The sequence below is a fragment of the Cicer arietinum genome, chromosome 5 (assembly GCF_000331145.2).
Source record: "Cicer arietinum cultivar CDC Frontier isolate Library 1 chromosome 5, Cicar.CDCFrontier_v2.0, whole genome shotgun sequence".
NCBI lineage: Eukaryota > Viridiplantae > Streptophyta > Magnoliopsida > Fabales > Fabaceae > Cicer > Cicer arietinum.
In genome coordinates this window covers 57,717,734-57,771,283 of record NC_021164.2, presented here as the reverse complement: position 1 = coordinate 57,771,283, position 53,550 = coordinate 57,717,734, and the positions used below count along the sequence as shown (strand labels likewise).

Below are 53,550 nucleotides of genomic sequence, written 5' to 3'. Positions count from 1 at the left end.
TTATAGAGAAGGTAGAAAACCTGCCTTTGTGGTGGCCAAAGCAACCATAAATGTCAACGATACATTACGTCTTTTGTGGCGGCTTTTGCAATCACAAACGAGTGACTTTGTGGCAGCTTTTGCAGTCACAAAGGAATAACTTTGTGGCGATTTTTGTCCTCATAAATGATTGTTTTTGTGGCGGTTTAAGTATTCATAAAAGCCTAACAGTGTAACTTTGTGAGAGCTTTTGTCCTCCCAAAATGCTGTTGAAATTCAAATCCATTGTGAGGATTTTTTTCGCCATAAATAACAACAAATTTGAATTTTAGTATTTGTGATGACTTTTTCGATCAATAATTTATGAGAATTTTTTTCAGCCACAAAATATTTTATAAATTGACCACAAAATATGTGTTTTCTTGTAGTGATTAGCACCAACAAGATTGGTTGGTCATATCTTAAACGACAATTCATTTCTTTTTTTATTGCAATAAACTATAAAATGACCAACTCATGGACAACCCAAGAAAAAATTAATAAAAAAGATTTACGTACTCAATCCCATCATAGAAATTAATTCCTTTCCATCACTAGAATCGAATTGCATCAATGGCTTAAATTTATGTTTAATAGAACTTTTGCATAGTGACCAATGTTTTTTTTTTTTATCAAAGTTGCATTTACTAGCACAAGAATCTAGATAGATCAGAACTCCAACACTAAAAGCGATTAAATATTTTGAACCTCCAATATTCTTGTGCTAAACCTGGAATCCGAATCTTATGACAACTTCCCCTACCATATAAACATGCAAACCCTAGAGTTCTATGTGAGGCGAAACGCTAGTAGAGTCATTCAAAAAAATAAAAGATTTTAACGAGATACCAAACATATATATGCAACTATAACTTTCAGAAAAAAATGAATTAGGAGATCATCAGTTAAGTTATAACAACTAGTTTATACCTTTCGGAGGAATAAGCTAATAAAAGAGAGAGATAAAATATTGTGGGTAATAACTATTCGAGAATACGTGGGTAAGGGCGGAATTTAGTTATGATGGTGGCACGACCAACCCAAAGAAAATAAATTATAGGTAAAATGATCGGAAATTAGAAAATAACAAACATACTAAAAATCCTAAAATATGTATCTTTTCAAATTTCTATTACTCTGTTGATTGAGTCTTATCATCTCTTCCCTCTTTCTCCCTTTCCAGTTTCCAGAATCGTCATCGGCCAACCCGCCATACGCCATTGTTTCTCATTTGCCTCCACCAAACCATCTCATGTCCAGCTCCTTGGTAACTCGTAAGCTTGGCAAATCATGTGATGCTTTTATTCCCGTTATCCTTTCGTCGTTGAATCGTGTCGTTCTTTCGTCTCTACTCCTCAGTCCTCACTTTGTCTTCGTCTCTGCTCCTTAGTCCTCACTTCGTCTCGTCTCCCTCCTCGGTTGACACTCGCACATGCGGTACAATCTTCGCCACTGCCCAGACCCCAGTGTCCATTGATGTGAATCTCTCATTGACTCATTGATTTTGATTTGATTGGATTGCATGTCTCAATCTCATGATTGTGGTACTCCCTTTGAGTTTGATAACTTGTTTCAATTGATAATAAATTGAGTTTGAATCTGATTATATTTTTGCATCATTTTGAATCTCTAATTTGTGAAGGATTGTTTTTATGCATAATATGTCCATTGTTTTGCTCATCGATTGCAACTTGCTTTATTTATTGCATTAAGAGAAGTTGTTTCAATTCATAAATTCTTTGAGAACCTAACTTTTGTTGTCAATGTTGTTTGTTCTTCTACAAATCGTCATGATGAGTTATAAGCCGCTAAATTAGAGGAATTTGCACATTTGTTAGAAATTGATGAGATTGTAGTTCGATAAATATGTATGAGGCAACTTATACTGTTTTAAAAAGAAAAAAACTACACAAGCAAGACCAAGTTATTCTAAATGTGAGTATGCTGATAGTGCTTATAATTATTTGAAGACATTTGATTTTATATTTATTTTGCATTTGATGAAAGACATTATGAGGATAACTAATATATTTTGTCAAGCCTTACAACAACAATCTCATGATATTGTCAATGTCATGTATTTGGTTGGAACAACAAAGTCTCTTATTCAAGCCTTCAAAGAATTTGGTTGGGATACAATATTTACTGAAGTGAAGATTTTATAAGAAAAACGTGATATTGAGATTCATTCAACAACAAGATTTTTGAACGCTCTCATCTTCAACAAAGTTAGGTCACAATAGAGCATTATTTTAGAGTTGAAATATGTTTTATTGTCATTGACCAACTATTACAAGCGTTGCATAAAAAATTTAGCGAGCAAGCAATGGAATTGTTAACTCTAAATTGTGCTTTAACTCCTAAGAATAATTATAAAGCTTTTAACATTGAAAAATTTGTGTTCGTTGAAAAACATTATCCTATAAATTTCAATTTGCAAGAGAAGATTAATTTGAAATTCTAACTCCAACATTTCTTGGTTGATGCTCATCAAGATTTAAATTTGAAAAATTTATCAACTATCCAAGAATTCTACTCATGTTTGGTTGCAACTGAAAATGCATAGTATTTCTACTTGATTGATAGACTACTATGTCTTATCATGACTCTTCTAGTTTCTACTGCCACACCTGAAAGATATTTTTCAACGATAAAAATTATTAAGTCTAGGTTAAGAAACAAGATGAAAGCTGATTTTTTGGCAGATAACATGACATTTTATATTGAAAAGGAAATTGCAGCAAATATCAGTTCTGAGTCTATTATTGATGATTTCAAGTTACTTAAATAACGTAGAACATTACTTTAAGGTATTTCTAAGTGATACAATTAAATTATTTTATATTTCACTTTGTGTTTATTACAACTTAATTTGTTATTATATAATATTATTTGCATATATGATTTATATATTATAATTTTATGTTGGTCACCCCAAACTTTTTAATCAAGTTCCACCATTGGATAAGTGATTGGTAAATATCGTTACAAAAATTTAATATTTATTTAATTAATACAATAGAAAAATATGAGATAGTTGTACCAAATATATATAAAAGAGATCAAATTGTACCAATGTATAATATTACATTGTTCAATAATGTTTTACTCGATATATATTTGTAAATTTGATCATTGGATTAAAAAATTATATCATATAGATTATTTATATAATTTTTTCTGAAAATTTAAAATCATTTGATATGTTAGTGAGGTGCATCAAAATTAACATTTTAAATAATTTTATTATACAATGTTAATCTTGATGCACCTCAATAATATATCAAATAATTCTATATTAATATAAAAATTTATATATAATCTATATGATATAATAGTTCAATCGAATTATCAAATTTATAAAATATATATCGAGTAAAATGGTATTGAATAATATAATTTAATTATTTTATATATATATGGGATTGTAAAAATTAAATAAAGTATTTTTGTATATATCGATAACAACAACTTAGGTGATTACAACCGTTAGATTTAAAATGACGATTCACACTTAGATTATGTCATTTATTACAAATTTTGCGTGATTTTTCAAAGAATCCGTATGATCTTAGGGATTTGTAATAAATTATGTAATTTGACATTAATGTAAATATAATAGTTGTAATTAAAAGCCCGATAGTTACAGATTTAAGAAAATTATCATCTAAAACAAAATCTAAAAACTTGATCAAAGGCTAACTCACTTTGAATAGTTTCTCATAAAATCATCAGTTAACAATTGTTGATATTGTTAAATTGAACATTATGTCTTCGATTCGAACTCGGGAGATGTTGTGTGAATTAAGTATGGTGATATAAAAAAATAAAAAAATAAATAATTTACAAAAAATGATTTAAAAAATCGTCTTTTATTATGATAAACAAACACATAATAGTTTATGATTTTCTTAAAATTCTTTAAAATATAAATTTTAAATTATTTAATATTAAAATCACTCTAAGAAAAACCCTAAATATTATCAATCCGCCATAATCTAGTATTCTTGATAAGTCGTACCTCATTAAGAGATTTGAGATTTGAAAACGTTCTTCGTATTCAATTTTGTGTAATTCAAGTTAGTTTGATTGTATGCAATCTACTAACTAACTAACCACTTAGTTAGTTAGTTAGTTAAGAAGAAGTTAGTTAGAAACAATGCAATAGAGGCTATGTATAAATAGCATACTCATCTGAATAAACATATACAATTTTGATTTCATTCATTCCTTCTTTCTAGTTTTACTTCCATTGCAAGTAAAATGCCAACAAGTGGTATCCAGAGCAAGATTTTGATCCCAGTGAAAAACATGAGTGGAGTGTGAGGATAAACACGAGTGAAGTGTGAGGATCAAACACGAGTGTAGTTAGGACGAGTTCAAGTGCAAACAATGGAATTTTTTTAGCCCACATGCCACATTTCGATGAAAAAAATTGGAATAGATGGAGAATGCAGATTCGAGCATTGTTTGGATTTCAAGAAGTGTTGGAAATCATAGATAAAGGTTTTGAAGACCTGGGAGTCAATCGAACAGAGAAACAGAGATCAAGATTCAAAGAAAACAAAATGAAAGATTGCAATGCCATCTTCATTCTTCATCAGTGCCTTGACACGGTCAACTTTGACAAATTTTCTGATGCATGAAGTGCAAAAGAAGCATGGGACATTTGGAGAAGTGTTCTTTTAGTGGAACCAAGGTAAAAAAAAATGAAATTGCATACCTTACAGAAACAGTTTGAATTGTTGCAAATGGAGGAACAAGAGAATGTTTCAGATTTTATTTCAAGATTGAGGAGCATCACAAATCAAATGGCTAGTTGTGGTGAGAAGTTATTTGAACATAAATTGTGTGAAAAGATCTTGAGATCATTGCATCCCAGGTTCGATTATGTTGTGTGTGCGATTAAAGAATCTAAAGACATTTTTGAATTGAGTCTTGAAGAGTTGCAGGGAACTCTAGAAGCAAGATAGTTGAGAATGGATGAAAGAAGTGAGTGTAATTCTGGAAATTAGGCATTGGTAGCATATGCCAACAAGAGAGGAGACCAGAAAAAGAAATGGAGGAAGAATAAATTCAAGAAACCAGAAGATAAGTCTGAATCTTCATCAAAAGGAGGAAATTCGAGTGGTAAATCAAAAGGAAAATCAAGAAACTTTGACAAGAAGAAGGTGCAATGTTACAACTGTGAGAAGTTTGGACATTTTACAGATGAATGTTGGGCTGGCAAAGGAAGGAAATAGAAGAAGAAAAAAGAAGATGAAATATGTGCTGCTCAAGAATGTTCTTCATCAAACTCAGATACAGTCTTGTTGTTGGCTACCACAAACGGAGAACGTTCTCATTTTTCAGACACATTTTTGTTAATGGCTACCACAAACGAAGAAAATTCTTCATCTTAGGTATGCTTCCTCGATACTGGTTGTTCCAATCACATAACAAGTCATAAAGAATGACTGATAGATATTGATACATCAAGAAGGAGCAAGATCAGGTTTGTTGATGATAGAACCTTGGAAGCTGAGAGAGCTGGCAACATGGTGATTAAAAGAAGAAATGGGAAGACAGTAATGATTGAAAATGTATTGTATGTCCCACGAATGAAGAGCAATTTGTTGAGCATTGGGAAACTGATTCAAAAGGGGTTTCATGTGATAATGAAGAACGATGCCTTAGAAATGTATGATGGGCAGAAGAAGATGATACTCAAGGCTCCTCTTTCAAAGAACAAAACCTTGGTCATCAACGTACAAGCTGCTGATATTCAATGTTTGAAGGCAGCAAGTTCAATTGATGAAAACTGGTTGTGGCATTCAAGATTTGACCATCTTAACTTAAGAAGCTTAAAGCAGCTAGGAGTCAAGAAGATGGTGAGTGGAATTCCTATGATTGATGTCCCTGAGAAGGTGTGTGAAATATGTATGGCAGGTAAACAACCAAGAAATTCCTTTCAATCACAAGTGCAAGCAAGAGTGGAGAACGCTCTTGGAGTGATTCATAGTGACATATGTGGACCAGTTGAAGTGCCATCATTAGGAGGTAATAAGTATTTCATAACTTTTTTTTTTTATGAATTTAGTAGAATGTTGTGGATTTATTTCATTAAAACCAAAGATGAAGCATTGGAGACATTCAAAAACTTCAAGATTAAAATGGAGAAACAAAGTGGAGAATCCATCAAGGTGTTAAGGACAGATGTAGAGGAGAATATAATTCACATGAATTCAAGGATTTTTGTGTCAAGAATGAAATTGAATATGAGGTAACAGCTCCCTACACACCTCAACACAATGGCCTAGCTAAAAGGAGAAATAGAACCATTCTAGACATGACTAGAAGCATGATAAAAGAGAATGGGTTGCCACATAAGTTATGGAGAGAAGTTGCATCAACTACTGTCCATATTCTGAATAAATGTCCAACAAAGAAAAAGGAGAAGGTACTAGAAGAGATCTGGTGTGGAAGAAAGCCAACATTGGGGCATTTAAGAACATTTAGTGCTATGTGTTTTAAACATGTATCAGACCAAAAGAGAAGAAAGTTGCAGGACAAAAGTGAAGCATTGATCTTGGTAGGGTATCATCCAACATGTGCCTATAAACTATATGATCCTATTCGAGGCGGAGTGGTGTTCAGTAGGGATGTCAAGATTATTGAACATGAGAGTTGGAACTAGAAACAGAAGCAAATTGCCAGCAGCCAACACTGGGACTATGAGCAACATACTAGTGGAAATATAGATGAAGAGAGAATAGAATCAAGCAGATCCCAAAGAACAAGAAAACCATCAACTCATTTACAAGAATTTGAAGTGTACAATGACAGTGAAGTTGACAGTAGTGGAGATTTAGTACATTTTGCATTATTTGCTGATGCAGAACCTTTAAATATTGAAAAGGCATTACAGAAAGGACCTTGGAAGAAAGCAATGGTGGAAGAGATTGATGCAATTAAGAAGAATCAAGCATGGTATTTGACATATTTGCCTCAAAAAAAAAATCATATTGGAGTAAAATGGGTCTACAAGTTGAAGCTGAATACAAATGGAACATTTGCTAAGTACAAAGCTAAATTGGTTGCCAAGGAACTCCTACAAAGAGCAGGCATATACTTTTCTGAAGTGTTTGCTCCAGTGGCCAGAATTGAGACAATCAGGCTTGTGATAGCATTGGCATGTGTTAGGGGCTGGTTGATGTGCCAGCTTGATGTGAAATCTGCATTTCTGAAATGATGGCTGGAAGAAAAGGTGTATGTCTCTCAACCACCAGATTTTGTGATTAAGGAAAATGAGGATAAAGTACTCAGATTGAGGAAAGCTCTATATGGTTTGAAGCAAGCACCAAAAGCTTGGAACAAAAGAATTGATTCATTTCTAATTGGCATTGGATTTATCAAATGCACAATTGAATATGGAGTTTATGTGAAGCATTCCACACTAAATGGAGAGTCTGCAATGATCTTATTGTACCTATATGTTGATGACTTATTGGTGACTGACAGCAGCAGCAATGCAATTATATAATTCAAAGAAATCATGAAGGATGAGTTTGAAATGACCGACTTGGGCAAATTGAGCTACCTTTTGGGTATGAAGTTTGCTAAAACTGAAGAAGGTGTGTTGATGCATCAGAAGAAGTATGCTAGAGAAATCCTGAGAAGGTTCAATATGGCTGATTGTAACCCTGCATCCATTCCAATGGAGATCAATGCAAAGCTGGAAATAGAAATTGAAGAGAAGCTGGTTGATTCGACCTTATTCAAACAAGTTGTTGGTTCCCTAAGATACTCGTGCAATACAAGGCCTGACATCTGCTATAGTTTGGGAGTGGTAAGCAGATTCATGGAGAGACCCAAGCACTCTCATTGGCTGGCATTGAAGAGGATCATGAGATATATCCAAGGCACAATTGGGCATGGCATTATGTTTGCAATAGATTTGAAACATGAAAATAAAGACGTAGTGGGATATTTAGATTCAGATTGGTGTGGAGACAAGAATGACAGAAGGAGCACTTCAAGACATGTGTTCAAGTTAATGAAATCACCAGTAGCATGGAGCTCAAATAAGTGGCATGTGATATCACTATCATCATGTGAAGTTGAGTACATTGTTGGCAGCTATGCAGCCTGCCAAGCATTGAAGTTCTAATAATTAACAACAGAGTTGAAGATTGAAATTTACAGGCCAATTCCATTGCTGATTGACAATATTTCAGCAATAAATCTAGCAAAGAACCCTATGTCTCATGGAAGAAGCAAACACACTGAGATAAAGTTTCACTTCTTAAGAGATCAAGTTGGAAAAAGCAAATTGAAGTTCATTTATTGTCAATTTGAAGTTTAGCTAGCTGATATAATGGCCAAGGCCTTGAGAACAAGTAGATTTGAAGAGTTAAGAAGATTGCTAAGTGTAAAATCACTTAGAAACTTGAATTAAAGGAAAGTGTTGGAAACCAAAAACGCTCTTGTTTATGACTGAAAACAGAGAACGTTCTCCGTATTCAGTTTTGTGTAATTCAAGTTAGTTTGATTGTATGTAATCAACTAACTAACTAACCACTTAGTTAGTTAGTTAGTTAGTTAAGAAGAAATTAGTTAGAAACAATATAATAGAGGTTATGTATAAATAGCATACTCATTTCAATAAACATATACAATTTTGATTTCATTCATTCATTCTTTCTGATTTTTACTTCCATTGCAAGTAAAACGCCAACAAACACTAACAAAAATTGATACACTCAATTTGGTGAACAATTTACCTTTTAGCTATGCAGCCTGCCAAGCATTGAAGTTCTAATAATTAACAACAGAGTTGAAGATTGAAATTTACAGGCCAATTCCATTGCTGATTGACAATATTTCAGCAATAAATCTAGCAAAGAACCCTATGTCTCATGGAAGAAGCAAACACACTGAGATAAAGTTTCACTTCTTAAGAGATCAAGTTGGAAAAAGCAAATTGAAGTTCATTTATTGTCAATTTGAAGTTTAGCTAGCTGATATAATGGCCAAGGCCTTAGAACAAGTAGATTTGAAGAGTTAAGAAGATTGCTAAGTGTAAAATCACTTAGAAACTTGAATTAAAGGAAAGTGTTGGAAACCAAAAACGCTCTTGTTTATGACTGAAAACAGAGAACGTTCTCCGTATTCAGTTTTGTGTAATTCAAGTTAGTTTGATTGTATGTAATCAACTAACTAACTAACCACTTAGTTAGTTAGTTAGTTAGTTAAGAAGAAATTAGTTAGAAACAATATAATAGAGGTTATGTATAAATAGCATACTCATTTCAATAAACATATACAATTTTGATTTCATTCATTCATTCTTTCTGATTTTTACTTCCATTGCAAGTAAAACGCCAACAAACACTAACAAAAATTGATACACTCAATTTGGTGAACAATTTACCTTTTAGGATTAACAAAAGGAGAAGTTCTCATAAAGTGTATATAAAAATAATTTTTGCACAAGAAATGTTGCAATGCATTTGAAAATTATACCTTATTGATGGATTTGTATTCCAAACCAAATATTAGTCCAAGAGAAATCTACGGATAAAAAAATATAATTATTTAAATAATATATTTCAAAAATATTGGGAGATAAACATGTATCCAATTATTTATGGTTATAGCACAACTGAATAATGTAATCACAAAAATCTAGTGCAATAAAATCAATATTCTAGTAAAAAATTTAAGATTCAGATTTAGAAATATTTTATAAAAAAAATAAAAGATTTATACATTTAATGATGTCTGCTTTTTTACCAAATAATTTTGAAATCTAATAACTTAGAAGGCAACATTATTATTATTTTTACTAAAAAAAAATTTAAGGTGAGGGATAATAGCAGAGATCAAATTCACAATCTGTCAAATTTAATACTTGATTTTTACCACTAGATTAAACCATGAAGTTAAAAAATAATTGATCTCTTAACTTAATTTCAGTTAACGTTTTAGTCTTTTATCTTTTTTTTTCCCTCGATTTGGTCATTTATTTTAATTTTCAGTGACAATTTGATCTTTTATGTTTTAAAATGTAACAATATTATCCTTCTTTTTTTTGCAAAAATTCAAAAATTTCAAACAAGACTCATAAAATTAATTATCATCATCCTCAATATAATGTAAATTTCATCAAATTCATACATAAATCTTTAAATAAACTCATATGTTCATCTTTAACAACATCAAATAAATAATGAAAATATAAGTTTATTTGAAGATTTGGATTACGAATTTGATAAAATTTGTATTATATTGAAGAATATAATTAATTTTATGGGTTTTATTTGAAAACTTTAATAAATTTTTGTAATAAAAAGGATAACATTGTTGATATTTTAAAACATAAAAGATCAAATTGTCACTTAAAATTAAAATAAAGAACTAAATTGAGAAGAAGAAAAAAAGGACTAAATCGTGAAAGGAAATTAAGTTAAAGAACTACATGTGGTATTTAATCTGATAAATATTTGAATCATAATTTGTCTAGATTCAATTATAAGAAGAAAAAAAAAGGTGATTACATTTGTTGAATTCATATATAAGAAAATATCAACTAATTTATCCATATTTAATGTTGTTATTCCCAAAAAAAACTTAACTTATGCCCTTGATATTGTGAGGATATTTCCATTATAATTATGCATAGGTTAGTATATGTAACTATGTTTAACTATATTTCTTAATAGATGCATAAGTATATATTTTTACTTATAAATGAATTAATTAAAGTGGCTTTAATAACCATTTTACAGTGAACCTCAAATTACCAATTTGAAAACTCCTTTAGTAGATTGAAGTGAAAATGAATTGCGTTTCATATAGTGGCATAACTTCGTTGAGACGTAAGTGGTAACAGTCACTCCAAAATATTCATTAATTTTTTTAAAAAAATATTACTTCTTTTATTTTATTTATAAAAGACATTTGAATTATAATTTATTCAATAAAAATTAATTTTGATCCTTAAGTTATATGCAAACCATTCAAATTTTTATGATTATAATTTTTGTCTAGAATACCCTAATTCTATAATTCCACTGATATTTCTCTTTATCTGCACCTATATTTGGGTGGGTGAGTATAATATGGTAGTCCCAAAGGTAGAATTATAATTTGACATATAATTTTGACGAAACTTTTACGTATTAATTTGATTTAATGTATCAAAGTAATTAAAATTTATAAGAAAAAATGTTTGTATTAAAAACATTTGAAAAAGGAATAATTATCAACAAGGATGCGAAAATCAAATTATATAAGTCTATAGAATAATTGTGGTTTTTGTAGTTTGAATATGTTAATCGGGTTGAGATAAATTCCGACTAGATTTGACATGACATATGTTAATAAATATGCTAATTAATATAGAGATTGTGGTGTATGTTGTCGTGATTTTGGATTCTATAGTCAATATATTTTATGAGTTGAGTTGTGGTTGTTAGGTTATTGTTGTCGAGATGTACTTTTGAATATAATATGAGAAGGTGACATGTTATTTGTGCATCTTTTTTACATGAAGTAATCTAACCAAATGACATACATCTATAGATTGGTATGAGTAGATCCTCATTGCATGTAGATTGGGTTGGGGAGTCCGGGGAAACGCGACATTTGGAATGAGCTAAACATCAAGGATTTTTAAGAGACTTAGACATCATATCTCAACCCAAATTATAATCTAGATGTCTATATTAAAAAATTGGAGGGAATAATTTATTAAAAAAAACTACAAAAACAACTACTATAATTATAAAATAAAATAAAAATTTCAACCTAAATTTCAACTAATTTTTAATTATTAAAAATGTCAAGCAAAATTTAATTTACTATCTCTCTCTAATATATTTTTCTAAATTTAAAATTTAAAATTTAAAATTCTTATATACAATACAATATTATACTTTTTACTTTTTAGTCTCTTTATACTCACACTTGTGTAGTTAAAGAACTATATAATAAGTCTAACATTGTTAAACTTTACACGTGATAAACTACAAGTAATAAGAAAAATACTATTGCGTACTCAAAGGTATAAACAAATAAGGAGTCCTAATAGAAAATCTTATATTTAACTATTTTGTAAACAAAATTATATGCAAATACATCATATATCAATTTAAATAAAAATTGTAAACCGATTTTTTAAAAAAATCAATAAAAATGGTAAATTGATTTTTTAAAAAAATCAAAAATTAGATAAAATTTAATATTCTTAAATGTATTTTAATATTATTTTATGAAAATCTCTCTATCGGTTCTCGTTAACAAGATTGGTTAAGTTGGCTATTTCCATATTTGAGTGATTGAAATTAAAAAACATAGATGTACGATCAAAAGGAACAATATTATTTAATTATTAATTAAAATAAATGATATGAAAATAAAATTTGATGTGATAAATATTATAATCGACTTACTAGTTTCACGCCATAAATAAAATAACTACATCATTAAAAATAGAGGAATCACAAAAATCCTAACATTTTCTAAATAGGGGAACACAAAACTAGATTTAAAAAAACAAAGTCTAAAAATTAAATTTGAGAAAAATAAATAGACAACAACTACATTTAAGTCATATATATTATAAAAATTTATAGATTAGACACCTTAGCATGTCCAAATCTTTCTAACGGTAAAATACTTTAAACATAGATATAAGTAAATTTAAGATGTACGTTGGTTTATTGTAGTTGAGTACTTAATTAAAAGTTACTTGAAATTTTTTACCACAACCGACGTGACAAATATTATAAATATAAGTTGACAATTCTCTTCGTTTTTACGGCTAAAACGATAATCTAATTTACATTAATGAGTTAAATTTTAAAAAACACATTTATTTTTTTTTATCATTTATATCGAGTTATTATATCAATCATAAAGGTAAAGAAAATCACAGAACCATGCGTCATTAGTGTTTCAACTAATTAACTAATTAACAGGATGTATAGTTCATCGTATCATCCATAAATATAAGGTTTGGATAACACAACTGTAAAACTTATAAAAAAATTAAAGTGATAAGAAGTGTATATATTTGTACTCATTTTCTTAACAATTGGGTCGAAAAACCTTTCCATTTATTGACTTGTTAAACACACATTAAAACTTTCGGATCTCGTATATTTTCCCCAATGGAAAGTAAATTTTCTTTTGACTCACAATGGAAGGTAATTTAAACAAAGTTTTATATACAAGATCCTCTGATCAGTCATAGCACACATATTTCCTTTTAGGGTAGTGATGATATCACACAGATTTGATTACGATTTTGTCTTAAAGACTATGAAACATTCAACAAATGTAAACTTTGCTCTAAGTTCAATCTCTATCACAATTTTTTCTATATAAATATTACATAACTAGAGTGAATACACCAAGCTTCATTTTTTTTAATTAGAATTTCCTTCTTACTCATTTCTTTCTCTTTTCTTAACACCACCATGACTAGGAAGAAGGTTAACCTTGCATACATAACCAGTGACTCCAAGAGGAGGGGAACATTCAAGAAAAGGAAAAATGGTTAGAAATTCTCTTCTTTAATTTATATTTATATTATATATATAAACCATGTATATATATCAACCTTGCACATTATACAAATTACCATTGATTTATTTTTTTATAAAACTATAGATGATGATGAGTTTAATAGATATGCATTTTTAGTGTAAATAGTTTTATATTGACAACGAATATAAACAATTGATTTAGTGATTATTTTGGTTACAATTATGTGATGAGAAGTTTAAATCAATTATTCCTTTTATCTTTCAGTGTAAAATTGATTAATTTACACATACAGTGTATAATCTTTTTTCTCTTTTGATTTCTACTAAAAATAAAAGTCAAAATTAGAGATTGGTATGTTCAAATTCTCAATATTTTCTTCGTCATTAAAAGGGATTCATTTTTTTCATCCACTCAACTTTTTTTTTTCTTATAGCAGTGGATGAAAATCAATGAATTCATGATTTATTTTTGTTAAATTTGTATTTATTTTAAAAAAGCAAAACTATTACAAGCCTTATAATTGTATATATTCATTACTTTATCTTCACATTAATAAAAATATTCCTCTTAATTTTTTGAACAGGATTAATCAAGAAGGTTGATGAAATAAGCACCCTTTGTGGAATTGAAGCATGTGCTGTAATATTTAGTCAAAACGATCCTGAACCAGAGGTTTGGCCATCACCATGGGGAGTCCAAAGAGTGTTGTCAAGGTTTCAAAGATTACCCGAATTAGAACAAAGCAAAAAGATGTTGAATCAAGAGAGTTTCTTGAAGCAAAGAATCCAAAAAGCCCAAGAACAATTGAAGAAACAAAGGAATGACAACAAAAGTAAAGAAATGACACAACTCATGTTTCAATGCCTTAATGCTGGCCAAATTTTTGACAATGTAACAATGAATGATCTCAATGATCTCTCATGGTTGATTGATCAGAATTTGAAACAAATCGAAAGGAACATCGAAGGGATTCAAACCGGAGAAGTTGTCCAAAATGTAGGGGAAACTTTGAATGTAGGAGAGCAAGCACATATTCAACATGCTCAAGGGTTGGAGAACAATGTTGATGCAATGCAAAGACAACAATGGCCAATGGACTTCCCCAGCAACAATATTGGTGATCAAGTGTTGTCATTTGAAGATGTTAATAATGTCCCAAATGGTGTTTTATGGCCTTAATCCACAAGTCTATCATTAAAAACTATGCTATTCTAATTTGTAGTGTTTTAGGTGTCTTTCTCATTTCAATTGTTGGATTAATGTGTCGTGTAGTTTCATCATTTTTTAAATGTGTCTGTCGTTAGAGTTGGACACAATAATAACATCCATCATATGTAATCTTCACTTTAATTTTTGCTTAAAAAAGATAGATGTTATTGGAACACAAAATATCATAGAAATACAATACCGTGTAAAATATAGTATGAGTCATATTTTGTTTTGGTTTAATTGCAGTTTTGGTCTCCTATTTTAGTTTAATTGCAAAAGTAATCCTTTATTTTATTTCTCTCAAATTTTGGTCTCCCAAACTGAATTTTGGTTCAAAATTTGATGAAATATCATTTTTTAAAGTTGCATTACACCGGTTATGATAATATATTTCATGTATTGTTGCACCACGAGATCTTGAGACATGATGTGACTTAAATAAACGCAAAAAAGTTGAAATTTCATCAAATTTTAGATCAAAATTTTGTTTGAGGACCAAAATTTTAGAGAAATAAAATAGGGGGACTACTTTTGCAATTCAGCTAAAATAGAGGGACTAAAATTGCAATTAAACCTTTTATTTTTTATAAAACATCAAAATATTGTATTTATGTCTTATTTTGTATTTCGAAATCATTTCTCATAAAAATATGTTTATTTTTTATTAGTAATTTTATGAGATAAACTCACAAATCAAAAATAAATTTAAGAATTAAATCAACTAATAAAAAATATATTTATAGATTAAAGTGACTAAAAAAAACACATGCATAATATTTTTATAATTTTAATATGTTCGTAGTTAAATTGTTGTTTCCTTGTTAGAATATTTAGAAAAATGGGAAGGTTGTCACCGATCCTTAATAAAAACTTGGGAGAGGAGACCATATGAGTCTTAAAAACATTTTTCAAGAACAAGAAAATATTCTCTGAGAAAACAAAAATTAATAACAAATTTTACAAAAGAACTTTGTTGTTCATTCATAAAATAACAACAAGAAATTAAATGATAAACAAACAAAAAATATTTTCTTTCAAAAATTGAATTTTCAGCTTTTTTAATCTGAAAATAAATGACAAATACTATCATAATTAATTCATTCAGTTACAAGATCCCAAATTTAAATTTAAATTCAGATATGATATCCAACCTAAGAATATTGATATTTATCGGTTGAATTATAACTTAAAGATTTATTGGCAGTATCTTTAATTAATGGATATATAAAATAAAGATATCTAAAATTCATAATTCTTATACAATTAATTATAGTAAGTATTATTGAACAAATCATACAATATCTTTTCTATACATAATTCACTCTCAATCCTAAATATAACTCAGATACTATTTTTCTTTAAGAAGTTTATTTTCTGATATAGTTTCCTATTTAATATTATATTGGCGATGGACTATTAATTTTTAGCAATTTAAATTTTTTTTCCCGCACTCACCATGTAAATTTTGGAAAATATTTAATAAAATAATATTACAATATAACATTAAGTGAAAAATGATAAATGATTGAAGTTTGTGTAAAACTATTTTATATTTTATATCATATGTAAATAGTATTAAAACCTTTAAAAATAAATATAATATTAGAACTGACATAATTACTTCTATTTGAATGATTTGATTATATTAATTAATTTTATTTGTTCAAAATCATAATGTGTAATAATTAAGTATTATTACATTATTCAAATTATTTTATATTGAAAAATATTCATTAATGTAGAATTAATTCTTGAATTAAAAGCTAGTGTCATATAGATAATTTCTATATAATTTTATTTTATTTAAAATTATTTAATATTTTATATGTTATTGAAATACATCAAGTATAACGTCGTTTAGCAAAACAGAAAAAGATATTAAATGACATATCATAATAACATATTAAACAATTTTAAATTATCGAATTTTTTTTATAGAAATGATAATACATTAATAACTTCTAGTATAAAGTTATTGGATATTGTAATAGTATTCGAGTGTTATACTAGCATAATTTGATATATGACGGTAAAAATCATGTTAATTTAATATAATTTGATATGTTAAGATTAGTACGGTTTAGATTTATGTAAAAACTTATATAAATGAATTATATAATATACAATTTCAATTTAAAGTGAGTTAAATATTTAATATAAAAAAATTAAACATGTAATAGACTAAGTATTATATAATGTAGTTTGATTATTTCTCGTCATAACACATAGTAAAATTAATTTTTTTTTAGTAAATTTATTATAGATATACATAAAACTCCCGAAATTCATTAGAAACTATCAAAATACTCTTAAAATATGCACTCTACATAGATTTATGAAGATTTTTTTTTCTTCTAAATTATAAGGAAAACTCGTGCTATATAACTGACTCGGTGAAATGTATGTTAAAAATTAATTACTTTTAATGCATCTTCCTCATAAAGTTTTCAAAAATAAACAAATAATTAGTTGTCATAATTTAAATATTTCCTTTTTTGACTCAAATCTAAACATTTCCAATCAATCACTTATTATTGCATATATTACAAAGCTTGTATAGCTTGGATATGTCCAATTATGCGTCAGATTTCTATATCATCTCTATATATGGGAGAATATTTTTATGCACAAACATTATAAAAAATATTAACATATACATTGAATCATTTTCAATGTACTGTCACGTGTTAATATTATTTCATAAAGTAGCACTACAAATGTCTATATACGGTGTGATAAGATTGAATGTTTAATATTTTGCATTTTATATTGTGAGTGTATAATAGTTAAACAAATGAACATTTTGAGTATGATATTTATGTATTTCTATTCATTTATTGCCCCATAGGAAAATATTTATCACATATAATTAACTTTTTGTATCACATCTTATCTTTGGTATGATTCGGTTGTAAATTTGTCGAAAACGATGTAGGTTTAAATGTTTTATTTTTGCACAAGGTTCAAATATAATTAAGTGGTGTTATATGTAGAAATGCATAATTACGTGAATGTAATAACACTTATACCTCCCAAATTATCATTTTTTTTAAATTTGGATTATATACAATTATGTAGTCATAAATTTCAACCGTTAGATGAAAATCAAACATATCACATTCAAAAATATATTTTAAAGTTGATCGTCGGTTAAGATTCTTTTTAACGGTTAAAATCCTTAAACACGTGATTGTGTATTTTATCCAAGAGAGAAATTTGATACTCTCAAATAGGACTATATAAAAGACTTAACATTTTGAAGACAAATACAACAAAAATACAAAAAAAAACATTTTTCAATTTTTGTCACTATCAACCATGAGAAATAAGGTGAAACTTGCTTTCATGATAAATGATTCTGCAAGAAAGATAACTTACAACAAAAGAAAAAAGAGTCTAATGAAGAAGATAAAAGAACTCACTACCCTTTGTGGAATTGATGCATGTGCTATAGTTTATAGTGACTTTAATTCACAACCAGAGGTTTGGCCTTCCCCATGGGAGATCGAAAGGATTATCACAAAGTTCAAAGCTTATTCAGAATATGAGCAAGGAAAGAAGATGTTGGACCAAGAGAGTTTTTTGATGCAAAGGATTGTGAAGTCCAAAGAGCAATTGACAAAAGTGGAGAAAAACAATTCAGAGATGGAGCAGTCATTGATCTTGTTTCAATGTCTTATTAGAGAAAATTTTATTTACACTTTGAACACAGTTGTTTTGAATGATTTGGCATGTGTAATTAATGAGAAGTTGAAGGGAATTAGTTTAAGGGAGGATGAATTAGACAAAAATGCTTCAACAATTTAGAGTCAAAATCAAGAGGTGGATCCATTAGTGGCAAATGGACCATAGAGAAATCTAAATGCAACCTTTTAGAGATGTCAATTATCATAATTTTTTTTGTTTTTTCTTGTGTTATGGGAATTTCTCTATTGTGTTTTATTTTTTTTTGGAACAACTAATATTAGTATTCATAGTAATTTTTGTATTTGGTGTCAATCAAAAGAGACATAGTAATAAATTATCATGGTTTGTTATGCACTTTTTGAATGTTTTTAAGAATAGTTTCTTTTCAAAAGTGTTGGTTGGTTTAATAGGATAAATTCACTATGTAATAAGATGAAATTTTGAAGGTATTTGAATTGAAAATGATCAATCATTATAGTTTAGACATTATTTTGTACCAGTATTTGTTTTTAAATTAGTCCATTAAGTTAAATATTTAAAATCAAAATGATCCTCTGCAAATTATTTGTAAATGTCATATTTATTAATAAAAATGATACTAAAACATAACATCTATTATGTCCAATAAAAAATTCAAGATATTTGTGTTACTCACAATTTCCACCACTCTAAAATGAGATATTAATTTCTCAAAGAGAATAATATCTACTAATAGACGCTCTAACTCTTTAACTTTAAGAGAAAAGAATCTCTTTAACTTTAAGAGAAAAGAGTCCAATTAATTTGAAGTTCAATCGTAAAAAATAAGTAAAATTTGATTATTGTTTGTTGCAACTAAATTTTTTTTATGTATATCTCGACCACATAACTATTTTGTAGGATCAATTGTTCATACACAAAAATAAAATAAGAAATAAAAACAATCTCACGAAAATAACAAAATAACAATTATAACCTTTAAACACAATTTTTTTTAAATAACAAATCTTAATTGTTATATGTTAGTTTAGAAGTTAAACACAATTTTTTTAAATAACAAATCTTAATTGTTATGTGTTAGTTTAGAAGTTAAACACACAACTTTCTTATCACTCCAATTTCTCCTTTCTTATCACTCCAATTTCTACATTTCTCACCAAAACCACAAACAACCTTAAACCCAAAATTAAATGAAAATAAAAAAAGTTTGAATTCAAAATTGTTTTTTATATCAACTATTGTGAAATTGATTTCTAATAATGGTGTCTAATTTTTTTTTTGTTGATTAAATGTTGTCTAAAACTTATTGAACCACAAAATGTATTGAGCTGTAGCAAATAATAAAAACCGTGAGTAAAGAAAAAATAATGTACAAATGATTTACAAAATCGACCAATCCTTTTGAGCACAAACAAGACAGCATTAAATATGATAATGTATCAAGAATTTAAAGAAAAAATAATAATTGTCTCTTAAAAAAACAATTTTTTTGGGTTTTTTCTTATATTGATAAATGATCAAATGCTTGGAATACAAAAAAAAACAAGAAGATTCAAGAAGCTAAAAGCATATGGGATTAAGTTTTATTTAATTTCATTTGCAATACTTAGAAATGAGTTGATACTCTAACTTTGTTTAACATAATCCCTATATTAATTAAACCTAATTTCATGGGTGATTTCAAAATGAAAAAGTATTAATATAGAGAATCTTAATAGATAACAAATGTTCAAAATTACCTATTTCTAGTTTAAAAAAATGTAAGTTTTATAGTCTTATTAATACAATCACACACCAAAATCATTTAAGAATATTTGGATGAGATGATTTAGGTCTCTTCCAATTCCAATTGTATCAAATATTTTGGATTCAAATCTAACCATGTGAATGTAACATCGCTAAAAATCTTAAGAATTTTTTTTATTGTTCATTGTAGTTCTACCTAACTCAAGAATTTAATCTTTTCCGCTTAAAGGATACTCGATTTACACCAAACTCTTCATCGATGTCTAATCCTATAACCATACAAAGGATGGCCAAATCATAGAAGATATGAAGGGTAAACATATATACATGTAAAGAAGAAAAAACACATTGATAAAGTCCCAAGTCAAATATTAAAAAGAGTCACTTTTTTTTCCAACAAAAAAATGTTTTAACTAGACATGGAAATAAATAGAGATGATCGGAAATAATATCTATGGAAATATGAAAATGATATGAGCTCCCATTCTTTGTATCTTCATTATCTACTAAGATCATCTACTATAGTTCTAAAAACACGTCAAATTATAGGAAAAAGATTCCAAGTTACTTAGGAACTTTGCATAGAACCGCCAATAAAAAAAATTTAAAACACATTTTTAATGGACCAAAAATGTGCACGGCAGAAAAACACCCTCTTATTAGTTTGTTCAATTTACTCGACTATTGTAACATACTAAAATTTTAAATCCTATTTAGTTGATTGATTACGTATTCATAAGTGTTCGTGATTAGGAATGGCGAGTTTGTAATCATGGAACATTTGAAAGAAATTTTATGACATTATTTATTTATACTCATAAAATTAATTTATAACTTACGTAAATTATCTATTTTTTTAATTTTTTTTATATATAAAATAAATTATCTTTTGAAACTTTAGTTTGCCATTAAACACATCAAGACTAATTTCACTTTTGCTCTTATGTGCACACAATTTAATTGAGTAATTTGAGTCACCAATTGTCTCAATAATTATAATCGTGTACTCTCTTAATTTTCTATTCAATATTTAATACCACAAACCTATGTCGCATATGTCATTCTAACATCACGTTAGCGAAACACAACAAAGAGATCCGACCTACAACATTAAAACCACATATGTTGGAAACAAAAACTCATCTCTTTTTACTCATAGTCACTGTCATATAACCCTAATGCGTATTCCATACACCGTGGATAACGCAAGAAACCTAATTGCAACAAATCTAAAACCATCCAAAATAAATTTGATTTAACAATTAAACTTATATTTTCTTAACCTAACTTTAAGATGCTTCCGAAAAAAGAGTGTCATAGACATTGGATTACCTAACTTTATGATGCTTCCGAAAAAAGAGTGTCCTAGACATTGGATTACCCTTCCCTTGGTCTCTACCAAAGGAAAAGGGTGCCCTTATTTTTTGTCATTCCTCTTCTTTTATTCGCTTTGCACGAAATTCCAAAGCCTTACAACAAAACCACACTTGTTTAGAGTCCAAAAAGAAAAAAAACAAAGGAAAATAAAACCTTGGTTTGTACTACTTCACACTCCTCTCACCTTCCTCTTTTTTTCCCAATATTCTACAAACGACAATACTATGGGATTGAAAGGTGCTCCTGCCGCCACCGATGACGTCGTTTTGAAGTCTCCAAACGACAGTCGTTTATACCGTCTTGTTCATCTGAAAAATGGTCTTCAAGCTTTGCTTGTTCATGATCCTGAGATTTATCCTGAGGGTACTCCTAAACCCGTTTCAATCGATGAAGAAGATGATGATGATGAAGAAGGTGATGAAGAAGATGGCGATGAAGATGATGATGATGATGATGATGATGAAGAAGATGACGATGAAGAAGAGGGAAGTGAAGAAGAGGATGACGAAGTTCAATTGGATGTTGAAGGAAAAGAAGGGGGCAAGGGGGCTGCTTCTTCTCAGAGCAAAAAGGTTGATTTTCTATGTTGTTTTATGTTGTTTTCTGCATTTTTTATGAATACCCATTTTGATTTTAGTTTTGTTTTGTAAAACCCTACTATGGTAGATACATGGGTTATTCTTTTGTTTTTGTGTGTTGATGGTAATTGTCCTAGGGAAGATTTGAAATAGTTATGTTATGTGTAATTTGGTTTGTTTGTAGGCTGCTGCAGCAATGTGTGTAGGAATTGGAAGTTTCTCGGACCCAAATGAAGCACAAGGGCTAGCTCATTTTTTAGGTTGGATATTTATCACATTCAAGTGAAAGTATGATTTTTTTTTGTTAATTTATCCTGGGATGATTATTACTAAGTATATTGAATTGTGAATTCCTTGTAATTGGTTTGCAGAACACATGCTCTTCATGGGGAGTGATGAGTTTCCAGATGAAAATGAGGTCTGTTTGGCTATGTCATGTATTGTGTTTTGTTTTGTTTGTCACTTTGAAAATGATCGAATCCTTTATGGATCAGTGATGAAATTGTTTAGAGATAATATAATTATTTTGGTTTAGTAGAATGGTCTACCAATACCAACAATATATCTGAACCTGAAAATCTACTGTCATATGATATATGATATGAGATACAGTTGATGCTACTTTTGCATGAGTACAACTCTCATTGCCCTTTCCTTCGTCTTTCGCCTTAATTCGAATTCTGGAATTTTGTTTTGTTTTCCGCTGATAAATTTGCTCATGAAATAACATTACATATTTAATGTTATGTAAGATTTTATAACTGGTAGCAATCTTCTTTGCGTTCCATCTCTGAATGCAACATTGCCATTGAGAATCTTTTTGAAGTTTTAACTTCCAATAGGTACTGATTAAATAAATGATACAATCATGTATTGTTCTTTCATTATTATTAATAATATAGTTATAGTAATCTAAGTGATCCTTCTATTCCTTCTTGCATTATCAGATGTCACTTTTTTGTGGTTTGTCCTACTCAGCTTACTCTTAACCCTAACTGATTCTCCCTCTATTGTTTCTTGCGGTTAATCATGCTCTTTACCCCTAATATATGTAAACAGTAATGTACAATTAATTGGCCTAGCAATCTGACATTCATACTTTTTCTATTGTTAGTATGATAGCTATTTGTCCAAGCATGGTGGCTCTTCAAATGCATACACAGAAACCGAATATACCTGCTACCATTTTGAAGTCAAGCGTGAATTTTTGAAGGGCGCCTTGAAAAGGTAAACTCTGCTATGCATTGTCTAACAGGACATTTTCTGTCTATTACATGATTTTACACACTACTTTTTGTAGATGGGTTCTGTTTCCACTAACCCTTCAATTGACATTTAATTTCATACTGTGTAGTGATGATGCTTATGTAAGACGTGTGGTGTGTGAAACGAATTTTGGCTACTTTATTAATATTTTGACTATCAATGTTTTTCCGTTAGTTACATTTTTAACCGAATCTAGCTGTGATGGTTCAGTTTTATATAGTCTAGTTGAGACTTAAGAACATTGGGCATTTCTTTCCACCTCGATTTGCTAGATTTCTGCTTCATTTGCATTGATTTCTTTTTTTTATCAGATTTTCTCAGTTCTTTATTTCACCGCTTGTTAAAATGGAGGCCATGGAGCGAGAAGTACAGGCAGTAGATTCAGGTATGTTTCATTTTAATCCTATACTATGGATTTTCATTTCAACTTTTCTTCTTAATATTTTTCTTTTAGAAAAACTCCAACTTGCATATGTATCAGTTTGCTGATGATCTATATTTTATTTGATAATTGTATACCATAATGGTGTACAATACTGAATATAGAATTTAACCAGGTTTTACAAAGTGATGCTTGTCGTCTTCAACAACTTCAGTGCCATACTTCTACACCTAATCATCCTTTGAATAAATTTTTTTGGGGTATGTTGTATTAAGTTACTAATCCATTTGTTGGTCAATTAGTTATTTATATTATTTTGTATAGTTAAAATTCTATTTTTTTTATGGACATGAAGGGAATAAAAAGAGCCTTGTTGATGCAATGGAGAAGGGTATTGATCTGCGGGACCAAATATTGAAATTATACAATGATTATTACCATGGTGGATTAATGAAGCTTGTTGTTATTGGTGGAGGTGAAACTCTATTTCATTATCTTTTATATAGTTAATCAATTGATCAATTTTGAAGAATGTTAACCAAGATTTTTGGCCATATTTGTTCCAAGCAATCAGGTGCTTGGTGTTTTCCCTATTAGTCAAACATGGTATGCAGGTTTGAAACGACGGTTGATTTATTAGCTCTGGAGAAATTATTACAGTAGTCTTTAGAGTTAGGAGTTAATTGGAAAAGTTAATTTTTTGTTGTAATCTAATGTAGATGAAACTAATTTCTAAAACCCAGATGGTGAAAAGGGGGAGTCTCAACAATTTTGTGTCTCACAACAATAAACTACTTGCGTAGCAAATACTAATCCACAATCAATATATTCAGAAAGTAGTTCTCTCCTTTAGCAACTTAATTTTTTTTTTCGCAACTTAAATGTTTTGATTTATAGCACAACATAATAAAACAAAAATAATTTGAAATCTTTTCCATTAAAGAGTTATTACTTGAGACTTCAATTTGTAAATAATAATATATAATATATCGGAAAAGCAATAATGCTTCAGAAGTAACTATTATGCATATCTTGCTAGCCTAAAACCTATCTTACATCATGTCCTTGTTCGCAGAGGGAAATAGCAAAAAATGTTCATGCGAGCAATCTTAATTTTTTTTCAATATATATGAGGAAGCTCAAAGTTGTTAGTGTATATGATTTCTTTTCCATTAGTTTTGATCTTTGTATGATTAATTTTCTGGATGAAACTTATGCAAAATTGTTGTTGAAAGTAAAAAGCTTACAAATGAAAAAGATCTGAGTTTCTAGTCTAATAAGGTTGAGGCACAGTTACGTATCTTTCTACTTAAAAGGATGAAAGAAGGGCCCAGGTTTTATATTGCTAATGTTGATAATTTTTTCCTTAATAACTGCACTTGTAAAATAGTTAGCATATTATCTACATTTAGATGATGTTACGAAAATAATTTGGCCAATTCACCACTCAAACAAAAGGTTTATTATAATGGCTCTTGTCATTAGTATGGTCAAAACCAACATATGGTGGTTTGGTTTTTGATGATGTGCTCAAAATAATGCAGAGTCTCTGGATGTGCTCGAGAGTTGGGTTGTGGAACTATTTGGTGCTGTCAAAAAGGGTCCTCAAGTAAACCCAAAGTTCCCAGTGGAAGGTCCAATCTGGAAACCTGGTAAACTTTATCGGCTAGAAGCTGTCAAAGATGTTCATATCCTCGATTTATCATGGACCTTGCCATCTCTACACCAAGAGTATCTAAAGAAACCAGAGGATTATTTGGCACATCTCCTCGGGCATGGTATGATTTTTCATTATGGGTGAATCTTATTAGGTTGAGAGTGCATATTTTCATTTGTTTATCATCATGCATTTTTTATACATCTTATTGCATATCTCTGATTAGGTAAACTAATACCGAGTTTGTTTTAATGCATCTTATCTATATTGTATGAAAATTGACGCAGAGAAGCTTCTTTTACTTCTTTAACAAATAAAATTCCCCTCTTTTCTTCCTGTGATATTTCAAAATTGTTTAAGTTTTTGGCAAAGCAAGTGCAAGTTGTCGTATATATGGTGAATAATAATAGCATGCAGAAGCTGCTATTTTACACACACTCCCACATTCCAAAATTTTTAATTTAATAATTTATAATTTATAATTTATTCCCCACTTAAAAGGCTTGATAAGCTTCTAAAGAATTGTTTTTTGCATTGAATTTTTCCCTATCTTTCCTAGTTATTATGTTTTTGAGATAAACCATTCAATATGTAGTGGAAAGCAGTTCTGGTTAAATGATGATAGATGTTTTTTGTAGTGAGTATTTTTCATTTCTAAATTTCAATGATTATGACTTTTCTATTGTGTGTATGCATATATAACTTCACTAAAAGTGCTAATCTATTTAACTCTAGATGTCTAAGATGAATGCTTTATGGTTGGCTTTCGTTAACAAAAATTTGATTAACCTTTCAGAGGGCAGGGGAAGCTTGCTTTTCTTTCTCAAGGCTAAAGGGTGGGCCACATCTCTATCTGCTGGTGTTGGGGATGAAGGAATTTATCGTTCATCGATAGCTTATGTTTTTGTCATGTCGATACACCTCACCGACTCTGGTGCAGAAAAGGTAATCGCATTTTCTTAACTTGCATAGACCCTTCAGATTAAAGAGTAAAATTGTGTTTTAAGCGAGCATTCATTTTTCAAACTCAATGCAGTTGTGCATATTCCGTTGCATTTGATGAGATCAATTTAGTTTCAATTTTATTAATATTTATTGATTATTGATTTAAACTTTTCATTAATAACCATAAATATGAGGTTTGTGGAAGTGGAACTGTAGAAGTATTATTGATCATCTGTTTGCAAAAATAAAATTTTGATCAATATTCAAGTTTCAACATGTATGTTTTTTTTCAATATATCTTAACCTTTTTTCTCACTTCCCAGATCTTCGATATTATTGGCTTCGTCTATCAATACCTTAATTTGTTGCGTCAAAATTCTCCACAAGAGTGGATATTTAAGGAACTTCAAAATATTGGAAACATGGAATTCAGATTTGCAGAAGAGCAGCCTCAAGATGATTATGCTGCAGAGCTTGCAGGTTTCTAAGTTATTTCCTTAAATTTGTTTCGATAAAGGTGTCCTTGTTATGCTCTCATTCTTATTATATTATATGATATTATGATAGTATATTAAAAAGTTTTTTGACCCTTTCTTACTTGTGGTTGTTTCCTCTGGAAAATATGCTATGTAATAATCTTAATAATTTTATACAATTTCATTGTCCTTCTTGACTTATTTTAATTGTTTTATGTGCAGAGAATTTGAAGCACTATCCAGCAGAGCATGTCATTTATGGTGATTATGTGTACAAGACATGGGATGAGCAGTTGATAAAACAAGTTCTTGGTTTCTTTGTTCCTGAAAACATGAGGGTAGACGTTGTCTCAAAATTGTTTCACAAGTCAGAAGGTGAGTTTTTTTCTCCCTCGTCGAATTTGCAATTTCATATAGGTTTCCCTTTGCCTCTATAGTTGTGATAGAAACTTGCTATTTCCTAAGAAGATTTTGGGAAGTATTCTTTCGATTACAGAATAAAATGCACATATCTTTGAGTGTCTGCTCCTCCCTGCCTTCGGTTGAAGGATAGCCTAATAGTTTGAGGGAGATTAAAAACTATTAAGTTAAGAGGGATTTAGTGATTAACAATCTATCATTCAATGAATCGTGGTAGGGAAATATAGCATCATCTGATTCATGTAGCCACATACAACCCACCCTACTCAGATCTATTTGGTTTGTTGTTATAAAAAGTAGTGCATCAAGTTATGTTTTCATAAAGATAATTGAACTACTTGTTGCTCTTCTTTTCAGATATCCAATATGAACCCTGGTTTGGTTCACGTTATGTTGAAGAGGATATTGCTCAAGATTTGATAGAGTTATGGAGAAATCCTTCAGAAATTGATGCCTCACTGCATCTTCCATCTAAGAATGAATTTATTCCAAGTGACTTTTCTATACGTGCTAGTGACACGGGTGATGATGATTCTGCAAATTCGACATCTCCTAGATGTATAATTGACGAAGCTTTGATAAAATTTTGGTACAAGTTGGATAGTACTTTCAAAGTCCCCCGAGCCAATACATATTTTCGAATCAACTTGAAGGGTGGATATGATAATGCAAAGAGTTGTGTATTGTCTGAATTGTTCATCCACCTTCTTAAAGACGAGTTGAATGAAATTGTATATCAGGTTAACCATCTATCTTTTTTATTAGAAGTATTCAGTGTTATAATAATTCAAACCAGTTTCCATCAAGGAACTACAAGTACAAAGTTTTATCATTAGTTTTCAAGATTGAATTACTGCTTAATCAAAGTATGTATACACCATATCAGCTGATCAATAGAAGAGCCGTATCATAAGAGTTGTGTCCCATTGACATTCTCATCTTGCTACTTTTAATTGTTGTTTCCTAAATCACAACGTCTAAATTATAATTGGCATTTTTTGTTAGAGAATTTTATATTCTAGAAAGTCACAGTGGGTGAACTAGTCGCCTAATTTAACAGACTTCAGTTTATTGTTAGGAGTTTGTTATTCACTTAATCTACGTAAAGCTTGCTCAGCAAGTTACCAAGTTCTATTTAAGTAATTCACCATATCTTTCTAATCTGAATAACATTTTCAGGATTTTTAGATTATATTCTCCTTTCATTTCTCTCAATTCTAGAATACAACTAAGTATGTGCTTGGATTATCGTTTTCAAATGTACTTCTGAAAAAACTCATTTTGCAAATGTACTTTTACTTAAAAAGAGTTTTCTCGAACGTAATTTATGTTTGGATATTTTTTCTACAAACTTCGTTTTATTAACTGTAATTTGTTTGGATTATATAACCAAATGTACTGTTAAATGTGTATTTACTTAAAAGGTATATTTTTTCCAAAGTTGTATTTGTAATTGTAATGTGTAGTAGAGGATAAATTAGGAACAAATCAGGCAAATGGAAAATGAAAAATGCAAAAGTATCATGGGTGATATTTTTGCTCAAATGTACTTTTGAGGCAAAATTAAGTTTTCCAACATAATTTTAATGTAACCCAAATAAAAAGTCAAAATACGTTTGCCGTTTAAAAATTACGTTTAGGTTGAGAAATGGAAAACCAGACATGCTCTAAATTTTGCTATATTATTTGACTTGAATTAAAAAAACTATTTGGGTGCAATTAAGATATTTAAATTAAATGTAGTTAATGGAGGGTGTGAATGGCGTCTGGGAGTGCTAATGGTCCTATCCTATATATAGATATCTTTGTATATAAGTTTGTATCTATGTGTGCAGGCTAGTGTTGCCAAGTTAGAAACTTCTGTTGCTTATGTTGGTGATATGCTTGAGCTGAAGGTCTATGGTTTCAATGAGAAGCTTCCTGTTCTCTTATCAAAGATTTTGTCAACTGCTAAATCTTTTACACCAACTGATGATCGATATCAGGTGAGTGGCATACTCGTTTCGGATTTTTAAGGGGCAATTAGATCACCTTCCATGTGGTATGCTAAAAATAGCACACACCCTGTTTCTATTTTTTAAATGAAAGCTCACCACCCTTATTTGTCTAAAAATCACCTCCCCTCAGCAGTGTTGTCAATCACAGAAAATAGCGATTTTGCTATGCCAACACTTTGTACTTAATATTGTTCAAATAGCTGCTATTTGACAACACTACCCCTCGGTTATGTTTAAATAACACCCCTTTTATCTTACATAACAAAGGGAAGTGTGTATAACTGAGGGCAGGTCAATTCTTTATAGAATAGAGGGGCGTATGTGAAATTTAAGTATACCTCAGGGGAGGTGAATGCAATTTCCCTTTCTTTAACATTAATGTTCACCATGTTTTTCTGTTTACTTCTTCAATTTTCCTATTTTCATTATTTGTTGTGATGGACCAATGCTTATTTAAACAGGTAATAAAAGAAGACATGAAGAGAGCTTTAAAGAATTCCAACATGAAGCCTCTAAGCCATTCGTCATATTTGAGATTGCAAGTTTTGTGTGAGAGCTTTTACGACGTTGAAGAGAAGTTGCATTATCTAAATGAGTTGTTGCTTGATGATCTGAAAGCATTTGTCCCCGAGCTTCGTTCACAGGTTTAAATGCAATATTTAATATTGGCATCTTACTGTCATATTATTTGCAGTCTTTATTGTTAACATAGATGTTTCAAGACTGTTACTGATCAGCAGACTCCTGAAAGTGTGCTGTGTCAATTCCCAAACGGAAATACATTTTCTATTGTACTTGAAGCTTGTGATTCTATTATTTGCTTTCCAGTGTCCAAAAATAGTTCTCTATTTTGACATACTGTTGTGCATTTGGAATTCCTATGCCTTACTTGATAATGCTAACAACGGGAAGAATATAATTACTCCTTCATAACTTGTGCTATATTATATTTATTGGTTTTTGGTTGGTTGGTCTGTAAACACGAGTTCCGAGTTCCGTGATGAACTTGTATAAGTCAACAAAGGTTTATTATCACTTTTTATTTGGTTAGTGTTTCTCTCTTAAATGTAGTGTTATGACATTGTTGGATAGTTATTCTTTTTTGTGTTAACTTTGTACAGTTATATATTGAGGGTCTATGCCATGGAAATTTGTCAGAAGAAGAAGCAATTAGCATATACCATATATTTAAGAGGAACTTTCCTGTAAATCCACTCCCTATCAAGTCGAGGCATGCAGAGCGTGTAATTTGCCTCCCTTCCAATGCCAATTTAGTTAGAGATATAAATGTGAAGAACAATTTGGAAAAAAACTCGGTGATTGAGGTAATTTCAATTTGATTGGTTGTTACTTGTATTACATCAAATTGTCTGTAGATAATTTGTTTTCAATAATCTCTTAACAAATTTCTCCCACTTGTGTTGGTTTTGCTATCTATGCAGCTTTATTTTCAAATTGAACAAGATCTAGGGTTGGGATCAACCAAGTTGAAAGCTTTGATCGATCTTTTTGATGAAATTGTCGAGGAGCCACTTTTTAATCAGCTGAGGTGACAATCTGATGCTGGAAGCATCTTCCTTTAACATTTGATATTAATTAATGAAGATTGACTCTCTGTTCTCGTGTTTTCTCATTGTCGTAGTTCTTTGTTCAAAAAAATGTCTTTTAAAATGAGAATATCAGTTTCTCCTTACATGTCTTCACACTGCACAGTGCACACAATAAGCAAAGTGTGTTTGCGCTCATCATAAAACAATTGAGAGTTTATGTTACCAATGGTTTGACTGTGAAATAATGGTTAAGGCATGAAATTTTCAATTAAACTATTTACCTGCAGCATTTCTTTCCATTAGGTTGAGACTGTTTTCTTCATCTTTCTTTTTTTCTCTCCTGTGTTTTGGTTAGTTTGTTTGGGACTGAAATTCTTGATATGTACCTGGATACAGGACAAAGGAGCAGCTTGGTTATGTCGTTGAATGTAGCCCGAGAGTAACATACCGTGTTTTTGGGTTTTGCTTTTGCATTCAGTCATCTGACTACAACCCAATTTATTTGCAAGGTAGAATTGAGAGCTTCATAAATGGCTTGGAAGAACTGTTGGTAAGTGTTCCTCATTTCGTCAACCTCCAAGTTCTTTGGCTAACTGCTTCCATACGAACTGTGATAAAATTGGTGCGGTTTCGGTGCTATGATATGATGGGCCATCATACTATTTGTGAAAAAGGGGAAATTGATCATACTTGTAATAAAATGCTTGGAATTTGTAATCTGTCAAATCTAAAATCTTTTAATAATGCAGAAGCCGCTATTCTAATAATTATTATAAATTATAAATACAAATTTGTTCTCTTTATATAGCAAAATTATTTTTCATGTTTTTTTTTTTTCAATTTTCACTGGGAAAATAGAATATGTTAAGAAAACTTGTTCGGAAAGAGTTGTTTTCATCTCAGAACTTTCCTTTGAAAAAAGTTTAAATATATCAGAGATCAACTATTAGCTGTTATAATTGAATAACACTTTGACCTTGAGATAACTATCAATGTGATAGCTTTTCTATTCCTATTTCGTTGCATGTACTTTCTATTTAGCAAATTAGCAGCAGGTTTATTTGTGCTTCAATCCTTGAGTCAATGCCTTAAGTTAGGGATGTTATGCAATGGCCTTTTTCTGAAGTAGGCCAAGATAAACATGTTAGATCATCAAGGGTCACTTCCAACCATGTTTTAGGATTTCAATGTCTAAAATATTTTCTGAAATGTGTGTTTCCTCAATGATGACTTGTGTTTTGAAGAAATGTTTTGAGGTTGCAGGATGGTCTTGATGATGATTCCTTTGAGAATTATAAGAGTGGTTTAATGGCAAAGCTGTTGGAGAAAGATCCATCACTCACATATGAAAGCAATAGATTGTGGAATCAGATTGTTGATAAAAGGTGCTTTACATATTTTGTATTTCTAGTGGTAGACTCTTGTTGAAGTTCTTTGTTATTGTTAATAAATGTAAGAATAACTACCAGCTATTGTTCCTACATGGCCCAAATGATTGTTATCTTATATGCAGTGTTGTCAATTGCTGAGCAGAAAATAGCAATTTGTTTAATTCCACTACGCAAACTAGTGTATCGCAAAGCAGTAGCATTTTGTTCAATTTCCGCTATGCTATATCGCTACAGTGCCACTAGTGGCTATTTGACAACATTGCTTTTATCATTTTCTTAAGTCTAGGAAAGGCTAAAGAGGCCTTATGATGATCAATTATCCAATGTTGTAAATTTTCAGGTACATCTTTGATATTTCAAAGAAGGAAGCTGAAGAACTGCGGAACATAACTAAACATGATGTTATTGAGTGGTACAAGACATATTTGAAACAGTCGTCTCCTAAATGTCGAAGACTACTTGTTCGGGTATGGGGTTGCAACACAGATATGAAGGATGCCGAAGCACAGCCAGAATCTGTGCATGTCATAACAGATCCAGTAGCTTTTAAGAAGCAATCCAAGTTTTTCTTAAATTTATAGTATGCTGAATTGAACTATTTAAGTAAGGTTTATAGAACCAAAAGAGTCTTCATTTCTCATTTAATGGTTGTAGGCTGCAGTGATAAACTCCATATTCTTTACATGAAAGTATTATTCTAGAGGGATAAAACTATACGGTCGCGCCTCAAATAGGATTATTGATTATTGATTATTGTAAATTACATTTATTCGGGAATCATTCATTAATTTTATCAATAAGTTATTGCTCAATTGATTTAGTAACATCTCAGTATATAGTTGGGATAATTTTGGCCACATATTTTGATAAATGTCTCTTTCTCAGACTATAGAGAAACATTTATTTCCATCATTTAAGTTTTTCATACAACCTCTATTGTATATGTCAAACACAACAGGTAATTTCAAGTTCATAGAAAGAGCTGTCACGACTCGCAATAACAATTTTTAGGGAGAACTTTGCCATCAATGTGTGCACTGGATTATTGGTTTATGCCCAAAGTAATTAATCACTATGTCCTTATACTTTTATTAATTTTTAAATAGGTCTTTATATTTTAATTTTTTTTACAAACTCTAATTGTTTTTCTTCCCGAAATGGCCTTATTAATAATCTATTAATTTTGTATTGATTTAAATTAACCTTTTAATTTTTTTTATAAAAGGTAATGATCAATTGATTGACAGTATTCTTAAACTAGATTATGTAAAATCCAAGTTTGATTTATATTGAAAATGTTAAAGCATGAACTGGACATTATCTATCATATGCCCATTTTTAAGATTTTACCTAGCATTTTTGAAAGTTTGGAAAGACTTGACTGTAAATCTGGTTAAAAACTTACTTCACTATTTTTCACTATTTTTTTTATAGATGTAATTTTAGAGAACTTAAGTTCTTAATGACAACCTATTTAAATTCTATTATATTATAAAATAATTAGATATGTCAAAAATTAATGTAAAAAATATGTTTAAATTACACAAAAATTATCAAATTTATGAACTAAGTCAAAGTACAAAATTTAATAGGATAATAGTAGTAATAATAAATATTATTTATATTTGCTTAAGTATACCAGTCTAGTAGAAATAAAAGGTTATTTTGGTGGTATGTAACATATCCAGTATAGTTAAATTGATTTATAAAAAATATTAATCTTGTTTATTTAATAAAAATCTGACTTGATGTAGATTATATGTGATAGACTGATGTCGATCAATCTGACTTATTCTCATCTCATAGTTTGATCATGAAGTAAATAAATTTGACCAATAATTACTCCAGTTATAATTTATACTCAAAATTTTCTCCAACAATTCGTCTCAACACTCTAAAAAATCACTTGACCTCACATTTTTTGATCAATTATCACATTTCAATAATAATATTTCAATAATAATATGTTAAAAAAATTGATATCTAGTTCGAATTTAAGTTCAATCAACAGTAAACATAATAAATCAATTATTGCCTTCAATAAATAAATAAAGATCCACATATGCTTGGCAAGAATAACATTTTTCCAACAAGGAAATTTTATACCTACTATTCTCCGAGGTTAAAAAAGATATGTATATACTTTGTACCCAAAAAAAGAAAGAATATATAGATGTATATTTGGGGTTTCTTAGGGTGGTGATGAGAGGAGCCCTACCTTTAAGAGGCTCACAAATTGGTGCCATGTGTGTGTCATGTAATTCATCTGTCCTAGACCAAGTATCAACCATCCAAACTCATTCACATTTATGTCCTTTTCCATAACAGTGGGACCAAATTTGGGACAAACCCTTGTGAAGGGAACTTCCCTTGATCCCTAAACCAATAGCACAAACCAAACAAATCTGGTATGTCTTGTTGAGTTTATGTTTTAATTAAAATAAAATATTAAATTTTGATGTGTGGTCTCCATCCTTTGTTATGTTCATACATGTTCTTAGCCTACCATTTAACCTCTTTTAGTTCATTTTTCTGTTCTAGGAAAAATTACTCTTGAGGTAATCTAACTTAATTTATAATTCATTTAAATTTGGTTATTGATATTTTCTTTTGTAACAAATTATTAGTTTCACATGTTCTCAATTATTATTAACAATGTTGGCCTAAGTAAGCTTGACTTCAGTTTCACAACATAACTAATACAACAAATGGGCTTAGGACACACACTTACATTTTTCTCACTTGAGAACATATAAAACTAATTTGCTACAGAATAAAATATTAAAACTCAAAATTAAGTTGAAGGTTAAAAAAGTAATTTTATCTATAATTAGAGGTTGGTGGTGGAGGAAACATGTTTTCTAGTTTTCCAGTGAAAATTCCTAATGTTCGTGTCTGAAAAATTGTCCATATCTACCTAACAAAAAAGCTAAGAGTAGTATCACATCATAGAAGGTTCATTTAATATTTTGTTAAGGAATCAAAATTTTGTATATATTTTTTTAGTTATCTCCATGTATTTTTTAATTTGAATATAGTTACCCTTCTGCAAACCTTTGGAAGGTGTTTTAGAGAATCTCCAAAACCAGCCAAGAGGGCATATATTCTTTCTAGGAAGTGACAAAAGTTCGATATTTTTGTGAGAGAAAATAAATATTACTATAGTTGCCAATGAGGACTATACTATCTTTGAAGTTCATGTACATACTAGTTAGTTAATGGTGTGATTTATGAATAGTAGAATAAGAGTACCCCATATGATTCATTTTGTAATTATTATAAAAGTTAAAAGCAATATAATTTAATAATATGATGATGATTGATAGGTTCATAACATCAAAGAAGAAATAAGGTGGCAAAACGACATGGATTAAGATTTAAGAGAGAGCCAAGGCGAAACATGCATGTGCCCCTAACATGGTAGGGTCCAGTTTGATTTCATCAGCTACATGATATAGTTAGGAATTACATATGATAAGTACTTAAGGTTGTCTTTCATCTCAATCCTTTTTAATAAGTACACACTTTTGACATCAAATATCAAAACAACTATAAAATACAATCATTGTATACACAAGTAATATATATTTTATACGGTGTTCTATATTTGATGTCAAAACACGTATTTTATAATTGTTGAAAAACACAGAAAAAAGTATTCACCATAGAACTTAATAGCACATGGCTTTCAAGTAGTGAGCGATTTAATTTTTTTTCTCCAAAATACGATGAAATAAGAGTGAATTTTTTTAGTTAAATATAATTTTAGTCTTTATAAAATTATAATCTTTTAAGTTTAGTGCTTATAAATATTTTATTTATTTTTAATCTCTATTTGAATTTTATAAGAACCTTTTTAAGGATTAAAAATGTCAAAAAAATTTTTAAAAACTTTTAAAAATAGAGATTAATTGTAAATAAAATAAAATTTAAAGACTACAAATTTGATAATTTTTTATTGGTACTAAAAATAAAATTTTGAAATTTTATAAGGATTAAAGATTATTTTGTCCTATTTTTTTAATTATTAAAATTATACTCTTTTTATATTAAAGATTCAATTTCTAAAATTAAAACACGTTCTCTCTAAAATATTTAAGACCATTATGATATTCATATAAATTTTTTTGTTAGGAACGGTATTCATATGATTAGAAAATGATACTTTTGAGTTGAAAGGGAGGTGTGAGCAAGAGGCACAAAGCAGAGAAATAAAAAGGGACAATTAAGTATCCATAAAAAGTAAAAATGTGATAATATTATAAAAATAATTACACTAGTTAAGTCACTCTATTTAAGTTGGAATGATACTCAAATTTAATTTATGATGATAAAATAATTTTTAATTAAATTTTATTTATTTTCTGATCTATTTTCTCTAGAAATTATAGGTGAAACAAAAGAGGTGTTTTTAACAAGTAGTAATGAAAATAGATTAAATCTAGCAATACTTTCATTAAATAGACATAACTTGTTCTAAAATTCAAGATTCAAGTTTTATAGTTGTTTTTCAATTTTTGTAGGTTTAACTTTACTTTTTTTTTTTGAAAGTTTGATTAGACCTATTACATATCTCAAAATAAGCAAAATGAGATGAAAAAGACAATTTATGCATGATAGTTCAAATTCAACGAACAAATACTGATATTATTATATTAGATATATACTCTGAATTCGAATTGAAATCTTGTAATTGTATGAATTAATTATAATTATATTTATCATCTTTTGAGACAAAAATCTATGGATGAATTAATTATAATTATATTTATCATTTTTAGATACTACAAATTCGAATTAATTATAATTATATTTATCATCGTTAGATACTATAAACTCTAGAAATTTCTAGAGGGAAAGTGACACTCGGTGAAGAAAAGTGACTCAAAAATGAATATAATCTATTTTTGTAAAAAAAAAAAAATCATTTATGACTTGTCGGTTTAACCTCAACAATGAAAGGTTTCAAGTATGAAAAATGAATGCAACGATGATATTTAGAATAGGGGCATAGTCTTGTGAATTGATGCGGTAGCGAAGACTACCAAAAAAAATAAAATTTTGAGAATAAATTGATATATTTTTCTATTTAGCTATTCTAATAATATATATTTAGGTACATTAAATAAATTTATTTGCAAAGAATACTAGTAACATACTATTTAACACACACTATTAGTTAATTTGAGATCTCAAATTTATGAAATATTAAATTATTCGCTCAAATTATTTTAAATCACTCAAAATGCTCCCTCCCTATCTATTTTAGAGAGCTTCTTGGCAGCGGAAAAGAAGGTTCCAGGAATATTTTGATTGACAATAAATTTAAGAGAATAATTTAATATTTCGTAAAGTTGAAGTCTCGAATTGATATACAAATACAATTTTATTATTTAAAATGGTGGTTTGCTCATTAAAATTACAAAAACAAACAGAAATGTATTTTTTATTTGTCATTTTTAGTCTTTATACGTGTCTTTAGTTAATTAATTTTATTTTCAAGTGTAATTTTTGCTAGTCAATTTGACTATAAATTTACTAACAAAATTAGTCATTTAGCGATTTATTTGTAATTTTGATAAATTCATATACTATAGTGACAACACATCATTCATTTATACATCAAAATTTTATTTACTCAGTTTTTAGTTATATATATATATATATATGACAATATTTAAAAGAGATATATATGATATCTCAACTCCTCAAGTTTTTTACTTTTGTGCCGTGGACACCCCAAATTTCTCAACATTCATTTAATAATTATTTTCTTTTTATCCCTCTTTTCATCACATTAACTTTATATTTTATTTTTTATTCCAGAGGTGTTATTTGGGAATTTGAATTATGTGCACTCATAGAATGGTGCAGTTGTGCGATCACACAATCAATAATCTTCTGATCGAGATCTGACTATCCAGAAAAATATATATTTTGATTTTATTTTAAAACTAAATTATCTACATTGAATCTTGAACCATCCGATATAAATTAAATAGACATAGATCTTTAAATAAATGACTACGTAAAATGTAATATTTATTTAAATATATGAATATCAAAAATAAATTTTTATATGAAAATCATATTCAATACTATTTTTTAGCAGAAATCTTAAGGTGATTTGGTAGTTCAAGAGAAGGACATAGAGATTAAAATTATAAAGTAAAAATTAATTATTAACGATTGACGTTGAAAATTGAAGTTATATATATATATATATATTAGTATATATATTAGTATGTGGCCTTATTGCAGGTGACCTTTAAAATTATCCCCAATGTGCCTCTTCACATGTGTAACATACATCTGTCTCATTATTTCAGTAGGAAATCTATTTGAAAATCAACAAGAAAATAATCAATTTGTTGAAGAGAGAAAGAATGGAGATCCTCATATAATATTTAATACTATTTTCCTACTTTAGTTTAATTTTATTTGGTGACAAACTATGCTGACACATGATACGTTAGTATCATATATGCTCTTTTAAAAAATAATCTTCCGAAATATTTTCAAACATCAGATTTCCATTAATAATGTCTGATATACTGAACAAGGATTTTAAAAAATCAATTGTCAGACTTCACTTTATGCAGTATTATGTCCACATGATTTTTGTGCGTCAAACAAAATCAAACTGTAATAATAATCATAATACTAATCTATACCACTAATTTTAACCAAATATTATTAAATCTAGCATAAGTGGTTAGTCTCCAAAACTCGATAAACTAATATTTATGGCTTGAGAAATAAGTTCATGTTCGGTAAAAAAGTATGTTAATAATTTTAGTGTTTGAATTCTTAATTTTTTAATAAAAAAAATTCATTAAAATAAAAATAAAATAATTAAATTGATTATAAGTCAGGACGTTTTATATTTATATTTTGAGATTAACACTAATAATCAAGAAAAAAAAATGCTAACTATATACATAAAATATTTCAGAAACCATCAGAAAATAATCAAACTAAAACCTTAGTTTTAACAATTAAAGTTACCGGTATGGTTAGTGATTAAGAATAATATAAGATTTATATTTTTCTTTCTTTCTAATCTTAGAAAATATAGTAAATTCTATTGTGATTAACTCACACAACTGTGAGGTTCTTGTAAGATTTATGGGTCACATATGTAATTAATTAATAAAGTGTGTTAGGGTCATTATATAATTAGCCAATAAACTGGGGGTCAAATAATATATAATAGTTTATGGCTAAAGAGCATAATAGTTATGAAAATTAATAGTGTAGATACCAGGCAGTTTCTAATTTAATGAGGGGCTGAATTGGAAATACTGCAATTTGGGATATAACTAATAATAGTTATATATAGGGGTAATGGTCCCCAAGGCAAACACAACAAGACTATTCAGTTTCAAAACCCTAAAGGAGAAAATTCTCTGGTTCTCTCTATCCCCATCAAGAGAGCAAGGTCTTCAGGGTGTTTTGCTGAGGAAGATCACCCAACCCATTGGCTCTGTCATCATCATCTCAGGATTTCATTAATGGCAATTCCCACAGGTACGCTTCCGCCTTTGGCTATTCATCATGTAATTGACATGGATTGTTGAGCACAACGTTATTAAGGTTTTTCCAACAATTGGTATCAGAGCCTACCATGTTTAATTCATGATGAAAAATTAGGGTTTGTAATTTGGGAATTTGGAAATTTGGGAATTTTGATATACATATTATGGAATCCATATTTTTAACGTGTTTGAAAAATTAGGGTTTGTAATTTGGGAATTTTGGGAATTTTGGATATATATATTATTTTTCTGCACTATAGCCTCAAGAATAAGGCCTAGATTCCAACCATCCGATTAAAATGAACAAATAAGATTAATCTTATTTTTAAAAACAACATGTTACCATCAACCTTTTTCCTTCCTGTTTACCCTGTTGTTCAATTTTTGGGCTGGACTTTTTCCCCTCTTCTCTGGCACGATTAATTTGTTGTACTTACGGTTTATTCAGGCAGCAAAAAGGACAATTCTTTTTGAAGTTTAACATTAGAATACTGTCCTCCAATTTATGTTCTATTTATTGTAAAAAGAAAGCAATTAAAAATACCACAAATTTCATCTCTTTTTCTCCTTAATGATTACTGACCATGGTGGAAATTTTCATGGGGTTTTCTCCAGAATTTTTATTTATCAATTTGTTGAGTTATTGGTGGCTAATTATAAGCTTATACGGTTGGAATCTTGGTTATTGGAACTTATTCTCATCTATTTTGGAACAACTCCAAGAACCAACACTAGAAATTTTTAAATGAAATTATATCATATTTTGTTCATTTTTCTCCAATATAAATATTTTTTTTAATATTGTTTTATTTGGATATAAATATTTTTTTTATTTTTAATATTATTTTATTTGGATATAATAAATATATGTTCAAGTCAAGTTTGACACTTTTGAATGAGTTAATTGAAACTTGACGTCGCCAAAGTGACCTCTCTTGTCTAAATTGCTCGTGAAGAGTATCAAATGGTTGTGTATATGCTTATTCATGCGGGTATTGACCGGCCCAAAGGAAGGTTAACATTTGGCAGAATTACATGTACACCTGCGATGATAAATGTGTGACAATTATTTGGTATACATGTGAGCAGTAAATCGGCCCAAAGGAAGGTTTATTGTTTGACATGTCTTATTGTCAATATTTGATCGTTGCAACAAGAGTACCACTAGCAGTTGGTGTTACTGTCCAAAGACTTGACATCAATGGTGCACTGGGTATCTTGAGATGGGTTAAATTCCATGATGTGAACATATGTATTTATTCATTTATTGATTTATTTTCCTATAATGTGAGTTTCTAAGTTTCGTTCTTTATTTAATTTACAGCATCGGTTGCTTCCATATCTGCAAATTTGAGTTCTATTCCTGTCCTTAATGGGACAAATTTTAAGGAATGGGAAGAGAACATTCTGATTGTTCTTGGCTGCATGGATCTAGACCTTGCATTAAGAATTGATCGACCCTCTACTCCTAAGGACTCTAGTTCTTCTGAAGAAAAATTAGAGTATGAGAAATGAGATCGCTCAAATCGCATAAGTCTTATGATCATAAAGCGTGGCATTCCCGAGGTCTTTAGAGGTGCTGTCTCGGATGAGATAGATACAACTAAAAATTTCCTTGCTGAGATGGAAAAACGCTTTGTAAAAAGTGATAAGGCTGAAACAAGTTCTTTGCTTCAGAATTTAATTTCCATGAAGTATCAAGGCAAGGGAAATATAAGAGAGCACATTATGATGATGTCCAACATTGCTTCTAAGCTTAAAGGTCTAAAGCTTGAGTTGTCAGATGACTTACTCATTCATTTAGTATTGTTGTCTCTTCCTTCGCAATTCAGTCAGTTTAAGGTGACTTATAATTGTCAAAAGGAGAAATGGACTCTTAATGAGCTCATTTCATTATGTGTGCAAGAAGAGGACAGGCTGAAGCAAGATAGGACTGAAAGTGCTCACTTTACTAGCATCTCTAAAGACAAGGGCAAAAGGAAAAGAATTGAGGAGCCCAAGAACAAAGCTGCTGCTAAGGGTCCAGAACAAAAGAAGCAGACTAAGGATAACAACTGCTTCTTCTGCAGGAGTTCTGGACACGTGAAGAAGGATTGTGCCAAATATCACGCTTGGCGTGTTAAGAAAGGTATGATTCTGTCTTTGGTCTGTTCTGAGGTTAATTTAGCTTCAGTACCTGGAAACACTTGGTGGTTAGACTCTGGTGCAACTACTAACATCAGTGTTTCAATGCAGGGTTGCCTGAACTTCCGAAAGCCTAGTGATACTGAAAGATGGATCTATGTAGGAGATGGGAAGAAGGTAGAAGTTGAAGCCATAGGAAAATTTAGATTATTATTAAGTTCCGGTCATTATTTGGATTTAAAAGACACTTTTGTTGTACCGTCATTTAGACGGAATTTGATCTCTATTTCTTATTTGGACAAATCAGGATATTATTGTTCATTCGGGAATAAAGAATTTACTTTGTCTTTAAATTCGAATGTTGTTGGAACCGGTTTACTTTCTGGTTATGATAATCTTTATTTGTTGGAAACTGTGGCTAACTATAATGAAACCTTGAATGTGGAATCACGTGGTACTAAGCGGAAAATTGACAATTTCAATTCAGGAGTGCTTTGGCACAAACGTCTAGGTCACATCTCTAAAAATAGAGTTGAACGACTTGTGTCAGATGGAATTTTAGATTCCATTGACTTCACAGACTTTAACGTTTGTGTAGCATGCATTAAAGGAAAACAGACTAAAGATAAGAAATTAGGCGCATATAGAGCTACAGACGTCTTAGAATTGATACATACGGACATCTGTGGGCCATTTCCAACTCCTTCTTGGAATGGTCAACAATATTTTATATCATTCATAGACGATTACTCTAGATATGCCTACCTTTACCTAATTCACGAAAAGTCCCAATCAATAGACGTGTTCAAATCCTTTAAGGCAGAAGTTGAGAATCAACTTAATAAAAGAATTAAAAAGGTCAAATCTGATCGTGGTGGTGAATACTACGGCAGATATGACGGTTCAGGTGAACAACGTCCGGGACCATTTGCCAAATACCTAGAGGAATGTGGAATCGTCCCACAATACACTATGCCGGGGTCACCCAGCATGAATGGTGTAGCTGAAAGACGAAACAGGACTCTTAAGGATATGGTAAGGAGTATGATTTGTCATTCCACCTTGCCAGAGTCACTCTGGGGAGAGGCATTAAAAACAGCAGCATACATTCTTAATAGAGTACCAACTAAGGCAGCGGCTAAAACACCTTATGAGCTTTGGATTGGGCGTAAGCCTAGCCTGAAGCACTTTCATGTTTGGGGATGTCCAGCTGAGGCAAGGCCTTATAGGCCGAATGAAAAGAAATTTGAACCCCGAACAATTAGCAGCTATTTTATAGGGTACTCAGAAAAATCAAGGGGCTATAAATTTTATGATCCTAATTTGAGAACAATTTTTGAGACGGGAACGACAACGTTCTTTGAGGATATTGAGTTTGGGGGGAAGATTAAGGTTAAAGATTTTGTCTTTGAGGAAGAATCTGTAACAATTCCAGAACTGATTCTTCCACCAATTGACTTTCCCATTATTGAACAAACTCAAGATGATCTGGTTGTTCAGGAAGAACAAAATCCAGATCAAATTCAAGATCCTCAAGAACAAGTGCCTCAAGAGCCAGCTCCATTGCGGAGATCCACTAGAGAAAGGAAAAATGCTATTTCGGATGATTATGTAGTATTTATCAATGAGGTAGAGGAAAATGTTGGCATGACGGAAGACGACCCAGTCAACTTTCATCAAGCCATGCAAGATTCTCGTTCAGATAAGTGGATCGAAGCAATGAATGAGGAGTACAAGTCTATGCAAGACAATTCAGTTTGGGAACTTATCCCATTACCTGAAGGAAAGAAACCCATTGGTTGCAAATGGATTTTTAAAACCAAGCGGGATTCCAATGGTAATGTGGAGAGATATAAGGCACGTCTTGTAGCTAAGGGTTATACTCAAAAGGAAGGGATTGATTATAAAGAGACTTTCTCTCCGGTTTCATCGAAGGACTCTTTAAGAATAATCATGGCTCTTGTTGCTCACTTTAATTTGGAGCTTCATCAAATGGATGTAAAAACAGCTTTTCTCAATGGCGACATTGATGAGACGATCTATATGGTGCAGCCAGAAAACTTTGTGTTGGGAGACCCAAAGAATATGGTGTGCAAACTAAGAAAATCCATTTATGGGCTAAAACAAGCTTCTCGTCAATGGTACCATAAATTTCATCAAGTAATTCTCTCATTTGGTTTTGAGATGAATACAGTTGATGATTGTGTGTATCATAAGTTCAGTGGGAGCAGACATATTTTCCTGGTCTTGTATGTTGATGACATACTGCTTGCCACTAACGATATAGGCATGTTGCACGAAACTAAGAAATTTCTATCAAAGCATTTTGAGATGAAAGATCTTGGTGACGCCTCTTTTGTATTAGGAATTCAGATACACCGAGACAGATCTCGAGGTATTCTTGGATTGTCACAAAAGAGCTATATCGATAAGGTTCTCAAAAGGTTTGGGTTACAGGATTGCAAACCAGGGGACACCCCAGTTGCTAAGGGAGACAAGTTTAGTCTCAAACAGTGCCCTAAGGGAAGTTTGGAAATTCAAGAAATGCAAAAGATCCCTTATGCTTCAGCTGTAGGGAGTCTTATGTATGCCCAAGTATGTACGCGTCCAGACATAGCGTTCATAGTAGGGATTTTAGGCAGATATTTAAGCAATCCAGGTCTTGACCATTGGAAAGCAGCCAAGAGGGTCATGAGATATTTGAAGAGAACAAGAAACTACATGCTCACATATAGGAGGTCAGACCAGTTAGAGATCACTGGGTACTCTGACTCGGATTTTGCGGGATGCCAAGACAGCTTAAGATCAACTTCAGGCTATGTCTTTCTGTTAGCTGGTGGAGCAGTTTCTTGGCGTAGTGCCAAGCAAGGTCTTACTGCCTCATCAACCATGGCAGCAGAATTCGTAGCAATTCATGAGGCATCTGACCAGGGCATTTGGCTGAGAAATTTTGTCACAGGGCTGCAAATAGTTGAAGGGATTGAAAGACCACTCAAGTTGTATTGTGACAATAGATCAGCAGTCCTGTATTCTAACAATAATAGGAGCTCAACCAAGTCAAAGCACATTGACATTAAGTTCCTAGTTGTTAAAGAGAAGGTACAAAGTGGACAGATATCCATAGAACACTTAAGGACAAACTCCATGATTGCGGATCCACTCACTAAAGGTCTACCACCCAAGGTCTTTCATGAGCACACTGCTCACATGAGTGTGCTACAGCTTGAGGAATCTTGATTTTAGTGGGAGTTTCGTCCATTATGTAATTCATGTTCTATGTTTAATTGTAAAGTACAAATACATTGTATTTGGACTTTCTGATCAGAAATAAAGTTTAAAGTATTCAGTTTTTGGTTACTTTGTACATTTAAGTTATGGTATGATCTCATTCGATAAAGTAGGACCAGTTGAAAATTGACATGCATTGACCAACTTCATGTAATTTTCATGCTACACTTTTCATAATGGGTCTATGTCATTTAGTTGTGTCAGTACGGGTGATCATTGATGGGTTTAGTTATGCTTATTATGACGAAAGCCTCTTTGGTTCCATGTGCTGATATGATTAATGGACGGGACAATTTGGATTATACTCAAGGTAATTATAATGACATTTTTGACGTCATAAAGTCTAACACACTCCTAAGGATACATGTGTGACCAGTGGGAGATTGTAAGATTTATGGGTCACATATGTAATTAATTAATAAAGTGTGTTAGGGTCATTATATAATTAGCCAATAAACTGGGGGTCAAATAATATATAATAGTTTATGGCTAAAGAGCATAATAGTTATGAAAATTAATAGTGTAGATACCAGGCAGTTTCTAATTTAATGAGGGGCTGAATTGGAAATACTGCAATTTGGGATATAACTAATAATAGTTATATATAGGGGTAATGGTCCCCAAGGCAAACACAACAAGACTATTCAGTTTCAAAACCCTAAAGGAGAAAATTCTCTGGTTCTCTCTATCCCCATCAAGAGAGCAAGGTCTTCAGGGTGTTTTGCTGAGGAAGATCACCCAACCCATTGGCTCTGTCATCATCATCTCAGGATTTCATTAATGGCAATTCCCACAGGTACGCTTCCGCATTTGGCTATTCATCATGTAATTGACATGGATTGTTGAGCACAACGTTATTAAGGTTTTTCCAACAGTTCTAAGTTTCAACCCAAAATAAGAAGTTTAACCTAACAATATTGATATTTGCCATTATATTCCTTAATCCAATTTATCTATGAGAAAAATATTTGTTGTTGTTCGCTCATATCGACTATAAGTATTTTCTGACATGATCAATTCAACCATGTTTTGACAAATCATATATAAGATTGAGAGAATGTTAAATTTGGTGATAATCTGTATAAGCCTCTACTCAAAATGCACAATGAGTCATTTGTCTTTGATAACACTACACTAAAATCGAAAAACAAACAACGCCATACCACAATGACGAGCAACACAATGTCGCCCTCAAACGACGAAATCAAAGATAAAACACGAAATAATACTAATTTTGTGTTGAAAACTACTAACTACATATGTTCCTAAATATAAGACCCTTTTGTGATTTTTCTTTGTCCTTTTTTTATAAGACATCTGTCACTTTTTCAAATGCATTAATTATTTTTTTACAAACTTATCTCTAATTATATTACATATTTTTGTTGTTGCAATCTTTAACAAATATTACAATAAAATTATAAACTAACTATCTCTCTTTTCAAGAGTAAACTAGTAAAAATCCTAATTATCAATAAATTTAATACTACAATCAGTTTTTTTAATTCAATGTCATATATAGGAACCAAGGTAGGATTAAATTAAAGGATAAAATAAAGTAATTTAGAAGGTGAATATAAACTCAAAAATAGCCATAAGCCACCTCTTAGATGAGTGAAGAAGAAGTGAAGGACACTAGGCAGAAAATTTGTGTGGCGCTCTCTGTTCAACTTCCAGCAAATTGGTATTGAATTTGATTATAAATGGACATAATCTAAGTGTTGAATTATTGCATGATGCAAACACTTGTATAATCTAACGTTATGTTTAGTAAAATTAATTTAGAGTTGATAGATTAGGTAGAGCTGTCAAGGCATTAGATTAAATAGGTCGGATTATTTGGTCCATATTAGTATAGGTTGGTCTTTAAAAAAAGGAGATTAAAAATGAACGAGTTTTTTTTTATTTATTTTATTTATTTTATTTTATTTTTTTATCCAGGTCATTTAGCTCACACTAAAAATGAGGTTGGGTTAGGCAGATCCAATGGACTGATCTACTACAACTAAAAAAATATAATTTTTTTAAAAATCTATTATGAAAAAATATGAAATGACTCAAATAATATTTTATTTTTGGATTAACCTTAAAAAATGGTCTTTTTGAGCTGATTTTGAAAAACAAAAGCAATATGTCAACCATAATTACGAAAGAAAAGAAAATCTTATTTGTTAAAAATACCAAGAAAATGTGTTGTGCTTTAGTCATTAATCAAAACTAGAACCGTCAATCTAGTATATTTGTCGGTTCAACGCCGCTCATGACTATCGTCTACCAACCAAGACCAATATCGATTATGACTACACCCTCATGTTTGAAGACTGAACTCGACCAAGTTTTATATGTGGTGATGTTGTTATATATTATAATTTTATTTTATTGTGTCGTAAGTGATTGAGAGTGTTTTGTGTTTTATTTTTTATATTTTTAATTTGTATAATTAAAATAAAAATATCGAGAATAAATCGGCTCATCTAGGCCATTGGCTCATATAGCAAAAAATGGACGAATCCGTCGTGATAAAACATGGTCCCATAATAAAGCAGGTCGAACCGAACTAGCTCATTCATGTGGGTGGACTCTTCGGGTTAGGCTGAACTGATCCATTTGACAACTCTACTTATAGGTAATAGTTCTTAAACTAATTGATGTGTTTGATAAAATTAGTGATTCAATTAGCTTAAAATATAAAATGACATAAAATGACATTCTTAATTAAATTTTTGACTTAATTGCAGTTTTGGTCTCTTATTTTAGCTGAATCACGAAAATAGTCCTCCCAATTTATTTCTCCTCAGTTTTGGTCCAAAACTTGATGAAGCATCATTTTTATGCGCTAATTTAAGTCACACAATGTCTCAAGATCTTGTAGTGCAATAATTTTACCTGAGATCTATGTTCATAAATGGCGTGATTTAACTTAAAAAATGACATTTTATTAAATTTTGAATCAAAATTCTGTTTGAGGACCAAAATTGGGAAGAAATAAAATGGGAGGACTATTTTCGTAATTTAGCAAAAATAGGGGGACCAAAACTGCAATTAAACCTAATTTTTTTTTATCAATTAATTTTTTTTATTAATTTAAAATTTGTTAATCTGATATATTTTAATTTATTTATTTTACATTAAAATAATAAATAAATAATTTTAAATTATTTACTTTAAATTATTATTTAAAATTTAAACTTATATAAATTATTTATAAACAAATTATTATTTAAAAAAAAAATTATTTACTTTAATTAAATACATATTTTTAAAAATAAAAAAGGATTTTAATTACAATAGTAAAAATAAAAATAAAACTAAAAATAAAAAATTATAAATTCAAAAACTACTTAAATTAATTTATCCAAAAATACTATAAATTATAAACTATAAATTCATAAATTACTATTACTAAAAAAGATTAAAATTTATAAATTATAAACTCATTTTTATTTTGACACCATCAAATCGTCTCTTAAATTTTAAAAAAGTATTAAGATCTTTAAATACAATAGTCCTTTACTCCTTACGACCATTACATCATCCAGTAGTTGTGGTAAAAGATGAATCCTTTAATTTCCGCATGATGTTCTACCAAAAAATACTACTTACCACATTAATGCAATGAAGTAATTAATTAGCATTCTTTAATATTTTAACTCACACACGAGGGTTACTTTTGTAATCATGTGAACCACTGCCCCATGCAGAGCTTGTCCAACTATAACCAAAGCTGTTTCTTCTTAAACTATCAACCTAACACTTAAATTACATTTATTAAGAACCGAATAAATTAATAATCATGTCCTTTCTACTCATATTATCAACGTGGCACATTCTCAAACACATAGAAGATCCTATTCCTCCCCCCCACTCGACTATTGAGTATATTTGAAAAGGGGAGCTGCATCATAAAAATGTCTCTAAGAACTTCTTATAGAGAGATACTCCTCCATGTGCTAAGAGATGTGGTGTTTATCATCTCCTTAAGACCCTACACGTTTTCACTTCAAATTCCAATTTATGACCAAAAATAATTTATGAATTTTTTTTAATTTTTAAAAATGAATTTATTTTAATTCTCTTAAAAAAAAGATAAATGTCATGTAAATATAACTCTTACAATAGTTATAGAAATATTTAGATTTAATTGTAATTTTAGTTCCTTTATTTTTATCAATTTATGAAATTGATATATCTATTTTAAATATCGATAATTTTGATCGCTTTTTCAAATTTTTAAAATGAAAAATAACGATTTGACGCAAATAATGTGATATACAATTCTATGATATAAAATCATCTAAATGCATTAATGATTTATATGTCATTAATTAAATTACAAATACGAAAAAAAATTGAAGTTGAAAATTAAATTTTTACGGTGTTTTATTTTTATTTTATAAGTGTTAATCAATCTACATCATCGTGTCGTATGACATGTTATTTAAAATATGTCCGTCGCTATTTTTTAATAAAAAAAATAAAAAAAATTAAAATTATCAATTTTTAAAATAAGAAATAAATTTCATAAATTAGTAATAATAAAGAATTAAAACTGGAATTAAATCAAATATTTAATATATTAGAACATAAGTTCAATGAACACTCCACTTATTTTATATTAATATGTGTAAATTTTACTATTAAATTTTTTAACACAAAACAAAAAAAAAAAACTTATAAAGTGAATCATTATAACGAATAAACAAAAAAATGTTAGGTTAGACTGATGCATTTTTTAAATTTAAAAACTATTGTTATTAATTTTGATTATTTAATTATTGGAGCTCTTAACACCAAGCACTAGCCAATCATATACCTAAGCTCTTATCCAATTAATTATCCATATAACAAAGTGGAAAAATTTGAAAAAAAAATTTATTAATTAAACTATGGCAGCTATCAAATGATATTGATGTTGGTCTATAAAGTTGGGAAGAAAGATAGTTCTATGTGTAGTGGTATGCCCCACAAAATTAGCGGTTGGGAACCCAATTAGAACAAACGCATGTGCAATTGATTTGTCACTTGTTATGTGACTTTTAGGAAAGAAAATAAAAAGCATGAATATGTGCATGTTGATAACAAAATGTTGCTTATAAATAGAGGTCCCCTTTAAGCTTATGACATCACAACAAATCAAACTAAGTGCAACTTCCCCTGTTTTCTCCTCTGTTTCATTTTTTTAATCATAATGGCTCAAAAGCTTAGAATGGCACACCAAGAATTTTCCATTGTTCTAAAGGGTCTAATTTTTTTATTTTTTAACATGAATATGCAAAGTGCTATAGCTGATTATGGTGGTTGGGAGGGTGCTCATGCCACTTTCTATGGTGGGGGTGATGCTTCTGGCACAATGGGTGAGTTTAATAAATTAATTTAGCTTTTTTATTTCTTTATTTTATATATTTAGTCTTTTGTTCCTTTTTAATGTTTCATTCTATATTTTATTTTAATGAACTTTACACTAAAAGTTATAGGATTTGTGATGGTTATGCAATTAGCTTGCTTAGTTTTTTTTATGTGTTACACATTTATAATTTTGAAAATTGTCACTTATAAACTTTTCCAATTAGCAATGTTATTTTGTTGTCTTAAGGATTTTATACCTACCTTTGATTTGAGAAAATGTTCTTAGTTTGTTTCTTTAATAACTATTTTTATATTTAAATACAAAATTTACACATTATTTTCAATTTGTATGACTAAAACATCACTTAAAGAATTCAAGTTGAACAAAGTCAACAATAGTACACTACTATTTTTATCTTTGTCAAGAAAATATATTATTTATTACTTTATTTATTTTAGAAAATGTGATTCTTGATAATTAAGATGTTGAGGTTTATTAATATTGATTTGTTTTATATATATGTAGGTGGAGCATGTGGATATGGTAATTTGTATAGCCAAGGATATGGAACCAACACAGCAGCACTAAGCACTGCTTTATTCAACAATGGTTTAAGTTGTGGATCTTGCTATGAAATGAGATGCAATGATGATCCAAGATGGTGCAAACCTGGCTCTATTATTGTTACTGCCACAAATTTTTGTCCACCAAATCCATCTTTGGCTAATAATAATGGTGGTTGGTGTAACCCTCCTTTGCAACATTTTGATATGGCTGAACCTGCCTTCCTTCAAATTGCTGAATATAGGGCTGGAATTGTGCCTGTGTCCTTTAGAAGGTTAGTGAATATATAAATTTGGCAATTATGTCTCAAACTTAAAAGATTTTAATTTTCATATAATGTAAATTTTTTTACATTATTGACAGATTATAATATTTGTTTGCGTAATTTTTTAAATAATTTTAGTTAAAGTGAAATATTTTTAATAATTTAACTATTATGATTAATTTATTGAGAGTATAAAAACTATTTATTCTAGCCGTGGTGTATATAAATTAAATACCAAACTTAAAACTACAATTAATTGTGTTGTTGATATAGAACTATACCTTACTTCCACCTAATTTATAAAGTGAAGATATTAAATGTTGAAAACTAATTTCACCCTTATTGGAAACGTGTTATAAAGATTAAACACTTATTCTCTTTGTAGAACTTGGTATGGTCTTTTCACAACCATTGGAAAATTAGGATAGTTTCTATAGAACATTTATTTTCATCTTTCATGTCAAATATTTGTTGAGTAAAAAGATAGGATAATAATATTTATAGAAATATTATATAGGTCTGACACGTCGCATTAGTTTTCAAGTCTTTGATATTGAAGAGAATTGTAATTACATTAAATCTCGATTGTAATTGTGGAGACATAAAACACTTTGTTGTAATAAAAATAAAGATTAAAATAAGAATATTTTAAACTTGATGTAGTGATATGTGCTAAAATATAAATATAATATTTTAGGCCGATTCCAAACATAAAAACCAGCCTCAAATTGCATATATACTATGTAAAAAATAAATTATTAATTGTTGATGTGTCTAAGAAGTAATGATTTTGAATTTTTGTTTAACTTTGATTTGGTGATGATGATAACAGAGTGCCATGTATGAAAAAAGGAGGAATAAGGTTCACAATCAATGGACACTCTTACTTCAACCTAGTTTTGGTCACTAATGTTGGTGGTGCTGGAGATGTTCATTCAGTTTCCATAAAAGGTTCAAGAACTGGGTGGCAATCCATGTCAAGAAATTGGGGCCAAAATTGGCAAAGCAATTCTTACCTTAATGGTCAACCCCTTTCATTTCAAGTCACCACAAGTGATGGTAGAACTATGACAAGTTACAATGTGGCACCATCCAATTGGCAATTTGGTCAAACATTTCAAGGAGCTCAATTTTAGAGTTTGGTTGGTGAAAAATGTTTGTATACTTATAAAGTTCATTATTCATCCCTAAAAAAGTTTCATAATGTAATTTAATGTGATTTTGAAAGACCGGTGTTTTATTTTATTGGTCTCTAAAGTAGCTGAGGTGGTTATGTAGCACCCGCTGGTCACTTCTATATATATATATATATAATATACATGGAGAGTTTATGTTTATTTTTGTATTGTGGCCATTATTTTTAATTATATTAGCAACATTGATGAGAGAAATATTGTTCTTTTAAAAAAAAAATTATATTCACTGATTTATATAGTAGAATGTATTGATACTGTATAAATTTAAATTTGTTAAAAATAAAAAGAATAAATTTTAATAAATTTACAACACTCAAATTAATAACGTATAACAACAATATACCTACAAATATAATGAAATTTAAGTGTTTGAAGTAATACAACGGTAAAGTCATTTATTGAAATTTGTAATGGATTACATTAATTTGTTAATCTGGATCAAATGAACAACGCAAACATAAAAATCTAAAAGCGCTGCACTCAAACGATAAAATCACAAAAAAAGAAAAAAAAATATGTGTGGAAGTCCTTCTTTACATAAACTAATAAAAAAAAAAAGAACGGTTTGAGGGATACTTTTAGACAAAAAAATAGTCATAAACCACTCATCTCTAACATAGGAGAAAGAAGAACACCATTGATTATTATTTAGAAACATTGTTATTTGAACTAAATATTTACTTATCTCATAAATAATAATCGGTTAATAATAGATATTTTTGTTGATATGTAGATGGATAATATCTACTAATAATATCAACATTATTCAATTGAAGTAACACTTAAAAATAATAAATAAATAAATAAGACATTTAGTGTAACTATTTTTTTTTTTTTACGATAAATTAGAGTTGGAGATAGTTCACACAATAGACCAAAATTATTACATTGTTCTTATACTCCTCAAGAGGCCCATGAGTACATGGCTACACATCTACACATCTCATTAATGTGTGGTTGATATAGAACCCAAAAAATATGTATCATCATTGATGATAAGTTTTTTTTTTTTTTTTT

General features: G+C 29.7%; 5 protein-coding genes across 6 annotated transcripts; all 5 read left to right on the top strand.

Annotated features, from left to right (window-relative positions):
- The first annotated feature begins 7,552 nt into the window (after positions 1–7,552).
- On the top strand, positions 7,553–8,167 carry LOC113786687 (secreted RxLR effector protein 161-like). Its single transcript, XM_027334719.1, has one exon. It carries the CDS (start codon positions 7,553–7,555, stop codon positions 8,165–8,167), a length of 615 nt encoding a protein of 204 aa, XP_027190520.1.
- A 5,314-nt stretch (positions 8,168–13,481) lies between these two features.
- On the top strand, positions 13,482–14,730 carry LOC101509955 (agamous-like MADS-box protein AGL80). Its single transcript, XM_004500397.1, has 2 exons — positions 13,482–13,560; positions 14,135–14,730. The coding sequence occupies exons 1-2, from the start codon at positions 13,482–13,484 to the stop codon at positions 14,728–14,730; spliced, it is 675 nt and encodes a 224-aa protein (XP_004500454.1).
- A 3,348-nt stretch (positions 14,731–18,078) lies between these two features.
- On the top strand, positions 18,079–18,567 carry LOC101509626 (agamous-like MADS-box protein AGL80). Its single transcript, XM_004500396.1, has one exon. It carries the CDS (start codon positions 18,079–18,081, stop codon positions 18,565–18,567), a length of 489 nt encoding a protein of 162 aa, XP_004500453.1.
- Positions 18,568–21,525: 2,958 nt separating this feature from the next.
- Positions 21,526–33,023, top strand: LOC101502355 (nardilysin-like). 2 transcript variants are annotated; one of them, XR_012163215.1, is made up of 19 exons: positions 21,526–22,121; positions 22,312–22,387; positions 22,499–22,545; positions 23,242–23,354; positions 23,705–23,778; positions 23,940–24,035; positions 24,131–24,250; positions 25,320–25,553; positions 26,229–26,377; positions 26,701–26,857; positions 27,076–27,228; positions 27,631–28,013; positions 29,109–29,258; positions 29,732–29,914; positions 30,392–30,595; positions 30,713–30,819; positions 31,217–31,370; positions 32,065–32,205; positions 32,552–32,581. XR_012163215.1 is itself a non-coding variant. In XM_004500301.4 (19 exons), exons 1-19 carry the CDS (start codon positions 21,774–21,776, stop codon positions 32,790–32,792), a joined length of 3,111 nt encoding a protein of 1,036 aa, XP_004500358.1. In that variant the 5' UTR covers positions 21,529–21,773; the 3' UTR covers positions 32,793–33,023. The 2 variants fall into 2 exon arrangements, 1 of the variants encoding a protein (XP_004500358.1); XM_004500301.4 differs by having other exon boundaries at positions 21,529–22,121; positions 32,084–32,205; positions 32,552–33,023.
- Positions 33,024–50,320: 17,297 nt separating this feature from the next.
- On the top strand, positions 50,321–52,674 carry CA-EXPA2 (alpha-expansin 2). The gene is made up of 3 exons (NM_001279041.1): positions 50,321–50,515; positions 51,034–51,346; positions 52,170–52,674. Exons 1-3 carry the CDS (start codon positions 50,350–50,352, stop codon positions 52,471–52,473), a joined length of 783 nt encoding a protein of 260 aa, NP_001265970.1. The 5' UTR covers positions 50,321–50,349; the 3' UTR covers positions 52,474–52,674.
- Positions 52,675–53,550: the final 876 nt, after the last annotated feature.

Bases quoted from the DNA above. Each gene is read 5' to 3' on its own strand.
- CA-EXPA2 (NM_001279041.1), top strand. From the start codon at position 50,350: ATGGCTCAAAAGCTTAGAATGGCACACCAAGAATTTTCCATTGTTCTA. The intron at 50,516-51,033 runs GTGAGTTTAATA...ATATATATGTAG, and splicing joins TGATGCTTCTGGCACAATGG to GTGGAGCATGTGGATATGGT. The intron at 51,347-52,169 runs GTTAGTGAATAT...TGATGATAACAG, and splicing joins GTGCCTGTGTCCTTTAGAAG to AGTGCCATGTATGAAAAAAG.
- LOC101509955 (XM_004500397.1), top strand. From the start codon at position 13,482: ATGACTAGGAAGAAGGTTAACCTTGCATACATAACCAGTGACTCCAAG. The intron at 13,561-14,134 runs GTTAGAAATTCT...TTTTTTGAACAG, and splicing joins ATTCAAGAAAAGGAAAAATG to GATTAATCAAGAAGGTTGAT.
- LOC101509626 (XM_004500396.1), top strand. From the start codon at position 18,079: ATGAGAAATAAGGTGAAACTTGCTTTCATGATAAATGATTCTGCAAGA.
- LOC101502355 (XM_004500301.4), top strand. From the start codon at position 21,774: ATGGGATTGAAAGGTGCTCCTGCCGCCACCGATGACGTCGTTTTGAAG. The intron at 26,378-26,700 runs GTAATCGCATTT...CTCACTTCCCAG, and splicing joins CCGACTCTGGTGCAGAAAAG to ATCTTCGATATTATTGGCTT. The intron at 32,206-32,551 runs GTGCTTTACATA...GTAAATTTTCAG, and splicing joins AATCAGATTGTTGATAAAAG to GTACATCTTTGATATTTCAA.
- LOC113786687 (XM_027334719.1), top strand. From the start codon at position 7,553: ATGAAGGATGAGTTTGAAATGACCGACTTGGGCAAATTGAGCTACCTT.